At 40.2% G+C, this 72,089-nt stretch overlaps 1 protein-coding gene across 1 annotated transcript; it reads left to right on the top strand.

Annotated features, from left to right (window-relative positions):
• Positions 1–42,440: 42,440 nt before the first annotated feature.
• On the top strand, positions 42,441–45,216 carry LOC109932368 (beta-2 adrenergic receptor-like). The gene has a single exon (XM_020531601.2). It carries the CDS (start codon positions 42,566–42,568, stop codon positions 43,817–43,819), a length of 1,254 nt encoding a protein of 417 aa, XP_020387190.1. The 5' UTR covers positions 42,441–42,565; the 3' UTR covers positions 43,820–45,216.
• Positions 45,217–72,089: the final 26,873 nt, after the last annotated feature.

Below are 72,089 nucleotides of genomic sequence, written 5' to 3'. Positions count from 1 at the left end.
TCAGATCACCAGGGAACTCTTTATAAATCTTGAAAGAGAGTGCTAACTTGACATTTTTGACAGCCTTTTGAAGTTGCAGTAAAGCTATTCTTTCTTTCATCTAGCTTGTCAAAGCCAGTCTGCTTATATGGATAAAAGGGTGTCAAGAAATGAAATCTTTATTCATTGATCCTATGATTGACCATGTTTGATTGACAGGTTTCTAAGGTTGTAAGAGAAGCTGTTTCTCTCTTGACGAAGGAGATTTTCAAAACTTGTTTTCACTTCATGTGGATTCAAAGACATGCCAGTGTCACCATGTGGCCGAGTTCTGAGGAAGAGTCACTGGACCTGAAAAGTTAACTTTGATTTCTCTCCACAGATGCTGTTGGACTTGGTGAACTTTTCCAGCAATTTCTCTTTTTGCTTCTGATTCCCAGCATCTGCAATTCTTTCAGTTTTCATCATGTGGGCTGATTTGTTCTGTACAGAGATGATGCTAAAGATAAAGTTACCATAGTCTTACCAGACCATAGGGCTGCCTTCTCATCAGAGAGAAACAACTAGTGGTGGTTTTACCTGAGGGTTACCACCCCTCAGGTGAAGTCAAGAAGGAGACTCCTTCATGATAATTTCACCCGGTGTGGGAATTGTACTCATGCTGTTGCCATCACTTTACATTACAGACCAGCTGTCCAGCCAACTGAGCTAACTAAACCCTATTGGATTCTAGAAAACTGAGTATTTTTGATGCATTGGGTGTGGAAAGGTAAAGGTTGAAGGGAGCATTGGCAACACTTTTTAAAACTCACTGGTCAAAAAGCTCTCAACTCATCAGTAGACTTCCCCAAGAAACACGAACTAAATCACCTCACAGAGTTCCCACAGGCTTCCATATCTTTCTTATTGCAATGAAATTGGGATGAAATTCAAGTTTCCTGATCTTAATTGTAGGCACCTCAGTGTTATAGGATATGAAATGTGGGACCACAGCCCAACACATTTCTCAAATAGTGAACGGTATATATTGGGTTTGGAGGGATAAGTACGAAATTCTGACCCTTTAGGCCTCAATTTACCCATTCCCATGTACAATTCCAGGCACTGTAAATGGTGAAAATCAGCCCTACATAAAATGCTAAGTGTATATTATTCTTTTTGAGCACCATATTGTGAAATTAATCTATGGGAGATTTATGAATATTCCAAATCTTTGTTATATTTCCGTATCACTGAAACACGTTCAATACTAGAACATTGTAAGCAACTTGCAAGCCCAAGTGAGACGAGTTGTTTTGAAACATTTTTCTTCTCAAGACCGGCGTTTGAACCTAGTGCTGACTAATGGAATGAAAGTTTCTTTTCATAGATGGTTATTCAAGTTTTAAGTATAATCCCTTCAGGCAGTCAACATCCCAGTTCTCAACTGGCATAAAATCACTGCATGAATTTGTTCATCAATTAGCACTAGTTACCATTACATTAACAATTTCACTAAGGAAGACTTCAAGCTGAACTGACGTGGGAAATGGAAAATATGCACCAATGGACTGAGTGTACTTTTTAGACAAGGGAAAAAAAAAGAGTTTGATGTGGTTCAGAGGACACGTTGACCTATTTGAACCTGGAAGTACTTGATGCTGACACTTTTAACATCTAAAGTGGAAGCTAGTTTAATTATATAGCCATGATATTCAAGCATCAATGAAAACAGAACTAAAATAAATAATTTTCCACATTTTAATTTTTCAAAGCAGGCTATTTAGTAAACATTTAAGTACTAAACCAATCTGAAATGGATTTAAAACATTTGAAAGTACTTTGGCCATTATGACTGTGTTATCACAGGGTCTGTTTCTGTGCTGTAGGACTCCTCAGTCCAACTCATCCAAACCAATCAGTCATCCCAATCTGACCTAGTCCCATTTGCCAGCATCTGGCCCATATCCCTCTAAACTCTTCCAATTCATATACCCATCCTGATGCCTTTTAAAATGTTGTAATTGTACTTGTCTCCACGACTACCTCTGGCAGCTCATTCCATACACACAACTCTCTGCATGAAAAGGTTACTCCTCAGGACCTTTTAAATTAAATTCTTCCTCTCTTACCTTAAACCTATGCCCTCTAGTTTTGGACTTGTTTAGCATCTTTAATGTGAAAAACTCCCCAACAGTTTCATGTGAGCTGAATTGGATAACAATTGATACCAAACCAAAGAACAAAGTATAAATAAGGGCAACTCAAAACATTGGACCAAGAGATATGCTTTAATGGAGTGTTTAGAAAGAGGAAAAGTTTCAGAAATAAGTTCAAGCATTGAGGTTTGCAGTGGTTTAAGACACACTGCCAATAATGAAAGAAAAGCACAAGGGCTACTTGAGATATGAGTTGGAGGAACACAGTTTTCAAAAGGTTTAGGTTGATGAAGGTCCCAGGAGACAGAGAAGGAGACAGAAAGACAAAGGTTTGGAAAGTGTTGAAGGAAGGATTAAAATTTGACACATTTCTGGACCAGGACCCAACATAGATCAACTAGCATAAGGTGATTGGTGAGCACAACCTTACCACGGGTTAGGATAAAAACAACAGTTTCTTGTAAATGCCTATGACTAGGGATGGTGACAGCTAGGAATGGGAAGACAATAGTCTAGTGGCAGTATCACTGCGTGAATAGTCTAGAGGCTGAGGATAATACTCTGGAGAACTAGGCTCATTTCCCAACATGGTAGCTGGTGGAATTTAAATTCAATTAAACTAGACTCAGTAATAGTGATCACTAAAATATGATTGCTGTAAAAAACAATCTGATTCATTAGTATTGTTTAGAGAAGCCTACACGTGAGTCCAAACCCACCGCAGTGTGGTTGACTTTTAATTTACCTTTGAAATGGCCTAGCCAGCCATTCATTTCAATGCAATTAGGGACAGCAACAAACATTGGCCTTGCCAGCAACATCCACATCCAATGAAGAGAATAAAGAGAAATGAAGTAGGCCCAGAGATGATTGGAATAGGTGATTTTGGAATGAACAAAAGCATGGATTAAGATTTCAACAGCAGATGCATAATGCAGGGGCAAGAATGGTCAATGTTACAGAGGTGGACACAGGTAAGTTTTGTAATAGAAAGGATAGAGGATCGGAGAGCCAAGTAAGATGACAAAGTTGCAGTCAAAATGGTTGAGCATAAACAATGGCCTGACAGAGGAATGGAATTAATTAGTGGTTAGGGAATGTGACTTGTGGTTGTTGTAAGCTCATTTGCCTTGTAAAATTAGCATGACAAAACAGGTTGTGGCTGGGGGAAGGTCCGAGAGTGATGTGATGAGGTAGACTAGGAATATACAAAGTAGACACAGAAAGGATATTTCCTCATGTGGGATAATCCAAAATGAGGGGTCATAATTTTAGGATAAGGGGTAGCAAAGTCAGAAACATAGATGAGGAGAAATTACTTCTCTCAAAAGTGGTTGTGAAATTCGTTACCCAGAGTGCAATGGATGCTGGCACATTAGGCAGATTTAAAGGTGGTGATAGATTTTTAATTAGTACTGGGTTGAAGATTTACAGAGAGTGGACAGGGAAATGGAGTTGAGACCGAGATGAGATCAGCCATGATCACATCAAATGGCAGAGCAGGCTCGAGGAGCAAGCCTACTCTGCTCCTATTTCTTATTTCTTACTTTTCACATCCTCATGTTATAACTTTACATTAAATCACCAAGGGACAGCATACAATGAAAACGAGGAGAATTCAAGGTTAAATAGCTGGATTCCAGAAATGTAGAGGTTTAGCATGAGTAGTCGTTGAAGGAGACGTTCGAGCAGAGGCTGGATAGGCAAGAATAAAACAGGGCATAGCAGGCCACTCAGCTAGACAATACGGAAAAACAGAAGGAGAAGGAACGTGTGATGAACCATATCAAAAGGCTGTAGAGAGATTGAGAATGATGAGTTCATCAGGTCATAGTCACAAATGACATCATGTATGACTTTCTTTAGTACTTACGAACCTGTACCTCGTTACCTTTGTACCTTAGATGGCAACGTAAGTGGGGATTTGTAAACTGTCCATTGTACTCATTTGAGGACATGACAGTAAAGCTAATTCTAAGATTCTAAGGCTCTAGGGCCATTTCCAATTGTGCAAGGAGCAGTAGTCTAATTGGAGAATGTTTAAATGGAGTTATGCAAAACACAGACAAATCTAGGAGATTGCAACACTTTCAAGAAATCTTTAGAGTGTTTCCATAGTTTGCAAGGATGGACAGTCATAGATTTTTTTTGAATCAGGGAGGAGGATGGCAGATTTGGATTTGGAAGGAGGGAGGCTATACTCTCACTTGCTCTCTCAAAAACTCCTGGAACAAAAACTGGATGTAATTGACCCCTTTAAACTAAGATGGGTCTGCTTGATTGGGAATTTCTTTTCAACTGATGATACCTTCTTTGGTAACAAATATTTGCCTCTTATGCTCTGCATAAATATATCTTCATATTTCTGATTGGTGCTATTTATTTTCCCAGATAATCTCTCCTAGTATATTGTGGCATTTGACACGTGTAACAATCTCTGGCACTGTGTAAAGGTTGTTTCAGGTAGTTCACCGCCGTGAATCCTCCTTCATCTTGAGTCTATTGAATAATTAGTGATCGAGTATCTAAAGTGGCTTAGATGACAAAATGTTTTATTGTAACTACATTTGTTTATAATTATCAGGAGCTTAGAGAGCCAGTGCAGATACATCTGTTCCCTTAGTAAAGCCTTTCATCTCCACTGACAGATGGTGTGTGATATCAATAGAATGGATGGGAAAAATTAATGTTGAATGCACTCACTTCAAAAACTTGGAAGAATGGCAAGTCTCTTGCTTGAAACATGTTGACCTTGCTTCTGATCCATGGATTTTTCTTTTTTAGAGGACTTTTTAAATCTTTCAGATACCTTTAGAGGAGGAGGCCATTCATGTCAATGGTTAATTGCCTCTAGAGGACCTTTAATGTCCTGAATTTCCTCTCTGAAAGTCAGCTGCTCTGTTGAAATAAGTACATTCTTCCTTGTAGAATCCTGAATTTCTGGACCAGGCAAATGCTTTTTAATTAGAAGTTGTGGCTTTTTCTTTCCACCCTACCCAAGTATCCTAAATGCTTACACCTGACAGTTTCTTTTGACCGTGTTCTGAATTTGTGAATGTTGGTCTGGCTTCCATACAGTCATATACAGCTTAACTCCCTTGCTCATCAAGCTTTTTAGTCAGTTATTCTTTGTTTGTTTGATCAGTAAACTTTCAGCATTCCTGTTGCTGAAAGATTGCTGATTTTTCAAACTTGACAATAATCACAACTCATTGTAAAATCTGCAATTTCCTTTGAGATGTCTGGCCACCACATTGTTGACTGAGTCTGGCTGTATACCTTGTACTCATCATAGAACCCTATAGTGTGGAAGCAGGCCCTTCGGCCCAACAAGTCCACACCGACCCTTGAAGCAGCCCACCCAGACGCATCTCCCTATAACCCACCTAAGCTACTCATCCCTGAACACCATGGGCAATTTAGCATGGCCAATCCACCTAACCTGCACATCTTTTGGACTGTGGGAGGAAACGGGATCACGCAGAGAAAACCCATGCAGACATGGGGAGAATATGCAGACTCCACACAGACAGTCACCTGAGGGTGGAATTTAACCCGGGTCCCTGGTGCTGTGAGGCAGTAGTGCTAACCACTGAGCCACTGTGTACTGCCCAAGTATCCCCAGCATAATCTTCCCAATACATCTTCATGAAGGAATGCTTAAATAACTAGTCTTTTCTCATCCGAGAGTGGGAAATGCTGTTGGTGCTCAAAGGATGGCCTGGCAATCCTTCAATAACGCATTAGGGAACACATAGCACAGTTTTGGTTACTTTTGTACTTGTCATTTTTCTTTCATTTTTTTCCCAACCCTTCTGACTTGTTGGCAACCATTTCTTCTCAGGGAGATGAAACATTACCTACACTGGCATAAAGGCAATTTCAACTGATTTCCTCTTCTTCTTGGGGCCCACCATCCGTCTAGGAAGCTCAGTTACATTGTCTATTGTCCCCTTGACTGGTTGGTCACCTGCACTTTATTTCTGGACCAATCGTTCACTTGGAACTAAAAGGGGTTACTTCTTAACTCCTAAAGAAGTGGAGGTCCAAATACGCATGCTGGATCAAAAGTCGGGAGTGAAGACTGTGAACTAGGTAAACATTTTTAATTCTTTTACACATTATGCTGTCAATCAACTTGTAGCATACATGTTATCTTGACATTATTCCACAAACACCATGTAGTCTCGTTATTGGTTAGTGGTAGCTTCTGTTTCTTCAGCTATGGTAACTGGTCTGACCTCAGCAGTAGTATCAAACTTAAACTTAATGAGAAATTCATTCACCTAAACATATTTTGTGAATCTAGGATTGTTATTATCTGCTATTTCCACTGTAATGGTCTCATTTTTCTTTTTTAGTTGTCCTTACTACACCATATTGAACTCTTTGCATGTGTACCCTCCTTTTCTGCTGCTCTCTAAACCATATCCTACTTCCACACTTAGTATTTGACTTTGAGGCAATGCTGAATCTCAGGAACTGTCTTTTTCATGAAATCTAATTTTACTTCCTCTTTTTGGACCTTGAATATACTAGGAAGTATTATATCTTTTCCATTTCTTCTCAGTTGGCTGATCAATTTAATTACCATAAAGCTGCTTTAAATCTGTATTGATGTTAGATGATTTTTGATCTGCTATTCATCAAGCCTGTATTCCCAATGCTGTTTCAAACTGACTGTAGAGCTTGCTAGACTCTGTACTATAATAATGTTTTTGTATTTGCTATATTCACCATCTTTTAACTTAGAATTTCCATAATACTGTATTGGATTCAATAATAAACATTCAAAAATGCCAAGCATTTGCCTCTGCATTTTCTTAAAATAAAGATTTGACTGCAGTCTTTTTAAATATTCCTATTAAAATTATAGCCTAAATCAATTAGTCCCAGTCTTAAATCTTTAACTTGTCTCAAGCTTTCTTCTCTTTCACTCAATTTCTTTAACATTTGTTCATTTTCAGATTAAATAAATTCTGAGGCCTTCCAAATTCTGTAAACTTGATCAAAGTTCATTTCATTTCACTGTCTCATGGAAACTATTGGCAGTGGTTGCACTATTCATTGAGAGATGAAAATCTCTAACATCATAACGTTCCCTTTCTGATGTTTGTGTCATGTCTTAAATTCCCTCAGGGATCTCGAGTCTTTGATTGTTTCACACAGAGCCTCCTTGATTAAAGCCTCTGCAGTTTCTTCGTGTGACCAGATCTTCGCCCATTTTCCAAACCCATTGTCTTGCACTAAGCACTTCATACCAGCTTCTGAATGAAGTTTTGCCTTTTAATTCCTGAGTTTGCCTTATTACTCCTGATTGCTCTAAGAAGCCACACAGTCCATTATGATCTTAATCTCAAACTCACTTATTTCAATTCTTTAAAATTTTCTTCTAGATCTTCTGAATTTCTTCTCTGCATTGTGGTCAGATCCATACCACTGCAACTATGCCAGATTCCACTCTGATATCCTTCAGTATATCTGCAAGTAGGTGGTATTAGGCAAGGGCTGTTTTATAACTGGGAACTACTCAATCTTCTTTTGTCTTGGACCAAGTTAATGACTAGTAGTAGAGGATGCAGGACTGTAGAAGAGGCACTGTCCTGAGGCAACAGATTAAAAAAAAATAACAAGACGTTTCATTGCATGATAGCAATGAGTACACTACATTTGGTCAGGCATAATTGCTAGGTCATTAGGTATCTGGTAGGGATACATCTTCCCACTTTGCAAGCTGGAACTTACAGTGGCCTGGAAGATGTAGGCTATGTAAGAAATGTAGCAGAATCACACAAGAGGTCTAACAAGATCTGTCTTAATGCTACGTCTTTTAACTAAGTTCAGGGCATCAAGGCAAGATTCTCAATAGGCAACTAGCCATTTTCTAGTAAGGGGATTATTGCAGATTAACAACTCCATTAATTGCACTTCAGGCCTCAGTATGCAGCTTCCTAACGTACCACCCACCACAAGCAAAGCAAATGCTGAGAAGTCTCAACATGGAAGTAGGAGCAGATACCTGGTGACTTTAGTTCACCACTGGCTATGAAGAGCGTCCATTTTGGTCACCATGTAATGCATCTCTGGGCATAATCCATGAGCACAAGCCTGAATGAGGGTCATTAGATCCAAAACGTTGATTCTGCTTTCTCTCCCCAGATGCTGCCAGACCTAGAGTCACAGATTTATACAGAGTGGAAATGGGCCCTTCAGTCCAACTTATTCTTGTGAACCACGCATTAAAATCTGACCTCGTCCCACTTGCAAGCATTTGGCCCATATCCCTCTAAGTCTTTCCTATTCATATACCCATCCAGATGCCTTTTAAAACGTTGTAATTTTACCAGCCTCCACCACTTCCTCAGGCAGCTTATTCCAAACATGCACCACACTTTGAAAAAAAGTTAACCCTCAAGTCATTTTTAAGTCTTTCCCCTTTCACCTTAAACTTATGCCCTTTAGTTTAGGACTCCCTCATCAAAAGGGGGAGAAAAGACCTTCTACATTCACCCTATCCATGTCCCCCATGATTTTATAAACCTTTATCAGGTCACTCCTCAGTCTCCAATGCTCCAGGGAAAATGGTCCCAACCTATTCAGCCTCTCTCTATAACTCAAACCCTCCAGTCCTAGCAACATCCTTGTAACATCCTCCCTATAGCAGGGTGGTCAGAAATGTATCCAGTATTCCAAATCTGGCCTCACCAATGTCCTATACAGCTGCAATATGAAGTCACAATTCCTATGCTCAATGCACTGACCAATGAAGGCAAGTGTGTCAAATGCCTTCTGCACTATTGTCTACCTTCGACTTCACTTTCAAGGAACTATGCATCGGCACCCATAGGTCTCTGTTCAACAACAGTCCCCAGGACCCTACCATTAAGTGTACAAGTCCTGCCCTGGTTTGCATTACCGAAGTGCAATACCTCACATTTATCTAAATTACACTCCATCTGCTACTCCTCAGCTCATTGGCCCATCTGATCAAGACCCTGTTTTACTCAATCTTCTTCACTGTCTGCTACACCACCAATTTTGGTGTCATCTGCAAACTTACTAACCAGGCCTTCTATATTCACACCCAATCCGGAGAGAATTTCTGGAACCCAGGGCCGATGTGGAATTCTGTCTGAGCTATGGTATGTGCAGATGGGATCCCATCACACATTTGTGCGTCCTCTAATTGGTGGATGACATCAGGTCTGAACACTCATCTACAAGTGATGGATAGCATCAGCCACTACCATTGTGTGTATAGACTTCTACGACAACATCTAGTCAAGTTTTCTGGCATCCAGCACCTCCCTCCTTCCTCTAACGCTGATGGAGTGCAGATTCTGAACAGCAACACTCCGACTGTAGGCACATCTCCTGAAGGTGGGAAGTTGCAATGCAAGTCAACAATGTCCCAGACTTGGACCAGGTCCTAGTAAAAGACAGAAAGCATCTGGGAGAAGACCTGAACACTGTTGCAATCTATAAATAGGAGCTGCGTGCCACAATTCAGGTTCAGCAGCTGGCAGAACAAATGCTCACATCTAGGAGCAGGCTTCACATTATCTTCTTACAATCAAAACACAATGACGAAAAAGACATTACAGATTAGGCATTGATCATGTTGCTCATTTTCAATTTGCTATTTTCTAACAAGTATTTTGCACTTTTGATTGTCAACCAACCCAAGTATACTCCTCTAACTGATTACACAAAAATAATTGAGGGGAATAAGAAAAACTGATAGTGAATAGAGATTCTGTTTTTGGCGCAAGCAGCAATTCAGGACTAAATTGCACTGAAAATTGCTACTGTTTTGAGACATTGTTCCCCTCAAGAGCTTGAACAGAATCCTGTCTGAATGTGAAATCTGCTCTGCAACATTTTCAAACCTTCTTTTAGAAAGATGCTTCAAATTTCTTGTTTGTTATAGTAATGGAACTTTGGTGCAACTTGACACCTAAAAACGTGTCTCACACACAATGAAGTTTTGACAGCAGGATCAACTGGCAAATCACCTAATGTTAAATGAACGTTCAAAGCTTTTAAAAAATATACAGAATCTAAAAGCTTTTACATGTAGCTTCTAGTACTGTTGCACCCAAAAGAACCAACTCAATTTTTCAAAGACTACCTGCAAACAAGCACAATTAGCCAAAACTCCCAATGGAGCCACAGCAAATGGAGCTGAACCACAGTGGCTTGGTGGTTAGCACTGCTGCCTCACAGCCCCAGGGACCTGGGTTTGATTCCACCCTCGGGTGACTGTCTGTGTGGAGTTTGTACATTCTCCGTGTCTGCGTGGGTTTCCTCTGGGTGCTCCGGTTACCTCCCATAGTCCAAAGATGTGCAGGTTAGGTGGATTGGCTATGCTAAATTGCCCATAGTGCCCAGGGATATTTAGGTTAGGTGGGTTAGACATGGGGAAAATTCAGAGATAAGGGAGTGGGTCTGTGTGAGATGCTCTTCAGAGGGTCGGTGTGGACTTGTTGGGCTGAATGGCCGTTTCCACACTGTAGGGATTTGATGATTTTTTTTAAAAAGTTCTTGCAGGGGAGATGGACAGTTTTGTGAGTGGGGTTGTTTCTTGCAGCAAGAGGTTTTCATTAAGTTAAGGTAATGGTTGTGGAAACTCAATTGTCTGTTATAATTCTGTGATTTTTTCAATGTGGGTGGCAAAGTGGCTCAGTGGTTAGTTTTGCTACCTCACAGCACCAAGGACCTGGGTTTGAGTCCAGATTGTTGGCGTGTTTTTTTTGTACGTTCTCCCTCTGTCTCCATGGGTTTCCTCCAGGTGCTCCGGTTTCCTCCCCCAGTCCAAAGATGTGCGGGTTAAGTGGATTGGTCATGCTAAATTGTCCATTATGTCCAGGGATGTGGAGGTTGGGTGGATTAGCCATGGGAAATGTAGGGTTACATGGTGGGTGTCTGGGTGGAATGCTCATTGGAGGGGTTATTTGGACTCGATGGGCCGAATGGCCTGCTTCCACACTATGGATTTATGTACCTTTGGACAATTTGCATAAAAAGGCAATGAAATTTAACAGACACCAGCCTAAATTGTTTAGCCCTTTCACTCTCTCAACTGCAAATTGTAGCAAAAACATCAGGGATTTAACATTAGTGAATAGGATACCACCTCAAGAGATTGATTTGACACTATATTTTGTTAAAATGAAGCTTGAATGTTTCATCAAGGTCAACTCAACCTGTTGACGTGTTCTATTTTTGAACCACATTCCATTCATGTTGTTCTAAGTAATACATGCAAATAGAATTCACAGAGAAAGATCTTTTATACATTCCAAACAGAACTTGTGTTAGTTTATAACATAGAATGTTTCTCCCCATTTGTGGGCATTACTGTACAATGATGGAAATTACATATTCTAATATACAAAATAAAATTATCTGCCAAATACTGACTAAGAGATTATCAAAACCTCAAATAAAAACATACAATACAAAAGAGAATAGTTTGGGGTTGGGGGTTGGGGGGGAATGGAATTGCTGGTTCAGGAGAGAAGAATTTCACAAGCAAGCTGCAAACTTCCTTATAGTTTTGCTTGGTGCAATGATAAGAATTAATTTGTTCAGATATTAAATGTTCAGCTTTAAGCAGTTTGATAAAACATTATAAGTCAGAAAATTAGGGTAATAGCATCCACATCTTTTAATATTACAAGTCACAAGCTCGATTGAACTTGAAGGTTACTATGGCTCTTGCAGATTTCATTTTAAAACTTTGTTAAGACAGCAACAGCTGATTTTCTCTTACATACATTAGAAGACATTTACCATCACAGACACTGTTTCAACTACAAAATTTACAAGACCCCAACACAGCTAGCACAGAGATGAATCATTTCAATTTTACATATTCTGCAAGTAATTTCCACCTAACCTGCACATCTTTGGACTGTGGGAGGAAACCCGCAGACACAGGGAGAATGTGCAAACTCCACACAGACAGTCACCTGAGGCTGGAAATTGAACCTGGGTCCCTGGCACTGAGAGGCAATAATGCTAACCACTGAGACACCATGCCACCCACATTGAAAAAAAATCACAGAATTGTAAGAGACAATTGATTTTCCACAACCGTTACCTTAACTCAATAAAAACCTCTTGCTGCAAGAAACAACCCCACTCACAAAACTGTCCATGTCCCCTGTAAGAATTACACCAAAAACCGAGCAAATTCATCCCTAACAAATTCAAGTAACAAGTATACCAACTTATGGCCCAAGTAAGGATCAAGGACTCAATAGTTTTAGCTACTGAATAATGTTATTCTTGTTTCCTTTTTCAACACCCTGGCAAAATGATCCACATTATAATTAAACCTTGAAAATAAACATATATTAGTGTAATATTTCACAAGTTCTTGTGATTGTAATTACAGGCCTAGTAGGAAGCTGCTTCTAACTGGCATGACTTTTTCAGGGGGACAGCTACTTCATGCCAACTTCTCAGCTATTTTGGTCATGAAGTCAACAAGAAGCAAGTAACAAAGACCTGGACAGGCTTGGCGTTGACTTTGCTCTATTCCCATCCAGGAATAAAAATTGAGACCTCAATTTCAAAGTGTTAAAAAGTCACTGATCCTGATAACCAGAATTAACAAACCTGAAGCTGTCAACCTACAGAAACCTTTCCTCAATAATTAGCCTTTAATCAACATCACAAGGTGCTAATTAGGCATAGAGATTAGCCAATCACTGGCCTTAGAGGAATACACTCGTGACTATTTCACAGTTTTACAAATGTGCTGGATGTAAGATTAACAATGAGCAATGTCACAGGATATCAGGCATTTTAAATTAAGTTTTATACATTCTTAGGAGGTACATGGAGCACTTACATTATGCTGAGGGCTGTAGCTGACCCTGGCAGTGAATGGTTCATGAATGTAAGAACTGGGTAACATCCAAATGCATTTTTTATTGAAAAATTATCAAGCAACATGCTAAAATACGGCAGCTAGTAAATTTGTCTGAGTCTGTTTGCTGCTTCCGTTCACTTTACCGTGTGTTCAACCAGATGTTAAAATTGAGGCTCTGGTATCTATATAAATCCATGTCACTGTATTTTAAACTAAATATTTTTCAATTTAATTTGTATGATTTTTCTCACTCTGACACTAATAAACACAGATGTGATTTGTCAAAATTTTCAACTTGAACTGAGCATCAGGTGTACAGAAATATCTAAACTTTCCATCATGCAGGCTGGCCTATCTGTTTTGAAATTCTTATAGTTTCACAAAATATTATGCTGCTGAGGGGAAAAATGTAAACAACAGGAGGTGAATGATTTTCATCTTAACATACTTGTCTCAACTTTAGACATTGCTAAATCAAGTAAAACATATAGCAGGACAAGGTAATGCTCTGTTCCTGAGCACGTTAGCCTTTCAGCAAATCAAGTTTAAAACTCCACCCACATTAACCATTTTTACGATTTCTAAATGCAAGTGCTAACATTTTTGCACATCGTTGGTTTAAATTTGTCTAATCAATGCTTGGAAGTAGTCAATATGATTATATGCAGGTGATAGACCAAAGACTTTCATTCTGATATTTCAGGATTCAAAGGTGAAAGGAAAGTCCACTAATCATAGCAGACCACCTAGTCTCTTCAGCTAAACCTTTCTAAATGAGATGTAGCAGAGCTAAATTCTTGAATGCACATTTTGTTAGTTTGTATGGATCTATAGGAGCCCTGACAATAATATGCCTCTGTGCATTGCTCTTCCATTGTGCCTCCAAAGCAAGTAATGGTGTGCACTATTGTGAAAGTGTATAAACATAAGGTTTACCTTATATAAACCAGCTCTCACAATTGTATGGAACTTTTAAGCAATACTTTGGTGAACCCATTAATCCATGGACAGACAAAATCTTAACTCCTTTATACGAACCACTGCAGCAGAGAAGGAAATGTGCCTCTGACTCCTGAGGATGGAATTTAATGGGACCTTTCAGAGCAGATTAGGTGGTAGCTTGGGGTTACTGGAGGAGGTAGAAAATCAAGAGCGAAGACAAGAGATGTAGTGTCCATCACCATCTCAATGTCAGGGATGGTAGAGCATGGTCTTTCAGGCCAGAAACCAATTTCAATAGTTTAGTATCCAATTATGGATTATTTAACAGTCTTTTCCCTTTTACTGTTGACAATTTACCAGTAGACTTTGTGACTTCCATCATGTAAACAGCCTGGCCAGTAAACCTGGGGGCCAACACAGAGGCTCATAGGAGCAGGGGCTAGGAGGAAAAGTGGTACCTTGGTTCCCGGGGAGGCTGTGCAAGCCCCAATAGTGCCCATGGACCCTGATGCTTCTCGGGGACTGACAAGCTACTGGCCCTCTTGTTGGTGCTGGCAGCTGTAGGAGGCAGTCAGGTAATTGTCTGAATGCCGTACAATTTAGTCAGGGATCCTAGATATGGCAAAAACAGGCTCAGCTCTTCATGTGATTCTTGGCAGAAGAACATCCAAAAGGAAACAATAAAGTCATTTATGTCAGTACTATAATCAATGATTCCAAACAATTGCCTGATGCATGCAAGTTCTTGTCAGTGGCATGAGATCTTGGAAATTTGTACCGTTCTCTGAAAGCCACAAAACTACTTTTATTGACACCTATGCTTGGGTGTGTTTCAGAAGAGATTTACTAGAATGCTACAAAGTGCGAGTGGTCAGTTATATAGCACGACTGGGAAGTTGGGGTTGTTCTCTTTAGAGTAAAGAAGCTGCAGAAGAGATTTGATACTTGCATTCAGGATTACACTTCTTTACATATAGTATAAATAAAGAGAAATTGATTTCTGTCGTGGAAAAGTTACTAAGTAATGGAGACAGATTTAAGGTGACTGGGGCAAGAACCAGTGGTGACAAGAGGAAACAGTACCTTTGCACAACAATTTGTTGTGTTGTGGAATGTACTGCTGAAGGATAGTGGAAATAAATTCAATAGTAACATCCAAAAGAGAACTACATGAAGAAAAGGAACATTACAGGAATATGGGGAAAGGTCAGGGGAGTGTGATTAATTGGATAACTCTAACAAAGATGCTGCACAACCAGGATGATCCAAATTGTTTCTTTTGGTGAAGTATTTTTCTGATTGTAACCTCTTATATTCTGATCAAATGTTTATTCAAAGTACACTTGTTGTGCCATTCAGTGCCCCACTGCAATTATATTCAATCCCACCCCTGTAAATAAATTTGAATTTAGTTTAAGCCTTGGACATTGATCCATTTGTATTTACTACCTTTCATGGGGGACAGGAAAATGTGGGGGTGTTTTCATGTGATTTTCAGTTAACTATGCTCATCAATTAAAGATAACATCAAATCCATGCTATGTGATTCCCAGTAAATACAAGAGACTGAAAATTACCACTGGTTTCAGAATCCTGAAACTGGGACAAAATGCAGCTCCCAAATCCACACCTGCTGACAGTGGGGCCAACTTTGCAAATTTTCTATAGGTAGTACCCTAACTGACCACCTATGGTCCTGTCACATAGTTGAGTATCAAGGGGCAGGATCGTGGTGCTGCCAGAAAACAGAGCATTGGCAAATCAGTCGTGCCACCACAATAGATTGTAGCTGCTGAAGCAAGTTGGAGACATGAGCTGTACTTAGAAATGAAAGGACCCTCAAAGCAGTCAGGACAAATTACGGTCAAGGGGTAAGGCTTCACCAGTTGAAGAACCTATTTCTCTGGGAGGGTCACTGGGCTGTGGGGTCAGCCTTTACTGATTGCAGCACGTTCCAACTCTAATGGTCCATGACAAGGAGATTGCCTCAATGAAACTGCCCCTTATTAGGGTCTTGTATGAAAATTGGCTGCCCAACTTCTTAGGATGAGCAGTCAATCCACCTTGCAGCCAGTTGCTGGGAAACATCACTAGCATCAAGGTTGAGTCAAGAAGCCAACCCAAACTGATTCCCTGCAATTTTACTGATCCCCTTTTATTTGTTGATAGTAACTGCCTTTTTGCAACAAGCAGAAGTCAAAGTGCAAACCATAACAAGGGATTATGTTGGCTCAAAATTCTCTATCACTGAACAGAATTACTCATATTTCCATCAGACTAGTATTTCAGGCCAGTGTACTATTAAAAGTACTTTCTGCCCAATGTTCATACGTGGTTTTATAAATTCAAAGAAATGCGCAGCTAAGTTGTTTAGATCAGAATTAAGAGAAAATGGGTGAAAGGGTTTATCTTGCATTTAACAGGGCAAATGCTAAATTCCTTTAGCTATCAGTTCAGGGTTGATAAAGTCATTCAGTACAGAAGGTTTTTAGGTGTTGCTCAGTCCAACGCATGGTAGATATTTTGAATCACCCTGTTCCGATAGTTATGACAGACCTCTGGAGCACGTGGGATTAAAACCCAGGTCTTCTGACTCAAAGGTAAGGACATTACCACTATGCCATAAGAGCACCGCTGAAAGGGATTTTTCATTTGAAAAGGCTATCACACACAACTGAACATCTCACCATCAAATCATTTGTGGCAATTTTCACATATTATCTGCCACCACCATTAAATCATCTCCTGTGTTTCCAACTGTTCAATTTACATGCAGACACCATTTTGAGTAACACACTAACTCCCTGGTGAAAGGGTTAAAATAAGTCCTAGATGATGCACCTGTTAAAAGTCTGATTTTAGCACTGCAATTTTGAGTCCAATTGCTAATTACCATAATTTAAACTTCCCTGAAGGTGCTAAATCAGATAACTACAGATTTAGCACTCAAGCATAGATCAGCAGCATTTGTTTGTGGAGCAGGGTACGTGAGTTCTACTCGTTCACTTCCACTGAAGTAGTGGAGTATTCTGATTGATTTGCAAAAGTATGTTTCAAATTTCTGGTTGCTCAGGACTAAGGAAGATGGTGCACAGAATCTCTGTAAGGTAGAATAGCTTTTGCAAATTTTTTGGTAAAGCTCTCAGAGTTTTAGAAGTAATTATTTATAGGGTAAACTTTAATAACTTATCACAAAACTCTTCAATGTGTTTCTAAGGGCCTCTTCAAACATCTAACAGCAAATTGATAGTAAAAAGTGTTATACCTTTAAGGTGCACACAAAATCCTCAATAATTACTTGTTTGCTTTCAAAAAGAAAACTGGTCACTGTTAGGAGTGGGCACTTGGGTCAAGTATTATCTACCAAAATGCTGTCTCGCCTCCTTTAATGAGCTCTAGCAAGCAATTTAAATTATTAACAATCCCTAAATGATCCTCTGAGTGGCTATTCCCAGAACAAGCATCAGCTCCTTCACAAAACAGTAATTTGTGCTAAAAGTGGGTTAAGCTCGTGTTTGAGCTCAAGACCTAAACAATTCAGAGATCTTTGCATCTAAAGGTGTTGTCAAATATTGTTTTAACTCCAATTATAACAATGTGTATGTAAAAGCAAAGTACATAAGGGTGAAAACACGTATTTACAAAACGGGAAGAAAAATTATTCTGCAGTAGAGGAACACATCACACCATTACCATGGTGGGTGTTTCCACAATGGGAACCAATTGAAGTTTATCTGCTCTCTAAAGGAAATGCTTTATACTTTGACTGTAACCTTAAGACTATACAGTGCATTCTCCTTCAATCAATTTTCCATATTTAGTTGTATTTAAGCAAAATCTTGTAAGCTGAAAGACATCCATATTGTATTTCTTTTCCTACCCTAGTACATAGTATACTTTATTAACTGTTCTTTAGACATTTACACTAAGAAATGATGAAACATCACATTCAGAAAAATGATCTGGTCTCAAATTCACAGCATTCTGTCAAAGGGAAAAATAATCAACTGAGTGACCTATTATTCAGTCCTCGCCCAAACCCTTAAAATTAAACAGACATGGAATAGATGAGCTTCTCATCATTGTTACTTGATTGCTCCAAGAATTAAAACTGCATCCACGTAATTGTCTGAAGCTATCTGCCATTTACTGTTACACTATAATATGATATTTAAAAATTATGCATCCCTTGCTATTAATATACGACTTCATTAGCTCCTGCCCCTGTTTGTGTCATTATTGAAAGTTGTTGAAGAATTACTTCTGGGTTGTTTGCAGCAGACACTTTTTTTAAAAGCAAGTCTAGAGAGCAAGGTTTTGGCTGAAGCAGAAATACAAAATTGCAGAGAATTAGAAATTAGAAATTACAATTAGAAAAGCCAAGTTACAATGATCTCACAAATCTTCTACAATTTAGAGAGCAATTTAGCTGTAAATAGCTGGAGACCGAGAAGAAAAATTATTTCTTAAGTTCTGCTGCTCTTTGCAAACATTCTTGTTTGATACGGATAGCTGATACCTTCATAATAAAACCGGAGAGAAGGCTGTCTCTTTCAAAAGAGAGGAGTTAAATAATTTGTTTGAAGGTGTTACACAGAGGGGGTAGTTTTGTGTTGGGGAACGTGTAGCTCGGAAAAGGCACACAACATTATGACTATGTCCTTTATGAAGTATTGATGGCAAAGGAAAATCTCACTCTTGTATCTCTAGTAAATTTGCCAGATTCTGAGGTCTTGTGTCCAATATGAAGACCAAAAGGGCATTAATATTTTACATGTACCATGGGCCCAGCTAATTCTGGACCATAGGTATTCACTGTTATTGTCAGGTTGATGTTGCATCCCACAGTCTGTTTTGACAATTCATTCAGCCATTTCTTGATGTCATGTGGAATGATTGAACTGGGTGAATGCTAAAATGTGAACTTTTTGTTCTGGATGTTTGTATAAATAGGATCAGTATGTTACTAACCAGATCACCAAGGTTTATGACATCTGCCAACACTCAACCCTGTATGATATGACTGAAGTGATAAAATAATTCTAAATTAAGTAAAAGACCTCTCTAATATTACTGCCAGTTCCTGGACGCTTTTACAACTTTAAGATTAGTGAGTGCATGATTAGTGGCTTAACAATTGTTCCTATAGCTTTACCTCAGGAACAATGTGACTGGGCTTTTTAGTTGTGTATTTAACGTAATGTTTCTAACCTGTCAAAACATAACCAGATCAACTTGTACTAATCTCTCAACACCCATTAAAAATAAATACAAGCAAAAACTAGCCTGTTTGATATATTTCAGCATATAAACTCAGAGTTAACAGGCAACATTATTTTGTGTTAGTTCCATGATTTTGTTTGTATCTGATATGATTTATACAAATAAAAATACTCTGCTTCAGTTTATCATCTAAAATCACAAAATACCTAGTTGTGTTTAAATATTAGTTGTTTCATATTATATTGGTACTTTAGTGAAGATCCAATAATCAAGTAAAATTTACCCTATTTGTTAATCCTCTGCAATGGCTAAAACCATGTATTTAGAAAATAAAATAAACGATGGAAAATTAAAAAAGTGTGCAGGAACTAGGAGTGCACAAATGACTGTGGGTGGTAGGGAAGATTGAGAAAGTGGAATAGAGCACACAGAATGTGGCCTTTATAAATAGGGGATGGAGTTCAAAGTGAGGAAGTTCTGATAAATCTATATTAAACACTGGTTTGGACTCATCTGAAGCTTTGTGTACAGTTTGGACATTGCATTTTAAAGAGAATGTCAAGGCATTAGAGAGGATGCTAAAAAGATTCAGGAGAATGGTTGCAGAGACAAAAGAAGTCAGTTACATTGATCGATCTGAGAATCATTCACACACAAATTCAAGAACTTTGAACTCCTTTACTCTACTCACCCTGTCATTCAGCATCTCCTAGTTTGAGTTATTGTTGTGAATTAATTCACTACTCTTTAAATAAAAGCTGATTAGTGGTACCTAATTGATGATTCTAATTTATTTTGTAGTTTCTAGATTCATACCTAAATAAGGTCCATCTGCGATATTTTGCTTTTGTGGAAGAGCATTTAGTGTCAGATTTTCCAGCTACATATTTTGTTTCCTGAACTTGAATTAACTTATTGGATTAATGCCTAGTAAATGCCTTGGGATGTTTTACCATTCTAATGGCATTACATACACGCAAGTTCTTGTTGTTATTCAACAAAATTAATATTTCAATTAATCTGGATATGTGAACCTTTCACTCGTTTGTTTTAACTGTTATCTTCCTGGTACAGTGCTGACAACATTCAGGCAGAACTGTACGTGAAGAACCAAAGCTTTCTTAGGATAGCAGTCCACATTCACTAAGCACTGTTTATCGACCTCTGACTTCTGGTGACAGTTTTACTTATTGAGCACATCCAACAGAGTTGCTAACTTCTCAACATAAGGGTGGCATATAAAAACATCTAGCTTAAAAAAAATTACAAGAAGGCCCACAATGTTGGTATATGATTTGTTCCACAGTTGACAGACTTGAAGGCTTTTGTGGGGTCGAATAATGCCACGTTTAGGGATTGTTGCTGCTCTCTGTACTTTTCTTGAATTTGTCTTCCTGTGAAGATCATGTCCACTGTTTCCCTTGATGGATGGAATTGACATTGTGACTCCAGGAGGATCTTTTCAGCCACTAGGAGGAGGTGATGAAAAGCATTTTTGTAATTAATTCCCAGTGCCAGTCAGCAGGGACAATTTTCTGTAGTCAGTTTTCTCTTTTTTTCTTGAAGATGGCTACAAATATAGCAAATAGAAGATCCCCTTTGTATGCCCTCCTTCTTTGAGCTGAGGGAAATTGGGTTGCGTAATTAAGAGTGCTTCTCCACCACATATTAGTATTTTAGCAGGGATTCTGTCTACACCAGAAGTCTTGTTAGTTCTTGACCATTGGATGGCCATATCAACTTCAAATTGGACTGGGGTAGCGCTGAAATGGTGGCTGACAATATGCTGTGGAATGTGGTCAAGTGCATTCATATCGAGAGCTGATTCTTAGTTAAGGAGGTGCTGATTCAACCAAACATTTGCTGATTCTCTGTTGTTGATGAGTGCCATTCCATTCTTAAACCTGTGTGTTAGGTCCTTGGGTGTTTGGGCCACAGATGGTCTTGAAATGTGCTGAAGAATCCATGTACATCATGGCTGTCGGTGAGTTGCTAGATTTCCTCTGCTGTTTCCACCCTCCACCTGTTTATTTTAAGAAATTTTTGTTCAACCTCAGTCTTGTAGATCTGTTTTATTTCCCTTACATTTTGGTGGTGTTTCCAGATTAGGAAGGCTTTGCATTTGCAATTCAGTACCTCCTGGAGCTTCTCGTCATTCTTGCCAAACTAAAATTGATACTTCCTCGTAGAAAACCCTAGAGTTTCCTCACAGGTGCTGATTATGTTAGATCTATGAGCAGACAAGACACTGTGGGCATTTTGAGGCTCCTGTTCATTAAGTGATGCCAGGTTGATTGCAAGGCGCTGTTTGAGTATGTCTTTCTTTGGAGGGTCCATAATGTGTTGACAATGAACCTCCTGTGGTAATTCTGCAGCTGCTGCTATTTTTGGACCAGGCTGAAATATTTGACTCGATTAGGCGATGGTCAATCCAGCAGTCATCGGTTCCTGATATGAACATCCTTATAGCCCTTGTGCTGATGATAATGTATTCAAGCAGGTGCCACTGTCTGGAGTGAGGATGTTGCCATGAGGACTTGTAGTTGTCTGTCTAATGAAATAAGATGTTTGTGACCAGACCATGTTCTTAACATTTCATTAGGAGGACTTTGGCGTTTAACTTTACTATACCTTTTTTGTTGATCACACACTTTCTAAGGATTGCATCCCAGCGCATATCAGCTTGCCTCCCGTTGGGACATAGAACAACTGCTGATCATGGCTAGAGTATAATTCTTCTTTGGCCTCATGTATTGCTTCTATGATGAGGCACATGCACTGTTAACTGTGGTGCACCAGGATTAAGGTGAGATAAAGGATAATGAAGCATTCATTTAGACCACAAAGAAGGCTTACTGAGATGGTGAACTTTTTTTTTAATGTTGAAGCCAATCTCATGGCATCAGCACTCTTTTCCTGACTTACCCTTTAAAAATAAGTTATATCCAACACCTTACCTCACTCAGAGCAGTGATATAAATGTCATAATACAATGGCGCAACATTTGGGTTAATTATATCTCGGAAATAGGGAATGCAGGCAGTAAGCAGAATTTAATAGTCACAGTGATGGGTCTAGCATTCAGTAAATCTACCTTGTCAATTCTGAGTCCTGACCTGATTTAATAACATTAGGTCCTTGACATCTTCAGGAGGAATTTTGTACTTACAGAAACTGCCAAATAATCAGACCCTGGCAGTTCTACCAGGAGGATCACAGAGAGTGGTGTTTACTGCTGGTACCACAGTGGGGTCTTAATAACACCTTGGAGTCCTGGAGAAAGATAGGTCAGTTGGGTTTGTTGGGGCCAGCCAGTCAGACACTCCCTCCTCACTACATGAACTTGCTAGAAAAACATTAGTTTATTTACAAGGCCCTGTACTTTTCAATAAAAGGAGTATGTTCACATTTTGCCCCTTTTTGAATTACAAGGGAGCTTCTGCAGCCTATTTTTCCCAGTTACTATTTTTAAGGCAATACCTTCCCCAATCAGAGTTCACATGCAATCTTTGCTCCTTTAGCATAAATTGTTACAATCATTGGAAATTTGACTTTCTTGCATCTGTCCTGATGAGATGAAAAGGTGAAAAGCTTTGGCAACTTGTTTCTCTTTTGAGTGATATGTTGAATTATTTCACTCACATTGTTTGGGTATCATCAAGTCAATTGCATAAATTATTGTACAGCTACATTAAATTGAAATTGAAATGAATGTTAAAAGTAAAGCATTGGGAAAATGAATAAACATTGACATATTAATGTCATCTTTGAAACAACTGGCTTTTAGTTCATTCAAATGATGCCTCCTTATGATCCACAGAAATTATTAACCAACAATTCTATTTCCTATAGATGTATGAGAGAAGAGACATGTTCAAAGTATTGAAAATGTTCCTTGAGTCTAATTTTGTTTCATTTTAAAATCTATATTACTTGATTCCAAATAAGGAGCACACAACATACATTGGGTTCTTTATTTTGACACTGACAGTCTACACCTTTGCGTCCTAAAGGAAGTGACCCTGGAAATGTTGGCTGCATTGGTCGTCACCTTCCAAAATTCTATAGAGTCTGGAGGAGCTCCTTCAGATTGGAGGGTGGCAAATGTAACCCCACTATTTAAAAGAGGAGGGAGAGAAAAAACAGAATTACAGATCAGTTAGCCTGACATTAATAGTGGAAAATTGTTTGAGTGTATTATAAAAGATGTGAAATCACAATACTTGGAAAACATTAATCAAATTGGACAAAATCAACATGGGTTTATGAAAAGCAAATCAAGCTTAAGAAATTAAGAAACTAATAGAGTAGATAATGGAGAACCAGTCAACGTAGAGCAATTGGATTTTCAGCATACTTTTGATAAGGCCCTATATAAGCAGTTAGTGAGGAAAAGTAAAACATTTGAGATTGAGGGTACTTTACTAGCATGGATTCAGAACTGGTTGACAGTTAGGAAGCAGAAAGTGAGAATAAACGGGTCCTTTTCCAGGTAGCAGGCAGTAACTAGAGGGGTTGCTGATGACACAAACTAGGTGGAATTGTGCATTGTGAAGATGATGCAAGGAGGAGTGAAGTCAATTTTAGACAAGTTGAGTGAGTCTGCAACACCTTGCATATGCAGTAACATGCTAAATGTGAAGTTATACACTTCAGTGAGAAAACCCAAACATTTCCATTGTTATATATTGGGAATGTGAAAGTACAAAGGAATCTGGGTATCCTTGTACAACAGTTGAAAAAGTAGACAGGCTAGTGCATCAAGCAATTAGGAAAGCAAATGGTATCTTGGCCTTTATTATGAGAGGGTTTGAGTTCAGAAGTAAGAGTAGCTTCCTGCAGTTGCACACAGTCTTGGTTAGACCACACCTGGAGTAGTGCAGTTGCTTTGGTCTTACTACCTAAGAAAGAATATATTTGTTATAGAGGGAGTGCAGTAGAGGTTGGCTAGACTAAAACTGGGAATGGCCGGATTGCCCTGATTGGGCCTGTATTCACCAGAGTTTAAAAGAATGAGAGGAAATTTGATTGAAATGCAAACAATTCGAACAGAGTTGGACAGACTACATGCAGGAAGAGTGTTTACCGGGTTGCGGAGTCTGGAAACAGGGGTCACAATCTCAGGGTGCATGATAGGACATTTGGGACTGTGATAAGGAAATATTCCTTCACTTAAGGTGTAGTGACCTATAGAATTTCCTACTGTAGAAGGCTGAATATATTCAAGAAAGAGACTGATAAGTTTTTAGATATTAAAGGCATCAACAAGTATAGGGAGAAAGCAGGAATATGGCATTGAGCTAGAGGATCAAACATCATCATACTGAATGGCAGAGCAGGCTCAAAGGACTGAATGGTTTGCCCCTGCTGCTAGTTGCTGTGTTTCTATGATATAAAAAAAGCCGTTATTGCCTGTGTGAATAAGAAATGAGTGGAATTTGAAAGGTTCTTAAACAACCAGCAAATTTTTGCAATTTTGACCAGGAAGCATCATCTGTTTCATGGGCAGGGGCTGCTTCAGGCAAATTAAGACCTTATCCAGTGAAAAAGATAACAGAGAAAGCATAAGCACAAGTTTGTGGGTATAACTCATCCATTCTGATATGAGTCACTTCATTGCCCATAGAGTCATAGAGTCCTACAGCACAGAGACAGGCCCTTCAGTCCAAACTGGTCTATGCTGACCAAAATGTCCATCCACACTAACCCCATTTCCCTGCACTTGGCCCATATCCTTCTGAACCTTTTCTATCCGTGTATTTGTTCAAATGCCTTTTAAATGTTGGTAATGTATCTGCTCAATCACTTCCACTGGCAGTTCTTTCCATATGCATGCCACCCTATGTGTAAAAAATAAAGTTGCCCCTCAGGTTCCCATTTATTCTTTCCCCTCTTACCTTGAACTAATATCCTCTAGTCATCGATTCCCCAACCCTGGGAAAAAGACTGAGTGCATTCACCCTATCCATGCCTCTCATGATCATTGAATCTGCATGGTGATGAGAAGGCCTAGAATGTTTTTTTTCTGTATTTGCAGAATGTAACAAAACAGCAACCCCTACTGTAGTTCAGTTTGTTCTCATATCATAAAATGTCATCTAAGATGGAATCAAAATCCAAATAAATTCAAAGTTCAATTGGGAATACTGGGTCAGCACAAAAAAATTCCATTCCTTGATGTTAGTAGCTTGTGGACCATTTCCGGTAAATCAGGCCCGTGAGTTACTTGGTGCAGAATCATCAACCTTTGACCTGCTGTCATATTTTTATTACTCATGTAGCGATGGTAGTTATATTTTTTGTCACTGGTGATCCTTATGCTGATGATGGAGGACTTAGCGATGTTAATGCATTGAATGTCAAGGGGAGATGGTTAAACTCTGCCACGTTGGACATGGTCCTTTCTTGGCATTTGTGTGGCATAAATTTACTTGCCACTTACTAGCCCAAGCTTGAATGCTGTCCAGGTCTTGTTGCTTGTGGGTTTTATCAACTGTGATATTGTAAATGGAACTGTGCAGTTTAAAATCATCAGTAAAAACCTGCCCATGATCTTATGAGAGTAGATTAAATCCTGTTTAGCTAAAGACTCAGGTAGTTCTGGAGTACAGTTGGTCAGCATGACAGCCAGGATGTGGACAGGGCTCATTTGCTATGTCCAGTGTGATCATCCAATCCTTAATGTCACATGGTTTCAATCTAACTGGCTGAAGACTACCATCTATGGCAAATTTGAATGTTTAGCATGCAAATGTAATAACTTCAGCAGTCTTGTATTTCATTCTTGTGTACAAATGATGCTGCACAAGGCCTGTTCTTTTGCACTCTTTATTGAACCAGTGTTGGTCTCCTTACCTGATGATAATCATAAAGTTGAGGGATATGGGCTCAAGGTTGCAAATTGTGCTGTGGTAAAGTTCCTATGCTTTTTTGTGTCTACCTCAAAGACATTTCCTTCTTCCATAATTTCTCTTGTTTCTGCTTGTAATCAAATTAAAGTGATATAGAGGTCATATAACAGAGCTACACAGAGCCAATTGGGAATGGCCAGATATCAGTATAAGTGTTTGGCGGGGGCAGAAAGTCAAGTATTTTTGGGGTCAACTGGTCACGAAAGATGTGAAGCTAACACTGGGGAAGGTACAAGTCAAAATGTAAATTTATGAGAAAAAATGTTGCAACTTGTTAGTAGATGTGTAATGTTCTGTAAAAAGAAATGTTCTTTTTTCAGGACTAATACCCAATATTTTTGTGAACTCCTAAAGGCTGTAAGAATGGATGCCAAAAGATTGCGGTGGCAGAAGTTGTGGATGGAATCAGATTACAAGATAAAGTCAAAGGTTAACAGCGGAAGGAGGAAGTATCCCTCCCTAATAACTTCAATTTTCAACAATGATCCACTGTATATTAGTAATGCAGTATGAATTGGAATCTCCAAACTTGTCATGAGGCCTTTGAACTTCCAACACAGTGCATAACATTACTCCAAACTTATTTAAACACCTCGAATGTGGGGAAAAGCTCCTCTGAAAACTGGAGAGATCACAATGCATTTCAAATGCATATGCCAAAGTGGAACTATATAAGCATTCAAACACAGATCTCCCTCAGTACATCCTCAATTTCACACAGGCTGAACAAAAACAAAACACCTCATGTAAGCTGAAACTATAGCCGATGATATCTGAGGTTAACGGCTACAATATAACTGCATAACTTCTGCAGTATCAATTTCATCCACTCGGTGTCACGTTTTTGACTGAAGCTACATTTCTTCTTTCAGGAGAGAGATATACATACATATGTTTGTGAATTCAATGGACAGAAACTTACCAACTTAGTAGAACAATAGTGGGCCAGTCTTCAGATTCCTTGTTTCTAATTAATGGCGCTCCTCTGGGATCATCAACTAGTTTGAGGGAGCGTTAGAGCTGACACAACTAATGGAGGGATGACGTATCTCTAATTAAAGGTTTCCTGGAAGTACCCACAGTGGCAGCACTTTGCGCTGTGAGTCTCTGTGTATGCCAGGAGTGAGGCGGACAGTGAAAGGAAGGTTTGGAAAGGCTGACCCTAGTTCACAGGCACATTCCTGGAGGTAATGCCAAAAGCAGTCTGGACAGTTAGAGATGTCCACATCCCCAAAGATACACTGCAGATGAGGACAGCATCAGAAGTAGGACATGGTTCTGGTGCCCCAAAATTTAAACAGCCTCCTGAAGTTGACAAGCTATCCCCTGAGACACACATATTTCTATCACAGATATTTATGCCCTTAAAGCTATTCTTCAAAGTTTCCATCTCAAGAGATAACACTCACCTGAAAAATAGTACCTTCTTACTTCGCTCTGTATAGTGCAGGTGCAGCAGTCCTTAGAGGAACCTTCACAAATCCAAAGCCCAGAAGAAACCCACCACGGACATTTATCCTTGGGTAAACGAGATGTTTAAGTAGGCAGTTACTGACACTTAAAAGCCTCTCCCTCTATTGTTGGTACTTTACTAGCAGCAGAAGGGAGGAAACACCATATATGTCAAAGTATACCCTGGAGGCCTCACTCAGTAGTGTGCTTTTTGGACAGGCACTTTGTTTCCCACTGAGAGGGCATTCAGTGAAAGTATTGAAAAATGCTGACCCACATTATTATCTCCCTCTTTACCTCCTAATTGCTGCACTCCCCCTGTCTGTTTCGTCCTGATAAGCCTGCTCCACTTATTTGTTTCTTTGTCGTCTTTGCTATTGTTCTTGCAGAACTGGCTGCAGTTCCAGCAGTGGCCACTGCTCCTGGAGGCATTGCCTTGTTTGAAAAGCTGCCAGCCTCTGATTCAGCAGATACCTGTTGTCTCAGTGGGGGATGGAAATCACAACCTCAGGCAACTAATTGTCTCTGAACAATGGAAAATGTCACCATTCCTGATCTTTTAGGAGATGGGCAGGGCAATCACTGGTATGTTAAATCCTGCACACAAATCCAAGTTTAAGCTGAAGGAACTGTTCCTCTTAGTGTAAGTCTTTGAGTCTGACTGATCATAGTCTTGCTCGTTTCACTTTTTACGGTGCTGATATCAGTTCAGTTTCAGTCTTTAACGATTACCTACTGTCTACTCAACATCTCCAAGCTGTGGAGCTGCAGATGCATGAGTGATCTGAGCAGTGTTGGAAAAGAAGGATTTCATGCTTAATATGCATGTTATTATGGAATTTCATTGCCTTCTTAAATACCTTGGCTAGCTTTCCACTGCAGTCACAAGGATTCCCTCCTGCATTCCAAGTCGACTTGGAATGCAGGAGGGAATCCTTGTGACTGCAGTGGAAAAGCCAACGCTTAGCTTTTTCTGAAATTTCCCCCCCCTAAACTTGCCTTCATTAGCTGCAGGAAAAGTGTCTTCCTAAATCATTTAAAAATATTTGGTGCTTCTTATACTTGACATGGTGTCAAACACTGGCAATGTGAAACATTCTTCTGCTTTGGAGTTTTACAACACTTTTCTTCAGAGTTGTCACTATGCGCTGTTGAAAACTTATCTTTTAGTCAAGATAGTGGAAAGACTGGGCAGATGCAGTTTGAATGCATTACTGGGCATTCTTTCATCTTGGCAAATGCAGATACAGCCTCCAGATAAAATGTGGCCAGGACAGCAGAGCATAATTGGACTAGAATACACATATTATTCAATTCCCCTATTAAAGGCATGCCATCAGTTTTTATTTGTCATTTTATTTGTTCAGTGTGGATCTGACTGACTGGTCTGTATTTATTGCCCAAACCTAATTAGCCTAAAGGCAGTGGCCTGGCTGTTCCAGTGATTTAGCAACACTGAAGAAATGGCAATATATTTCCAGGATGGCATGTGACTTGGAGGTGAACTTGTAGGTGTTAGAATTCCTATGTATCTGTTGTTCTTGTCCTTCTATGCAGGTGAGGTCAAAGGAGAAGGGAGTGAATATTGAAGGTGGTGAGTCAGTTACCAATCAAGCGAAATGTTTTGTGTTCAATGGTATCAAGCTTCTTGAGTGTTATTGGAGCTGCACCAATCCAGGCAAGTAGACAGTATTGCGTCACACTACAGACAAGTTTCTTGTAAATGGTCGACAGACCTTAGAGAGACAGGAACTGAGTTACTTGCTACAGAATTCTTGGTTTCTGACCTGCATTTGAAATCATTTTACTTATATGACCAATCCAGTTTAGTTTGTAGTCAATTGTAACCCCCAGGTCATTGATGGTGAGGGATTAATTGATGATAATGCAACTGAACGATGGTTAGACTCTGTCATGTTGGAGATGGTCATTGCTCCATTTTTGTGATACAAATGCCACTTATTAGCCCAAGCCAGATGTTGTTCAGGTCTTGCTACATATGGACATGCATTTCTTCAGTATCTGAGGAATCCAGAATGGTGCTACAATTATTGAATAATCATTGTTCAAACATCACCCTGAACCCCCTCCACCCCACCTCATGGTGAAGCGAAGGTCATTGATGAAGGAACTAAAGACAGGGTCAATAACCATAGAGTCATAGAGACATAGAGTCATACAGCACACAAACAGATGCTTTAGATCACTTGTCCACACTGACCAGACATTCCAATCTGACCTAGTAACATTTGGCCCATATCCTATAAACTCTTCCTATTAATATACCCATCCAGATGCCTTTTAAGCATTGTAATTGTAGCCACCTTTGCCACTTCCTCCAGCAGCTCGTTTCATAAACGCACCACCCTCTGTATGGAAAGGTTACCCCTCAGGTCCTTTTGAAATTTTTTCCCTCTCACCTTAAACCTATGCCTCCTAGTTTTGGACTTCCTCATCCAAGGAAAAAGATCTTGGTTATTCACCCTATCCACACCCCTCATCATTTTGTAAACCCCTACGAGGTCACTTCTCAGCCTCCAACACCCTGGGGAAAATAGCCCCAGTCTATTCAGCCTCTCCTTTTTATTCAAACCATCCAGTCCCAGCAACATCCTTGTAAACATTTTCTGCATCCTCTCAAGTTTGACAACATCTTTCCTATAGAAAGGCGACCAGAATTAACACAGTGTTCTAAGAGTGGCCTCACCAATGTTCTATACAGCTACAACATGACATCCCAACTCTTATACTCGATGCGTTGACCAATGAAGGCAAACATGTCAAATGCCTTCTTTACTACCCTGTCTACCTGCAACTCCACTTTCAAGGAACTATGCACCTGCAACCCCAAGTCTCTTTGTCGAGCAACACTCCCTAGGGCCCTAGCTCAGTGAAGGTGAGAATGAACAACTAGAAAACAGAAATTAATATATAAAGCAATGAAGAAAATAAAATTAAAGTCATTTACCTAATTAAAATAAAACATTTTACAAAAAAATTTTTGAAGCAGAAATCTCGTAAGATCCACAAACTTAGTTTACAGGGATACTGCAACAAAAATGTGCAATCAGCGCGTAAGTTTGCAAAGACTGTGCAATTGTCAATCAATATGAAACATTTTAAAAAGTAAATAGCAAATGGAAGTATTGTGCAAAGTGGCATTAAAGATATTGAAGAGTTCTCAGCTAATTGTGGAGGTTTTGGAAACACTTCCATCAGGTAGAAAATGTCTCAAGTTAACATTTTGCATGTGATGGAAATAGAACAAATGCAAATACTTGTACTGCCTGTTGATATAACTAGATCTCACCATAAAATTGAAAGACCATTTCCTGGAGAAAGACAGTTAGAAGTACTTTAATGGATACTTAATAACATTGAAAGTCTTCATAATAATGGTAAATTAAAAGGCCAGATTATTTCAAAGAATACCATCTGGAAATTAATACTATTTTCTATGGCCAACAAATAATGAAAGTATTCACATACTGTATAACTAACATGCACAGTAGCTCCCAACAGTTCCAGACCACTAACTAACTAATCATTCACTGACTCGGGACACAACTTTTGAATATTTGCCAGATATAAGCCCTTCTGCATTTATATCATAAGGAGAGATTGCTTCAGGAGTCCACAGAAATCTAGCAATTTTACAAATGTGATAAATGTTACATACTGCTTATGGTTTTCAGGGATGGTAGGTGGTATACGTCTCAAGATACTGATATCAGTAAACTTATTAGTGTTGTTTTCCTAGATAATTTTGTCTGCTATGAAATGCAGAGGACATGCAATTCCTGGAAAAAGAACCCACTGTTTTAGGATCAAACAATATTCACTCACATCCTGAGTTGCTTGTGCTTTGCATAGGTATTTGTGTAAGAAATTCAACAGCAAAACTGACTTTTTTTTTCCATTTGACATTATCACCGATGACGCTTTTCACCAACAGCAAATGTCAGCATTGTCATCATAATAGATATTTTACAGAATCTAGAAAATTGCAAATTTTTTTTAAAATTCACAACCATGTATTCCATGATTCTGTTCAGCGTCTTACTGATGGTTGTTTAATGGAACCCTGAAATCTTGTTTAAATCTTAAAGTTGGCTTTGACCTTCAGTAATAGAGCTGTAGGACTGTTCCAGGCAGTTCTGATACACAAATGTGTTGTTCGGGGAAAATTATTGAGTGATCTCTATACACGAAAGATATTCATCTATGAAACCCTATGCCTCAAAAAAAAATGCATTTATATGGAACTTCACCAGTAGTGAGAAGTGCAACCCCATAATTTAAAGGTATAACTCTTCATGTTGAAAAGAAGGGCAATCAAGTATTATTTTAAACTCTGCTTCTGAGCATTTTTGATGCTTCTCAGCAAAGATATTCAGCATTTGCAGCCAGGTTATTACAGAGAGCTTGATCTTCCCACTAAACATTGGGAAAAAGATTATACAGACATTGGGATATTGGGATCCTATTGAGGCCGAGATCAAGGAGTCTACTAATGAGTCCCATTCTAGGCTAATAAGAACATATATTTTGCTTTAATCTTTACAAAAATTAACTTAATGCAAAGCTGCTACTAGTATTCCAGGTGAGGGAAAACACTACTTGAACATAACAGAGGTCAAGAGAAGAATAAACTGGAGAAATTAATTTCTCAACCAATTTTTTGCCTATATTAAAGAACCTTATCCATAATAAATCAACTTATTCAATAGTATTTGGTAACATAAGGAACTGAAGTAGCTAAAAGTGAACATTTATATTACTTTTTTTGTTTTAAATCCACCATCAGGTAACTCAGTTAAAAAGAAGTTGGTGAGCAAGCAATGTGACAGATTGTTGTGGGCATATATTTGGTCATTATAAATTAGGAATCAAAACTGTTGAGACAAAAGTGTAATAAAATCCTAATAGCAAGAAGGCATAACAGAGGAAAGAACTGTATAAAGATATAATGTATTCTCATACATAAAGTGATCGATCTATATGGATTATTTATACATATGTACTCTGAATCAAAAGCATTATTAATTTTTAAAAAAAAAATAATTACATGTTAGGTCATATTCAAGGAAACACTAAATTAAATTCTACTTTAATACTTCATTACATATGGCACAGTTATTTTTATGTGACTATTTTTACTTATTTTTAACATTAGGACAATCAAAATGAAATCCTACTTAATTCAACATTTCGTGCTGAACCTTGTAAAGCAACATTCTTTGGTATCTGTTTCAACAGTTTTACTGGCTATGAAGCATTATATGTTACTACGGCACAGTGTGAACTGTACAGCTGCAATATATCTGTACCACAGCTACTCTCACTCAGCAGTTTTCAGTGATGTGGGAACACCTGAAGGAGGTGGTCTAACATTGATTCATCTCTCCTGAATGTGGAACATTACCAACAATGTAGGAAGAGTTCTGAATATTTTTGTTACATCATCTGGAATGCTCTTTTCCATATCCTACTATAATCTAACTTTAAGAAAGTTCATTGTTATATTAGTAGGAAAGTAATCAACGCATTATGATTTATACTTAATGATAGTATTTAAGCAAAAAGGCTGATTCCACACTTCTGCAATGGTAGACCTGTCAAAGTAAACCTGGAGCATACTGCATATAAGAAACCTTTTGCCAATTAGGTTTGTTTCGGGGATTTGTATTAAACCTACATATTTATGCACTAACCAATCAATAATGTGTTTAATTCCGTGTGTGCCTGTTAAAAACATGCTGTTAAAAAGAAAGCTACATTGCACATCAATTTTACAGTTCATGATGATTGCTTCTAGCTGTGATCTTTATCTATATTAAACAAATGAAGCTAGGGGCAAAAAAATAAAAAGCAATTCACAATTGAATCAAATGTTCAGCCTTTCCTGCTTATGAAAACTTAGAAAAATAAATTAACATAGAATTATAGAATCTTATAAGACAGAAGGAAGTCAGTCACCCTATCATGCCTATGCTGATCCCTTTGACAGAGAAAATTCAGTCCCGCAGTCCAACTGTTTCCTCATAACAGGAAACTTAATCCTTTTCATATGCAAAGTTCCCCAGGAATCTGTTTCCATTATTCTTTCAAATAGTAAATCCTAGATTTTAATAACTTAAAACAAGGGGGAAAAGATCCTAATTTTCCCTCCAAAAATATCTCTGAACATCAAAATTTAGATATTTCATGATTTTTATAAAATATTCTGTTTTTCCATTTCACTAACTTAATTGAGTTTTTTGAAGAAGTAACAAACAGAATTGATGAAGGTCGATGGTGGATGTGATCTATATGGACTTCAGTAAGGCATTTGACAAGGTTCTGCATGTTAAACTGGTTAGCAAGGCTAGATTGCATGGAATACAGGGGGAACTAGCCATTTGGATGCAAAATTGGCTTGAAGGTAGGAGACAGAGGGTGGTGGTAGAGAGTTGCTTTTCAGACTGGAAGCCTGTGACCAGCGGTGTGCTACAAGGATCGGTGCTGGGCCCACTGCTTTTCATCATTTATATAAATGATTTGGATGAGAACATAGGAAGGATGGTTAGTAAGTTTGCAGGTAACATCAAAATTGGTGGTGTAGTGGCTAGCCAAGAAGGCTACCTCAAAGTACTTCTGGAGCTTGATCAAGTGGGTCAAGGAAGTGGCAGATGGAGTTTAAACCAGATAAATGTGTGGTGTTGCATTTTAGTGAGGCAAATCAGGGCAGAATTTATACACTTAATGGTAAGTCGTGGGGAATGTTGCTGAACAGAGACATTGGAGTGCAGGTTCACAGTTCCTTGAAAGTAGAGGCGCAGGTAGCCAGGATAATGAAGAAGCTGTTTGGTATCCTTGCCTTTATTGGTCAGGGCATTGAGTAGAGAAGTTGGGAGGTCATGTTATGGCTGGACGGGATATTTGTTAGGCCATTTTTGGAATAATGTGTTCAATTCTGGTCTCCCTGCTATAGGAAAGATTTTGTGGAACTTGAGAGGGTTCAGAAAGATTTACAAGGATGTTGCCAGAGTTGGAGGGTTTGAGCCATAGGGACAGGCTAGAAGGGCTGGAGCTATTTTCCCTGGAGTGTCGGAGGCTGAGTGGGGGTGGTGGGGGGGGTGACCTTATAGAGGTTTATAAAATCATGAGGGGCATAGTTAGGGTGAATAGCCAAGGTCTTTTCCCCAGGGTAATGGAGTTCAAAACTAGAGAGCATAGGTTTAAGGTGACAGGGGAAAGATTTTAAAGGGACCCAAGGGGCAATGTTTTTGCGCAGAGGGTGGTATGTGTATAGAATGAGGCCAGAGGAAGTGGTGGAAGCTGGTACAAATACAACAATTAAAAGGCATCTGGATGGATACATGAATAGGAAGGGTTTAGAGAGATATAGCCAAATTCTGGTTGGCATGGATGTACTGGATGGAAGGGTCTGTTTCCATGCTGTACAGCTCTATGACTCTTGAGAACAAATAATGTCACACTTCTCACATCAAACTCCATCTAGAACCTTGTCGCCCAAACACTTAGTCTGATTACATCTATTTGCAATCTCTTTTGTCAGTTAGGTCAATAGACTGGATAGCTGGCTTGTAATCTAGAGTGATGTCAACAGCATGGTTTCTATTCCCGCACTGGCTGAGGTTACAATGAAGGACTCTGCTTCTCAACTGCTTCCTTGCCTGAAGTGTGGTGACCCTCAGATTAAATTATCAACAGTTGTCTCTATTCAATGAAAGAGCAGTCCTGTGGTATGGTAGAGTTTTAGCAACTTATGCATCCTCGTCATAGCTTATATTTCCCCTTAGCTTTGTATTTCAGCAAACATAGAAACTAAGTGCAATGTATCTTTGTCTAAGTGAATAATATAGATTGAGAATAGTTGATGTCTCAGAAGTGATAGATGTGGCACTTCATCAAACACAGACTGTCTACTTAAATGTCCCATTTATCCCTATTCCTTGTCTATTAATCATTCCTCTATCCAGGCTGATATATTACTCTAATCCATAAGCACTTCCTATGAGTGCTTATCTTGTGTATTCACCTTTTGGGTGGCATCATTTTGAATGCCTTTTGGAAATCCAAGTAGATGACATCTATTAGCTACCCTACTAGCTACATCCTCAAATGGTTCTAATAAGTTTAGCAAATGCAATTTTCCACTTGTAAAACCATGTTGACTTCATCTCTCATACTGTTATTTTCCCAGTGCATTTTTAGGTATTCCTTCATAATAAATTCCAGCATTTTCCATTATCCACTTTCAGACTAAAATACCTGTTGTTTCTTGCTTTCTCTGTTCCTTCACTTTTAAATAATAGTAAATTTCCTCTGTAACCCCTCCAGGGTCTTCACCACACTTGAGGATGAATGTCAGAACTGTACGCAATACTACAGAAGGGGCTTAACCATTAATTATAAAAGATTGTCATGATTTTTTATTAACAAATAAGCAAACATATGATTAGTGCTGGACCTAAATCTGGGGAATGAAACTGGATGGGTGTTCCAGGTAACAGTGGGGGGAGTATTCTAGTGGCAGTGACCGCAACACCGTATGTTTTCAGTTTATTGTGGGAGTGGAGGAAGATAGCCTGCAAAAAAGCATTTTCAACTGGGGTAAGGCAGATTTTATTAAAATAAGGCAGGATCTGGCCAAAATAGACTGGGAACAGCTACTTGAGAGTAAGTCTACAGCAGAACAGTTAGAGCATTCAAAAATGTACTGGGTTGGAGTACAGGCCCAACATGTTGTCTTTAGGGTGAAATGTAAGAGCAACAAGTCCAGAGAACCCTGGATGTCTAGGAATATTTAGGTCTGGATAAAAAGGAAAAGACAGATGTATAAGACATACAAAGGTAGCAATACAACAGTGGCCCTATGAGGAGTTAAGAAAGTGCAGGAGTGAACTCAAGAAAGACATTAGGGAAGCAAGGAGAGAGAATGAAAAAAAAACAAAAACTGAAATGGCTGGAAAATCTTTGCAGATCTGGGAGAAAGGACATTCACCCAGGCTGACCTTTACCCATTACTTTGTCTGCCCAATTTTTTTTTTCTCTCTCTGGGCTCCATCTCCACCTATTGTTTATACCTCCCTCAGCCTCATCTTCAGCATATATACCAACCTTTACCGAGCTAAAATCAGTTCGGAAGAAGGGTCACTGGACCCAAAACATTAACTCTGCTTTCTCTCCACAAATGTTGCCAGACCTCCAGACATGTTTTTCCAGCAATTTCTGTTTCTGCTTCTGATTTCCAGCATCTGCAGTTCTTTGTTTTACTTTTTGTTTAAGAAACGAAAAATATACTAGCGGGAAAAATTAGGGAGAACCCAAGATGTTGTAAAGGTATTGCTTGTGATATCCATAAATGATGGAGATGAGAATGTGGGGGGGCGGGATAAGTACATTTGCCAATGATACAAAGTTTGGCCAAGTGGTTGACAGTGAGGAGAAAGGCATTAGGTTACAGGAGGATATAAATAGATTGATTAGATGGGCAGATTAGTGGCAGATGGAATTTAACCCTGATAAATGTGAGATGATGCACTTTCGAAGAAGGAATAGCACAAGAGAGTACGCACTGAAAGACATGAGGAAGCTCAGAGGAACAGAGGGATCTTGGCATGTTTGTTCACAGGTCCCTAAAGGTGGCAAGAAGGGTTAATGGGGTAGTTAAGAAAGCATACAGGACACTTGACTTTATCAATGACAGCATAGGTTATAAGAGCAGGAAGGTTATGTTAGAGCTGTACAGAATTTTGGTTCGGCCACAGCTGGAGTACTGTGTGTAGTTCTGGTCACCACATTATAGGAAGGATGTGATTGCACTGGAGGGGCAAAGGAGATTAACCTTGATGTTGCCTGAGATACAGCAGATGAACTATGAAGAGTAGCAGGATAAGCTTGGTTTATTTTTGGAGCAGAGAAGGTGAGGAGGGACCTAATTGAAGCGTTTAAGTTTGTGAGAGGCATAAGCAGTGTGGATAGAAAGTAGCTGTTCCCCTCAGTTGAAAGGTCAACAAGGGGACAGAATTTTAAAGGGACAGGCAGGAGGTTTATGATGATTTAAGTAAAAACTTTTTCACCGAGAGCATGGTGGTAGTCTGGAATGCACTACATGGGGGGTTAATTAAGTCTGGAAACCTCAAAACCTTTTAAAAACTACACTTGAGGTGTCATCACATTCAAGACTATGGGGCCTAGTGTGGTAAAGTGGGACTCGTGTAGGTAGTAGAGCATTTCTGGCGGCACGGACATGATAGCTCAAAGTGTTTCTTCTGTACTGTTTCATTCTATGATTTTTATGATTCTAGGAGCAGAAGTAAGCCATTGGCCCCTCGAGCCTGCTCTGCCAATCAGTAAGATCATGTCTGGTCTGATCATTCCACATTTCCACCTATCTCTGATAATCCTTCATATCTTGATTTTAACAAGAATCTATCTGCCTCTGCCTTAAAAAAGGTCCAACCACTCCTTCCAGCTTTTGAGGAAGAGAATTTGAAAGGCTCACGATCTCCTGGAGAAACAAATTCTCCTAATCTCTGTCATAAATGTGGAGCCCCTTTATTTTTAAACAGTGACCTCTAGCACCAGCTGAGATTATGATGTAGAACTCACCTTCTCAACCTCTTCACCTCGCCTGGGCATGATGACCCTTAGGCTAGTCCACCACTGGTTGTCTCTCTAATAAAAGAGGAATCCAAAGGTCTGTCAAAACTTTCTTTTATTGGTTGTTGCATTGAGAAAAAGAGTTGCAGCTGTACAGGATATTGGTTAGGCTACTTTTGGACTTCTGCATTCAGTTCTGGTCTCCCTGCTACAAGAAATATGTTGTTAAACTTGAAAGAGTTCAGAAAAGATTTACAAGGATGTTGCTGGGGTTGGAGGGTTTGAGGTATAAGGAGAGGCTGAATAGACTGGGGCTATTTTTCGTGGAGTGTCAGAGGCTGAGGCATAACCTAATAGAGCCAAGGTCTTTTTCCCAGATTAAGGAAGTCCAAAACCAGAGGGCATAATTTTATAAACATATAAAGAGTGGAAAGATATAAGAGGGAACTATGTGGCAATTTTTCATGCAGAGGGTGGTGTGGTGTGTGTATGAAATGAGCTGCCAGAGTAAGTGGTGGAAGCTGGCACAAATACAACATTTAAAAGGCAGCTGGATGGGTACATGAGTAGGAGTGGTTTGGAGGGATGTAGGCCAAGCTCTGGCAAATGGAATTAGATTAATGTGGGATATCTGGTCAGCATGGACGAGTTGGACCAAAGGGTGTGTTTCCATACCATATAACTTTATGACTAATTATGGAGACTTTATCTTTTGAGTTCTGGAACTTCCCACAAGAGGAAACATCCTTTACACACAGACCCTGTCAAGATCCCTCAGGATTTTACATGTTTCAACCTACTTGACTTTTAGCCTTCCCAGCTCCTAGAGATGCAAGCTAGTCTGTCCAAACTTTCCTCCTTAAACAACCCACTCATTCCAAGCATTGGTCTAGTAAACTTGTTTTCCCCCCTTGCTTATCTATCTAATGTCCTTGTTTACAAAGCCAAGCATCACACTAATTTGGAATACCATCTACTTCAAACACGCTGATTTGCGTGGAAAGCCTGACGCCTTCCTGACTTTTTTTCTAAATGCAAACTTGCTTCGTCCTATCATGTAAATGAAAATGAATAGCTAGCAATAGCATTTTAATCTACCTGTTTTCTAAAAGACGTCACATGCGTGACACTTTCTTTCGGTGCGAACGTCAGCCTTTTATAATTAGAACAAAGTATAAATAGCCATTAATTGATTTATAAATATCCTAGAACTGTTCTAGCCCTTCTAAAGATCAGCCCGGTTTGGCTACAGAAATCTGTTATGGAGATTTCGGAGCAATTGCTCCATTTGCCTCATTAATTTGGGGCACTGTGCAGTTCTAGAAGAAAACTTTAAGGCACGTTAACTTTTTGTTGGCTGGCGGAACTCGGATCTCTCCACATTTTGTGTTACCTCATTAAACACTACATACGTAGGGATATTTTTTGTTTGTTTTTTGAGTTAATTAATTACCATTACCATTTCCTTGTGTTCGTTTTCTCATCAAAACATGCCCTGCCGCTTTAGGATCGAATTACGTATCAATTTCTCGTGTTAGTATTGCATAACATCATATGAAATCTACACCAAGGCTAATGTAAAAATAATTTTTCAATTTCCCATTCACCATCTCCTTCGGCATACAAGCAAATGTGATAACTGAAATCAATCATCTATATTTATGGAGCAAAAGTAACAGACCCAATGCTTTCAATTGTAGCAATCCAGTGAACAGACTTGGGAAGCGAGAGGCACTTTTAGATTCTGCAGTCTCATTGAGCAGACGTTAGTTGAAAATGCCTTGTGTTAATCTGGACCCAATGTAAAGTTGACGCTTATAGGAGCCCGATTTCTTACATTTAATATATGGTACTTTTCCGGAGATATGCACAGGCTCGCGCCCTTCTTTACGACTTCTTTACCATTTCAGGATTTTGATTTAACTGGGGGACGCTAATATCAATTTCGGTGTCGATCTCTGCGAGAAGCTTTGTTTCCCAACAACGAGCGATCTCTCAAACTGAGACATGAAGAGATGGTCACGCTCAGAGTGTCACCTCTTCAGAGCCGGGAACGTCATTAGCTTCTTTTGACTTGACATCATTTGGATCCTCTGGGTTGTTCCCTGAGGGTGGCGGAGGTGCTGGGCGTTGGGCTATATACATTGGTCACTTAGTCCAAAGCTATCTGAATGGGTTGAGTTTTCGCATTCCCATTCCTGACAACAGCCGCAGATATTTGATACCCAAAGTGGGATATTGTGACGGAGGGCTAAAATATAATCGGGTTGGTACCCATTGATTATAATGTCGAATTGCTTTGGTATCTCCCACAGAATCAATTAATCCTCTGCCACAAAAAGGTTAACATAGTGTCAATGTATTTACTTTTCGAATCCTCTAACTGGATATTAAATGTCTGCATTTGTTATGAAACACTGTAAACGATATGTAAACGGTTAATCCAGAACATGCAGTTACATTGCAAATAATACGGGAGACTAGAGGTTAGAACTAGTGAAAAGCAAAGTTAGAACTGACATCGGAAGCGTTTGTTCAATCGGATGGAGCAGTGCACGCACCTCATGGAAAATACAGAAGAACGAATTGGATTCTGTACAGGAGAGACATTTGGGGTCAGTTGAATGGATGAACTGAGACAAAAATGAAACTGCTACTACGTAACCAAGCACTACTTCCCTGCTGTCCTTCCAATAGTGTAAGGAGATATTTAACGGTCACACGAAAGCAAATAGATTGCAGCTCACACTTGTCATCCAAACTTCTAACCTCCCTCAACATAATTCTGCTGGAACTTTCTGAGGTGATTAGATCCTGAACTGACTCAGCGGCGCAAATGTTACAAACTAATCCAAGCTGACAAACTAATCCAAGCTTTAGGATATAATCCATTACTTCAAATTATAGCTAATTTTTTTTTTTGGAAAAGATATTCACCGGGGTATTTTCTCGGAAATGTCAGTAGGGTATATTTTTCAGGGAACATGCTTTCAAGTATATTGCCACAGTAAATATTTTAATAAAACGTCAGACACCAAGAGAGACAGTTTCAATTGACATCCTTTGAACATACATATGCATATAATGCATCAGCCCAGCGAGCTCCTACACTTTACCATTGGAGCGATTGTCTCTTTGGAAATCAAAATGTTTTGGAGAATTCAGCATTTTTTAAAACAAGTCGGCAATATAGAACAATTCGAGCTGTTCTAGAAATCTCGCGAAGTATTACAGTTATGCGTGTCCAACAACAGTTTGCATTTATTTAGCGCCGTTAACATAGTGTAAAATGGTCTAAAGCGCTTATCACAACGAACATCGAACTTGTGGAGATGGAAACATATCTGAAAGCTTTCAGGACAGGCACATCAGAGAAAAAAACTTCTGTTTTCTCTGTAGGAGGTGATAACTCTGCCAATGTGCAGAAATAAATGAGATTCATCTTTTTACACTGTGTTTGTGATAGCAAATCTGCTGGCGTATCACTGTGGACAGTGAAATAAAACCTGGTGTATGTCACTAACCGGAATGTAGAGTTTGGGTCAGGTTTGCTTCATGACCGAGCGGTCCCGGTTCAGCGTAGTAGCCTCAAGTGGCAAAGTGAGTGTTGACTGCAGTTAGTGTGTGTAGCTCCGTGTGTGTGTGTGTGTGTGTGTGCCTAGCCGGGGTAAGAGAAGCCAGGAATTCTGCACTGAGCCTACCTCCACTGCTTACCCGTCACATTTCAGAACAGGAACTTCGTCGTCAGGAATAGGGAAAAAAAACAATGCGCGACTTCAGTCGAGGGGAGGGTGAAATTGAAACCGGGAGGTCTCGATTCGAGCAGCAGAATCCCAGTAAACTTCAAATGGTGGAGTACGCGCTGTCAGGCGGTCTGGGGGTGGGGAAGCCAGACTTTAGCGGCTGTGCTCCTTGCACTGTGATGGTGAGAATCTGGCACGAATGCTAGTTTCTACAGAGAATTTCTCAAGCCTGGAATTTTTAAAAAATGGCAATTTAAAATAAAAGTATGTCTTTTATGTGACTGACAAACGGCTACTGCTCCCATTTATATGAATAGCTCCGAATCCTGTGTCCTTTCTGAATACCGTGAAGTTGACTATCTAAGCCCCAGTGGTGGCACTGACGGGGAACATGCCACTTGTGTTTAATACTTGGAGGTAAATAGTGCGGCTGCCGATGGGTGCAGACTTCGAGGTTTGAAGCTGCAGGTAGACGGCGATTGGTTGTGAAAGATCATGACGTTCCGCCCCCTGGGCCCTATATAGCAGCGAAAGGGAAGGAGCGCTCAAACAGAATCCACAAAGCGGAGTTCACCAATGTACAGGGCAGGGAGAGTGTACCAAGTGGCCGGCTGTAGAGTCACCGAGTGATATGTGTGTGACGAGAAGGGAGAGCTGCTGGCACTATGTGCAGCGCCGCTGAGAATGGGCTCACAGGAGAGTAGCTCAGAGAGCAGTGTCTATTACCCACTGAGCCCCTACATGCTGAACAGCAGCGCAGCTCCGGGGAGCGAGAGCGCGGCCACCCGCAAGGAGCTGAGCCCGGCCTGGAAGATCATTGTCAGTATCGTTATGTCGGTCATGGTGCTGGTGATCGTGTTCGGTAACGTGCTGGTGATCACGGCGATCGCCCGCTTCCAGCGGCTGCAGACGGTCACCAACTATTTCATCACCTCGCTGGCCTGTGCAGACTTGGTGATGGGGCTGATCGTTGTCCCGTTCGGTGGGGTCCGCAGTATCACCGGTGTCTGGTACTTTGAAAATTTCTGGTGCGACTTCTGGACCTCGCTGGATGTTCTGTGCGTGACGGCGAGTATTGGCACCCTGTGTGTGATCGCCCTGGACCGCTACCTGGCTATTACCTCGCCTTTCCGCTACCAAACGCTGCTGACCAAGTGCAAAGCGCGGCTGGTGGTGCTCCTGGTGTGGATGGTAGCGGCTCTCACTTCCTTCCTGCCCATCTACATGGGCTGGTGGAGGCTGGATGACCCGGACTCCCAGAAGTGTTACACCGACCCCAGGTGTTGCGAGTTCCTCACCAACAAAGAGTTCGCCATCTCCTCTTCCATTGTATCCTTCTACTTGCCCCTGCTTGTCATGGTCTTCCTCTATACCCGGGTCTTTCAGGAAGCCAAGCAGCAGCTCAAGAAGATCAACAAGTGCCAGGGTCGCTTCCACAATCACAACAACAACTTGAACCAGCCTGCCCCTCCTGTGAATGGCAAAGCTGCCAAACAGGGGCAGAAAAGGACGCCCAGGTTTCTCAATCTGAAGGAGCACAAAGCTCTGAAGACGCTGGGGATTATAATGGGCGTCTTCACCCTCTGCTGGCTGCCCTTCTTCGTGGTGAATATCGTCAATGTCATTTTTAAGGACAGCATCTCCAACACCGTGTTCACTTTCCTGAACTGGGTGGGCTATTCCAACTCGGCCTTTAACCCGCTCATATACTGCCGCAGTTCGGATTTCAGGCATGCCTTTAAGACGGTGCTGTGGGGCTGCCGGGGCTCGCCGCCGTCCACCCACCACAGCAGTTATCCCAATGACAACCCCGTGCCGAGCGAGGATCGCCTGATGAACGGTCTGCCCTGCAGCTTCGAAGGAGCAGCGCCTGCAGCAGCGAACTGCAGCCCCGAGCCCGATGGCAATGAACACAGGCTCCTAGATTCGGTCATATAACAGCGGCGGCGGCGGCTAACCGACACCCCCACAACCAGTGGAACCCAGCAACAGGGGGCACACGAACTTGAAACTGAGTAAGACGAGATGTTCCAGCTCGATTCCGCTTGTACTTTTCATGCATTCGCCTACCTCATAACTCTGTGAACGCAATGCAAGTACGTTGTGGTGAAAGTGTATGAACCCCCAGCCCGCCCCGCGGGAGATGTAAGCCAGCTCAGTAAAATAGAAGGACAATTCTTGAATGTTGCTACATGAGCATTAACGAAGTGTTTAAATGTTTACAACTCGCATGACGCCTATATATAAAGGCCATGTCGACCTTACTGAAAGCATTTTTGCGCCCTCTTTATCCCCTTGGATGCTCACTGCTTTTATAAGGGATTGTGATCTATATGACAAAACATCGGGTGATTTTACTCGGCTGAAGAAGGGATCTCAGTGTAATGGATTGTAGAGGACAGTTGCTGGAAACATTGGAGTCAAATAGTGAGTCAGTACAGTAGCTGTTAGGCAGTGAGAAAACGGAGATGTGCATTGCGGTCACTAAGTAGGGAGATCGCCCAACCTCTCAACAAGGAGAAATGAGTGGGATATCTATATATGAGGAGGAGGAAGGGCCCAGTGTATCCGACTTCTCCAAGTTAGATGTCCAACAGGTCCGCAACTGCGTGCGCGCAGTTCGCGTTCGGAAACACCCCACCCCTTCCCATTTCTTTCCTTATCCACGAATTTTCGTAAAATGGAAATCAAACGTGTGTGCTCATTTGCCGGCGCGTTCACATTCTTGTGTCTGTACTTGTACTGTGGTGTGTTCGTTGTGACCTTTAAGTGCGTAACTGTATTTTGCAACGTTGCACTTTTTCGAGTCAAACAGTGCTGTAGCTCTTCTGGACGTTTCTCTTTACAATGAAGGTGAGGCTTGTCATTTTCCATTCCCCGCCCCCCATTCGTTCCGCAGATTGAGACTGCGTGGTTTCACGTGAATAAGTGTCGATCAACAACAACAAAAACTTTTTTATAGTAAATAATTACCTTGTAGCAATGTCAGTCAAAAGCTATCCTACTGAAATGTTAACCTGAGCTTTCTGTGGCATTGTTTAGTTTGAGTCCGGGTATTGGAATTTTCTTGTACGCCAACGCTTGGAGCGGATCTTTGTGGGATTATGTGCAATAAATGCTCGTTATTTCGGCGCTGAACAGGCATGGGGCAGTTCAATGTTTACTTGATTTCTGAGTCGATATATTTTCGCACAACGTCAAAACAAAACATAAAGTTATTTTGGTCTTTCATATGAATTCAGGTAATTAAGAAATGAAACAATTTTGGATATTTATTATTTAGAATCAATATTGGCTGTTATTCGTGTACAATAAAACTTTATATCTTCAAATCACTTTCATTGCGTGATTTTAGCTTAATTTGAAACAAAGTATTCATAGTTAAACTCATCGTCACTGTGCTGTTTTTTTTATCAAAATCCCCCCACTTCCAATAGCTCGGACTGTACATAATCTTAGATTTTTGCCCCCATCTTTTGGACGAAAAGTTTGGATAAATTACATAGCAGCTGGTAGTTAGTTATTGCTGCGTCAGAAAACAGACCAGTTTCGTTAATTAGTAGAAACTCTGTTCAGACTTCACAATAAATGCAATCTTCTCACCAATATGTTTTTGTAATTATTTATCGCAGGCTTATTTTACAACTTTGGATTCTCAGGTCTTTGTGAAAGCAGAATGTTCCTGTGCGGCTGATCTCATTGTTCCTTTTAAAGAGATTAACACTAAGCAAAACAAAATGGTGGACTGAGAGTAGCTGTTCTTGAGATTGCAAATTTACTTATAGATTTCTTATAGTTATTACATTTATAAGTACATGAATAAGAAATGTTTGGAGGGATATGGGCCAAGCTCAGGCAGGTCGGACTAGTTTAATTTAGGATTATGGTTAGCATGGACTGGTTGGACTGAAGGGTCTGTTTCCACGCTGTGTAACACTATGACTCTTCAGTAGAAGTTAACAAGATGCCCCTTTTTTCTCCTTTAAAATGTACTTTGTTCATAGCATTTGTAAAAGTACATTGCAAAATATGTAGATGTGAAAATTAAAGTGGCTTAAAATCTCCAAACAACCTCAGTTTTACATTGAGGTGCCTCAATACAATTGTAAGGCTTTTGATATTTACACTACACGGTCCATTTCAAACCTACATAGCATTACACTTTGACAAGTTAAATATTTCAGAAAGTGCAATAGAATTCAACTGTTCTTTTTGTAGCATGTTTAAAACATGAACTATTAGTGACTTTTTACAGTAGATTATCCAACTTTCCAGTGCCTGAATCTAAATGCCAATATGTATTCACCAGTAGAATAATTGCTTGTTATTGTGAGTTGGAGAATATTAACACCACAGTTAGAAAAATTCCTGTTTAAGAGTTGTTCCAAAAAGGGTTACTCAATAATTAAATTATTCTTTCTTGTTGAATGCTTAAATGTGCAAATATCTGAGCCAGTTTTTAGGAATGCTGTATATTCACACTATGATTACATCTTTACAGTTGAAATGCTTTGGGAGTCAGAAGTGTTCAAAGACCAAGTATATGTCACAACAAAGTCAATATGAGCAGAAGCTAGAACCTGGATAGCACAGAAATGAGTTCCGCTAAGCATCTGCTTTAAGCATTAAAATGCCGTTCTGTTAAAATGCAGCTAAATTATCTGCAATTGATTACACTGCTCAAGGAAACTGGTAAAACCAGCAATTCAGTGCATTCTATGAAAGTCCTGCATATGTAGTGACCAGATTGCTGAGATATCCAGATATCCAAAAATTACTGCCACAGTTAAAAGCAGGTTTGTTAGTTGTTCCACCTCCTATCTCAAAATAACTACCCTGGGTTTTATTTCCAAAAGCTTCTAATGGAGAATAAATATTCCAAAGATTCTTTGGAATCTTCCCCCTAGCCAATCATTGACTTGCTGTAAAGCATCATTAATAGTTCATTTTTAAATATACATAAAGACCATCTCGTTATTTTTTTCTTGCTTTTTTTAAAAAAATTGTGGACTGAAATGGGAAAAGGATTGTTTTTAAAACAAAGGCTTATGAAGAGAAAGAAACAATTGCTGGACTTTATAGATGGGAGGGGGAAGTCTAGTTGCAGACTAGCTGGAGCCAAATTGTGTACATAAATGGAGATTCACCAGCAACAAATAGTTGATTGGTCATCACTCCAAGACCAGTTGGCGATGACAAATTCCTTTTGCCTGTCAACAATTATGTGATTGGCTCCCAAGTAACTGAACAGCTTGTGGATGTGAATGCTTGAGTCAGAAGCCATTGGATGTCTGAAAAGCAAGGAGCTGTCCTTCCTTCACAGTTAAAAAAAAAAAATGCAAGCCTGAAGAAAATTAGTTTATTTTCCTTAGTTATTGTGAACTATGGCTTTCAGCCAATAAGTTGGAGACTTTAAGTGTGAAATAGTCATAAGCAAGTGAAAGTACCTGGAGAAGGAAGATTGAGGAGTGGCACATCCTGATAGGCCTAAAGAATCGTATCAGTGAATCCTGTTGACAGGGACCATCAAAGTGCCTTCTCAGACTTTCCCTCTGCCCATGACAATTGTTTTTCAGTGTACAGCAGTATGTGTCTAAGGGTTGGGACTAGGGTTTTATAAGGCTGTTAGTATTTTAACTAGTAGAATTATGAGTCAACAATTCATAATTGTTTACTGAGAGCCAGGATCTATTTAATTGCAACTAATAGTATAAGTAGAGAAACTTTCTCATGTTTTGTGTCAACCTGAGTCTAAAACATAGGTACATTGGGGAATTCTGTACACTTCTTAAAAAAAACTTTTCTGACAATTCCAAGAATAGTTGGGCTCGATTTCCAGTGTGCTACTGTGGTGAGTCATAGCAATGATATATGAGAAGAGTTGAATTTTATTGCACTCGCACATTCAGCTTGAATTTTGTTGCAGTCTAGCTGTAAGCCTGTCATAAAGAATGTAGTGTAAATATCAATAGTATTACAATTATATGGAGACAATTCAATGTGGACATGAAAAAGAAGTTGACTATTATTTCACTTGGTATTTTCACTTCTCAATATTTTGTAATCAACTTTTACCAATGTTATGAATGAGGTATATTTTGGGGAAAGGTGATAGGATCAATATTTTATTATTTTTATGAAACCAAGATCTGTGGATACTCAAGATCTAAATAAAAGCAAAATAGAAATTGTTGGAGACACTCAGAAAATCTAGCAGCATCTGTGGAGAGAAAGCACAATTAAAGTTTCAAGTGCACTCGAAATGTCAACTCTGCTTCTGAAAAAGGGTCACTGGACCCAAAACGTTTATTCTGTTTTCTTTCCAGAGATTCTGGCAGGCGTGCTAAGTTTCTCCAGCAATTTCTGCATTTTTTTTAAAGTTTTACTGTGTAACTTTTACTAGCTTAGTGTTAATGTTTTGAAAGAACATTGAGGACAGCGCAGAAGAATCTTCTGCTTTTATAAGGCCTGAGAACTCAGCCCACAAAATAATAATAAGATTCATTATTATAAAAACATTGGTGCTAAAGTTGAATTTATTGTGAAGACTTAACAGATATGCGATCGTATGCTCATTAAAGCAACTGCTGTTCTTTCTGATTTTTAAGTAACTAGATACCAGATGCTGTGCAAATTTTCCAAATTGTCGACCAAAATATGGTCACAAAGACTTAGATTATGTACAGTCGGAGCTACTAGAAGTGAGCAGATTTTTGTAAAGTGAATAGGCAGCGTATTTTGCTGGCATTGGCCAATCCCATGCACTGTTTCACCTTTCTTGCTATTCAAAAAAGCCTAACCAATAAAAAGGACTTTATACCAGTTTCCATATTAAACTGTAACAATATTCCGTAAGCAACTAACGAGATTGAACGAAATGTTGTATTTACATAGTGTAGTATATGTGCGGCACCACCTCTTCCACATTCAATCCAATTGTGAACCCAGGGACTTCACTGGCTCGCCAGTGACACCTGTAGGACAGAAGATGTCAAAGGCTGGACGCAGTCCGAGTTGCCTTTCGTTCAGTGTTCTTCATATCAAGTTGTAATGCACGATTTCAGTGTACAGTACATGCAAAATACTAGAAATAAAAGAAAGCAGCTCGGATGTTATACGAACTACAAAACAATCTGCTTCTTATTGAATCTCGCCAACTACACTTGCCCAAACCAAGAAGATTGCATCGATATGGAGATGAATCCAGAGGTAGGAATAAAATCAACTCGTAGCTCTGCTGCTTGTATCAAGCTGTTAAAACATGGCAGATAATGTTGGTGCCGAGCAAACTATATACACAATAATTTCAGAGGCAATTGGATGAAGAATGTACATTGTTAAAGTATCAACCACTGACTAGAGCATCGAAACTACTACAATGAATATAAATGCAACCTTAATCTAAAGTATGGCATTACTGCGAGGCACAGTAAAAATACCTGGCGAATAAAGTTTCACTTCAATACACTTCAGTATCAGTTTTCAGTGTATACATTTAATATTGGTAAGAAGTTGTGACCATTCGTGCACCAATGCATAACCCGTGGGGTAAGTGCATCGTGAGTGGACAAGTGGCATTGTGCTTTAGGTATGAAAGATTTAGGCGGCCTTTATACCATGGAGTGCAATGTAAGGTTGTCAGATTGCAAATACAGTAATTCTGCGTCACACTGAGATCAGTACGAAGGCAGAGCTCCCACTCCACAAGCTCAGCTCATTCCAGGACACTAGACAGGTCTGTTCATGTCATATCCAAATTCAGTCAACAACCCCTGACTGTGTGCCTCAGCTCGTTCTGCAACCTGTCGCCAGGAAAATGTTAAGAGCCTTTTTACAGACTGGAAAATGCACCAATAGTGAAAGAAAGAATTTCTATTTAAAGCAACTGGGGCAGTAACGATCGGACATGTCAGATTGGCCCAGTGGAAGCACTGTAGTAAAATGTTTCCGTTTGAGTCCCATTCCGCACATGGTACTGAAGAAGTGCTGCAGTATCAGAACGACCAAACTTCAGCTGAATTTGAAACCAAAATCGTGACCGTTCATTCCTAGTGGGTGCTACAATCCCATGTCATGAAGAAGTTATTTTGGTGGCTGGCGTTCTTTCCCTCAACCAACCGCACAAAAATAAATGATTTTCCATGTCATGGATGGTTGACAGTATCACTGATGGTTGACAGTATCCACAATATTTTCTAACATAATAATGCATCAGTATAAGCATGATTCATAAGTATAACCAAAAATAGATAATATTAAGGTACCGACATTTAATCATAATCTTTCCAACTTCACACGTAGTGAATGTCTTGCTTCAGAAGTGTACCTCGTTAGTATTATCATCTTTCAGGGTATTATCTTCATGGAAAACTGCAGTATTCTTTACTTGCCCTCACATCTAATGAGATAGATATGTAGTACTTTTGCAGATTGTAGTCACCCAGCTTCACTTTCAGAACCCAATTCAAAATGTTTGCTGTTAAATGTGAATTTGAGATTGTTCAGCAAGCGGAGTTCAGTCAGGAGTATGCTAATAGACAGAAACAATTGAAGACATTAAACTGATAACATGGCATGACTACACTTACTAGAAATAACATATTTTCATACATAGGGATCTGTTCTCTTCAACACAAGGAAAAGCTCAAGTTTCATGCCTCTTTTGAGTCACCCAGAGCTTTGGGAGTCTCCAATTCCCCATTGCTTTCTCCATGATAATGCCTTAGCCAATCAGAAGTTGACAACAATTCAGAAATTTTGCTCCTGCTGTCTAAATTGTTAAGACTGCTTGAAATGTACAATTCTTGCAATTGTCCTGCCTGGTGCAAAATGATAAACACTAGCCACATTTCTCTGTTTCCAGCAGCCGAAACGTTGACTCACTTAAAATCTGTTTAGTTATTCAGTGTTAAAAATCAGACCTACAGTTTGCTAGTTCCATTTTAACAAAGAACACCTAAAGTCTTGAATATGACTCCATTTTTTTCTAGTGTGATACCTGTTTCTTGTAAACCATTTCTGATAACGTCCCAATGTTTAAGAACCAGAATAATCTCTAATCCAGCATGAATGCCATCAAGAAAGATTTATTTTTTTTTAATGAACTATGAAAGCTTCCAAGAAGATAATGTTATTTTTGTCATGTGTGGTGGCTCTCACAACTGTAAGTTGTGAAAAATTACAACTTCCACTTATTTTACCTGGCAGCCTTTCCACCCCCTGATTTACATCTATAATACTACAGCACTACTTAACTGACTTTAGGATCTTTGGTCCAGGCACTAGCACAATTCCCCACAACCACCAGACACTTGTCTACAGTCTTGGTTAGATTTCTCCCCCAGCCAGAAATATGCAATAATTTGTTAATATTCAATGTTTCTTTGCCTAAGTAGAGAATTGTTGAATCGTAGAATGATTAGACCCCAGGAGGAGGACATTTGGCCCATTATGTACATACAAAAAGATGCATAAGCAACTCAGCTAGTCCCATCCTAGTTCCCTTTCCCTGTAACCTAGCCTCGTTTTTATCATTTTCAGGTTCATATCCAATTTGCTTTTGAAAACCGTAACTTAGTTCAATTACAGGCTACATGATGCAGATTAAGAATTTGTCTATTTACAATGAGACACCGTGGCTTTGAAGGGCCAGGCCAAGTTAAAACACAACTGCATCATATGAACATTATCATACATGAAAGATTACATAGGAAGGTAAGAACAGGAATAGGCCTGTCAGCCTCTCAAGCCTGCTTTGCCATTCAATTAGATCATGGCTGATCTGTGGCCTAACTCAACATGCTTGCCTTGGGCCCATATCCCTTGAAACACTTGCTTAATAAAAAAAATCGTATTTAAGATTTAAAATTAACAGTTAATTAGCATTGGCCGCCATTTGAAGAGGACAGTTCCAAACTTCCACTTCTCTTTGCAAGTAGAAGTGCTTCCTAATATCTCTCCTGAATGGTCTGGCACTAATTCTTAGACTATACCCCAGGTTCTAGAATCTTCAATCAGTTCATCTTTATTTATCTTGTCTTTCCTTGATAAAATCCTGAAGACCTCGATTAGATTTTTTATTATTCATTTGTGGGATGTGGGCTTTGCTGGCTGGCCAGCATTTATTACCCATCCCTAGTTGCCCTTGAGAAGGTGGTAGTGAGCTACTTTCTTGAACTGCTGCAGTCTACCTGCCGTCACCCCTTAACTTTCTAAATTCTAGAGAATAAAGGCCTAATTTGCCTAATCTCACTTCATAGTTTAACTCTGAAGTCCAGGTATCATCTTTGTAAACCTGTGTTGAACTTTGTCCAGGGCCAAAACATCCTTCCTGAGGTGTGATGCCCAGAGCTGCTCCGAGTCCACTAAGTGGGTCTAACTAGGGTTTTATATAACTGCAGCATAACATCTGCATCAGTACATTCCAGCCCTCTAGATATGAATGTTAGCATTCCATTATCCTTCTTGACTACTTTCTGCACTTGTTCGAGGAGCTACGCACCTAAACCCCGAAGTCTTGTTGGGCATCCACGGTTTTTAACTATGTGCCTTCTAAAAATTAACTGATTTTTTTTTCTGTCTGAAATGGATAACGTCACACTTGCTTACATTAAAATCCATTTGTCACAGGTTTGCCCATTCACCTAATCTATCAATATCCTGTTGTAATTTTATATTGTTGACAACGCTGTCTACATTGCTGCCCAATTTTGTGTTGTCAGCAAATTTGGATTTTTACTTTTAGTGCCATGATCCAAGTTGTTGTGAATATTGTGATCCTTGTGGGACTCCACTAGTTACGTCCTGCCAATTAGAGAACTTACCATCATTCCAACTCTCTTGCCTGCCTCTCAACCAATTTCCTATTCATGTCAGCAATTTGCCCTCAATACCGTGGGCTTCCACTTTAGCTAACAATCTCGTGTGCGGGACTTTATCAGGAGCCTTCTTGAAGTCCATGTGAACAAAAATCTATGAGGTTTGGCAGTCATGATCTACCTTTCATAAATCTATACTGACTCTCCCTGATTAACTGAAATTTTTCGAGGTGCTTAGTTAACCTATCCTTGATTATAGACTCCATGATGAGGCCATTTGTTACACAATAGTGTGTAATCTGATTTACCATGAGCAGCATCATGTGAGATCCTTATTAATTAGACATTTTATAACATAGCTACACCAGCGAAAAGTCTTCAAATGAACTCAGAATGCTTAACTGGTTTTATAGTTAGACATGTTTGTTTTCATATGAACTACAATTAATATTTGGTGTTTCACTTTAGAAGAATAAATCCATTATTTCTCAAGATCCGGACTATGATCATGGAAAACTAAATGTAGTGGAAGAGCTTCCAGCATTCAGCTTAATTTTCAGCAACCTTCTACTAACTTAAATGTGAAGTGTTGCAGAAAAGATGAAAGCAAAATACTCATCTATTTCAGACCATATTTTGGTCGCATTATTCAAAACCATAACTAAAGCTTCAAAATTGTCTCTTCTTTTGAAACATAGTTTTAATTTTCTTCAGTCATACCAAACAACATTAAGCTACTTGAAAAGAAAACTGAGAGAAATGATTTAGGAACTATTGATAATCATGCTTAATGAAGCCATTATGGCTTTTAGCTGAATTATGTTGATGTACAGCTAAAACACAAAGTTAATTTGGATGCTTGCAGCACCAACACTATCAGACAGATGAGAAAAAGATGTTTCCTATTATAGCATACATAGGGACAGGGAACATTCATATACAAAAGTTACATTTCAGTGTGCCTAAATGCCACTTTACTGATTAAATATACGATCATACAAATGTGGTTCCTTTACATTATGAGGGAAGCAATGGCCTAGTAGCATATCACCAGACTATTAATCGAAGGATCCAATAAAAATCTGGAATTAAGTATCTAATGATGACCATTAAACTGTCAATACCCACCTGGTTCATTCATATTCTTGAGAAAAGGAAGATGCCATCCTTGGAGATAGCAAGAACTGCAGATGCTAGAGTCAGAGAGTCATTTCTGAAGAAGAGTCCTGACCTGAAATGTCAACTTACCTGCTCCTCTGATGCTGCCTGGCCTGCTGTGTTCCTCCAGCTCCATACTGTGTTATCTACAAGCTGCCATCCTTACCTATTTGGGCCCACATGCAAATCCAGACCCACAGCAATGTGGCTGATATTTAGGTACCCTGTGAAGTGATTCAGCAAGCCATTCAGTGATAACAACTGCTAGAAAGGAGGAAAAAAAGAAACAAGATGGATTGCCTGGCATTGACCTAAGCACCAGAAACAACAATGACAAATCCAGCCCTGTCAACCCTGCAAAGTCCTCCTTACTAACATCTTAGTGAAGCAACAGCCTGACATAGTCATTTTCATGGAATCGTACCTTACACACAATATCACAGGCAGCACCATCATCATCCCGAGATATGTCCTGTCCCACCAGCAGGACAGACCCAGTAAAGGTGGTGGCACAGTGGTATCCATTTGGGAGTCCTCCACATTGACTGTGGACCCAATGAAATCACATGGCTTCAGGTTAAGTATGGGCAACGATACCTCCTACTGATTATCATGTACTATCCTCCCTCAGCTGATGAATCAGTATTCATCCATGTTGAACAAAAGTTTGAGGAAGCACTGACGGTGGCAACGGCTCAGAATGTACTCTGGATAGGGGATTTCAGTTTCCAACATCAAGAGTGGCTCGGCAGGTGCACTACTGATTGAGCTAGTTGGGTTCTAAAGGACATAGACCCTGTTTAGCGCCAGGTGGTGAGGGAACCAACAAGAGGGAATCACGTACTTGGCCTGATCCTCACCAATCTGTGGGCTACAGATTCATCTGTCTATGACAGTACTGGTAAGAGTGATCACCACACCATCCTTATGGAGATAAAGCCCCACTTTCTCATTCAGAATTCCTTACATTGTATTGTGTGGCACTATTCCCTTGCTAAATGAGGCAAACTTTGAACAGACCTAGCAACTCAAGATTGGGCTTCCAAGAGGCGCTGTGGCCCATCAGCAGCAGCTGAACTGTACTCCAGCACAATCTGCAAACTCATGGCCTGGCGTATCCCCCACTCAACCATTACCATCAAGCCATGGATCAACCTTGAATCACTGAAGATTGCAGGAGGACATACCACAAGCAAAAGTCAAGGCTGAAGAATGTACAACAATCTTCAGCAAGAAGTGTTAAGTGGATGATCTATCTTGGCCTTCTCCAAAATTCTCCAACATCACAGATGCAAGTCTCTAGTCAAATTGATTCATACCAGATGATAGTAAGAAATGGTAGGAGACACTGGACACTACAAAGGCTATGGGCCCTGACAACGTTCCAGCTATTGTGCTGAAGGCTTGTGCTCCAGATGTGTTGCATGCCTAGTCAAGCTGCCTCAGTACAATTTCAATACTGTTATCTACCCGATAACATGGAAAATTGGCAAGGCATGTCCTGTACGAAAAAAGCAGGACAAATCTAACCCAGCTGATTTACTGCCCCAAGAGTCTACTCTCTATCATCAGTAAACTGATGGAAGGTGTCATCAATAATGCTATCAAGCAGCACCTGCTCAGTGATGCCCAGCTTTGACTCCACCGGGAGCACTCAGCTCCTGACCTCATTACAGCCTTGGTTCAAACATGGACAAAAGAGGTGAATTCCAGAGGTGAGGTGTGAGTGACAGCCCTTCATGTTAGTGCCGCATTTCATCAAGTGTGACAGCAGGAAGTGCTAGCACAACTGGAGTCAATAGGAATCAAGGCAAAAACTCTACCGGTTGTTGTCATACCTAGAACCTAGGAAGATAGTTGTGCTTGCCAGAGGTCAGTCATCTTAGTTCCAGGACATCACTGCAGGAGTTCTTCAGGGTACCGTCCTCGGCCCAATTATCTTCAGCTGCTTCATCAATGACCTTCTCTCTGTCATAAGGTCAGAAGTGGGGATGTATGATGATGATTGTACAAAGTTCAGCATCCTTTGCAATTCCTCACATGCTGATGCTGTCCATGTCCAAGTCCAGCAAGACATGGATAATATCCAGGTTTGGGCTGACAAGTGGCAACTGACATTCATGCCACACAAATGCCATGCAATGACCATCTCAAATAAGAGACAATCTAACCATTGCCCTTTAAGATTCTGAATCTTCCACTGTCAACATATTTGACATTACCAATGACCAGAAACTGAACTGGACTAGCTATATAAGGAGAGTGACTATAAGAACAGTTTTGCTGGGTCAAAATCCTGGAATTGCCTCTTTAATGACATTGAGTACCAAACCTGCAGCACTTGGATGGTAGCAGTTCAAGGTGAAAGCTTCCCGTCATCTTTTCAATGGCAATGAGTGACGGGCAAAAATTGCTGGATCAGCCAGTGACGCTTACACCCGATGAGTAAATTAAGAAAGTGCTCTATTAGCAAAACAACTGCAGGCTACATGACTTCTTTTTATAAACAGCAAGTTGTTGCAATTGCGAAAACTCTACCTAAATAGATAAGGGTAGCAGAATACAGTCATAGGATTAGCGTTTTACAGCACAGACAGAGACCCTTCAGTCCAACTCGTCCATGCTGACCAGATATCCTAAATTAATCAAGTCCCATTTACCAGAATTTGGCCTGTATCCCTCTAAACTCTTCCTATTCATATACACATCCAGATGCCTTTTAAATCTTGTAATAGTACCAGCCTCCACCACTTCCTCTGGCAGCTTATTCCATAAATGCATCACCCTCCACATGAAAAAATTGCCACTTAGGTCCCTTTTAATCTTTCCCCCCCAAACCTATGCCCTCTAGTTTTGGATTCCCCTACCCTGGGAAAAAGATTTTGGCTACTCACCCTATCCTTGCCCCTCATGATTTTATAAGCCTTTACAAGATCACCCCTCAGCCTCTGACATTCCAGGGAAAATAGCCCCAGCCTTTTCAGGCTCTCCTATAGCTCAAATCCACCAACCCCAGCAATATCCTTGTAAATCTTTTCTGCACGCTTTCAAGTTCAACAACATCTTTCCTATAGCAGGGAGACGAGAATTGAATGCAGTATTGCAAAAGTGGCCTAACCAATGTTCTGTACAGCTGTAACATAACATCCCAACTTCTATACCAAATACACTACGAATAAAGACAAGTGTACTAAATGCCTTTTTCACTATCCAATCCGTCTCTAACTCCACCTTCAAGGAACTGTGAACCTGCATCGCAAGATTTCTTTGTTCGGCATCACTCTCCAGGACCCCACCGTTAAGTGTATAAGTCCTGTACTCATCTACCTTACCAAAAAGTAACACATTGCTTTTGTCTAAATTAAACTCCATTTGCCACTCCTTGGTCCATCGGCCCATCTGATCAATGTCCCATCGTATTCTGAGATATCGTTCACCGTCCCACTACACCAACAACTTTGGTCTCGTTAGCAAACTTACTGATCATTCCTCCTATATTCGTTTACATAAATGATAAAAAGCAGTGGACCCTGCACCAATCCTTCAGCACACTATTGTTCACTGATCATCAGTCTGAAAAACAACCCTCCACCACCACTCTCTGTCTCCTACCTTCAAGTTGATTTTGTATCCAAATGGGCAGCTCTTCCTGGATCCATGGTAACCATGATGTGGAGGTGCTGGCGTTGGACTGGGATGGATAAAGTCAGAAGTCACATGACACCAGGTTATAGTCCACTTGAAAAAGGAGCAGTGCTGTGAAAGCTTGCAATTTCAAATAAACCTGTTGGACAATAACCTGGTGTCATGTGACATCTGACTGGATTCATGTTATCTAACCTTGCTAACCAGTCTACCATGCTGAGCCCTGTTGAATGCCTTGCTGAAGTTCCTATAGACAATGTCCATCCCCATTAAAATCAGGCCACCATTCTGCATTCATCAATCTTCTCTGTGGCTTCTTCAGAAAACTCAGTCCAGTTAGTAAGACACAATTTCCCATGCACTAATCCATGTTGATTATCCCTAATCAGTGCTTGCCTTTCCAAGTATATATAAATCCCTTCCCTCAGAATCCCCTCCAACAACTTGTTCACCACTAAGGTCAGGCTCACCGGTCTATAGTTCCCTGGCTTTTTCTTACCACTTTTCTTAAATAATGGCACCATGTTAGCTACCGTCCAGTCTTCTGGTACCTCACCTGTGGCTATTGATGATACAAATATCTCAGCAAAGGGCCCTGCAATCACTTCCCTAGCTTCCCAGGGTCTGATGGGATATACCCCAGAATACTGAGAAAGGCAAGGCAGGAAACTGCTGGGGCCTGGAGAGAAATCTTTGTTTCTTCACTGGCTCCAGAGGAGGTCACAGAGAATTGGAGAATAGTCAATGTTGTTCCTGCATTTAAGAAGGGGAGCAGGGATAATCCAGCTAATTACAGGCTGGTGAGCCTTACATCGGCGGTGGGGAAGGATATTGGAGAGGATTCTTCGAGAGAGGATTCTTCGAGACAGGATTTACTCCCACTTGGAAATAAGTGGAAGTATTAGCAAGAGGCAGCATGGTTTTGTTCGGGGTGGTCGTGTCTCACTAAATTGATTGAGTTTTTTGAGGAAGTGACAAAGATGATCGATGAGAGTAGGCCAGTGGATGTTATCTGCATAGACTTCAGTACGACCTTTGACAAGGTCCCTCATGGCAGACTGATACAGAAGGTAAAGCCGCAGGGTCAGAGGTGAGCTTGCAAGATGGATAAGAAACTGGCTCGGTCATAGAAGACAGAGGGTAGCAGTGGAAGGGTACATTTCTGAATGGAGGGCTGGGACGAGTGGCATTCCTCAGGGATCAATGTTGGGACCTTTGCTATTTTTAATATATATAAATGATTTGGAGGAAAATGTAACTGATCTGATTAGTAAATTTGCAGATGACACAAAGGTTGGTGGAATTGCGGACAGCGATGAGGTTACAGCAGGATATTGATCGGTTGGTGACTTGGGCAGAGAGATGGCAGATGGAGTTTAATCCGGAAAATGTGAGGTAATGCATTTCAGAAGACCTAATCCAGATGGGAAATATACAGTAAATGGCAGAACCTTTAAGAGTACTGATAGGCAGAGGGATCTAGGTGTACAGGTACACAGGTCACTGAAAGTGTAACGCAGGTGGAGAAGGTAGTCAACAAGGCATATATAGGCCTGTGAAATAGGCCCTTCCCATCAGGTCCTTCTGACATGCCTGGAGATTCAGGCTGAACTGCAAACAATCCTCATATGTGTTTTAAAAGCAAAATGCCAAAGGATAAAATTGTATCAGAGATAGTAGGAACTGCAGATGCTGGAGAATCTGAGATAACAATGTGTAGAGCTGGATGAACACAGCAGGCTAAGCAGCATCAGAGGAGTAGGAAGGCTGAAATTTCGGGCCCAGAACCTTCTTCAGAAATTCATTTCTGAGGAAGGGTCTAGGCCTGAAACGTCAGCCTTCCTGCTCCTCTGATGCTGCTTGGCCTGCTGTGTTCATCCAGCTCTACACCTTGTTATGCCAAAGGACAAAGTTATGCATCTGTGTTTTTACTGCACTGTGTGTCTGGATTCTGAGACAATAAGATGAGTCAACATCCTTTTGATGTTGTCATTTTTAAAGTGTGTGAAGAAATCTTGGAATTTTCAGTTATCATCAAGTGCAAATTTCTGAAATCTTGCTTTCTATTTAATATCAATTAATTGCTAAACAATATTAGGGAATCTAGCATAGGATATTTCAATACAAATAACAAGATTCAATAATCTAATTTCTCTCGCTGTTTTCAAGATGATGACATAAAACTATTAAAAATAATAATAATTAGTAAATAATTATAATAGTAACAATTAGCAATTAGTCACCTCGGAAGTACAGATCACTTTAGCTCTACAGTAAGCCTGATGTGGTACATCTCAAAGAAGATGAATGAAATGCATACAGCATAAAATGAGAAAGCTATGATTGGAATTCCAAAAATATGAAATATGACAAACAATCAATTAATCAGAAACTTGAAATAGAAGAGCTCTATGAGGAAATGTAATTCTTTTTAATGTCATTGCACACGTTCAGAGCAGTTTAGTAATGTCAGAGTAAAAGCTGTTAGTGGCGTCATGTAGAATGAAATCTATGATTTAAATGATCAATTACAAGAATACAAAAATGTTTAGAACAAAAAAGTTATAGTATAATTTCTTGCATTGCAAGTGTGTAGGGACTGTGTGCGAAAGAAGTCAATCCATGTGTTCCTAACCAGAAACTTTAGGTGAACCGGGAAATCCACTGCCTACTGAAGACCAGGCATATGGCATTCAAGTCAGATGACCCAGACCTATACTGAAAATCCAGATATGACCTCTGAAAAGGCATTAGAGATGCCAAAAGGCAGTACCGGACCAAGTTTGAGGCCCAAACTAACCCCACAGACACCTACTGCCTGTGGCAAGGCCTACACAACATAACAGAATACAAAATGAAGCAGAACAAAATAGCGGACAAAAACACATCCCTTCCTGATGCACTCAATGCTTTCTATGCTTGGTTTGAACTGAATGCCAGTGGCACAGTATCACCTGCCACGACAGCCCTGGACATGCCTATTCCCTCTGTCACTACGACTGATGTCAGATCGGTCTTCCTGAGAGTCAACCGGAAGAAAGTGACTGGCCCAGACGGAATCCCTACCCATGCACACAAATCCTGTGTGGACTAGCTGGCACAGGTATTCGCTGACATCTTCAACCTCTCCTTGCCACAATCTGAAGTCCCCACCTGCTTCAAGAAGACCACCATCATCCCAGTACCAAAGAAAACACATGCAACATGCCTCAATGACGACCACCCAGTGGCTCTGATCTCCATCATCACAAGATTAGTCATGGCCCATATTGACTCTAGCCTCCCAGCCTGCCTTGATCCTCTGCAATTTAGGTCCACAGTGGACGTGATTTCCCTAGCCCTGCACTCATCCCTGAAACGTTTGGATAACAAGGACACCCATGTCAGGCTCCTACTCATCGACAGCTCTGCCTTCAACACCCATAATCCCTACCAGACTAATCTCAAAACTCCAAGACCTAGTTCTCAGCTCCACCCTCTGCAACTGGATCCTTGGCTTCCTGACCCATAAACCACAACCAGTGAAGATAGACAACAGCACGTCCTCCACCATAATCCTCAACACTGGCACCCTACAAGGATGCATACTCAGCCCCCTACAGTACTCCCTGTAGACTCATGACTGTGTAGCCAAATTTCATACAAAGTCCATCTACAAGTTTGCTGATGACACTACTGTTGTAGGTTGGATATCAAACAGTGATAAGTCAGTATACGGGAGGAGATAAAGTGCTTGGTGTCATGGTGCAAGAATAACAATTTCTCTCTCACTGCCATCGAAAAAAAAGGACTGATCATTGACTTCAGGAAGAAAGAAGGAGACACGCTTCTATCTACATCAACAGAGCTGAGGTGGAGAAGGTTGAGAGAGTCAAGTTCCTGGGAGTGACAATAACCAACAACCTGTCCTGGACCTCCTACCTAGTTGTGATGGTCAAGAAGGCACAAGAATGCCTCTTATTCCTAGGGGGCTTAGGAAATTTGGCATGTCCATAAGGACCTCACTAACTTTTACAGATGCACCATAGAGAGCATTCCATGTGGGTGCATAACAGCTTGGTACAGCAACTGCTCTGCCCAGCACTGTAAGAAATTGCAGAAAGTTTTGTGCACAGCCTAAACCATCACAAAACCCAACCTCCCATCCATGGATTCCATCTATATTCTTGTTGTTGTGGAAAGGCTGCCAACATCATCAAAGATCCCTCCCACCCCAGGAATACTCTCTTCCATCAGACAGAAGATACAGAACCTTGAACACACACACAAACATCTTCTTCCCTACTACTTTTAGACTGCTGAATAGACCTCTCTAATTTCAATCTAATGTCGACTTCGCTTTTGCACACCTCCTGTGCAGTCGTAACCTTGTATGCCTCTCCCTGTCTAAACATCCTATGATTTGTATGTCCTCGTTTGCTACGATCTGCATATACTGCTCACAAAACAAAACTTTTCACTGTACCTCAATACATGTGACAACAATAAATCAAATCAAATCAAATCACTGTGTTACCCTTTACTTAAGATTTGTTTACACAGCTCTATTGAATATAAACTGAGTTTAGATGGGTTTTACTAAAGTGGGGTAATATCTTCACCTCAGTGCACATGTCTAGGCCATGCAGCTATATACAGCACCCATTGAGCACAGTAGTAGTGCACACATTTATAATAGTGGAATACATCTATAGCTGTTTCAGTCATTTACATAATTTCAATGTGGAATATTACTGGTGTCTTGGTTACAATGCTAACCAATTAACACACTTTGAAGAAGTTTTATTTCCCATTAAATGCCTGAAGAATTAGTATTTGCATGTGAAATGAATGAGAAAACAACATTACTAACTTTAACAGTGTGGCAAAATTCTTTGTGTTTGAGCAAGTACAAGCTAATGCAGAAGCAGTTTAGACAATTGGGAATGACGTTGATTTCCAGGTTGCATTTGTTTTGTGTTTCAATTCATCAGGTCTTTGGTGGCTTTTCATACAAGTTTGTTTTTGTATTTCTGTGACAGTCTCATTAATTAGCATTTTGACCCAGAGTTGACTATTTCAGACTTCGGTATGTTCCTGTTTAAAGCCAAAGTGAGGAATATCACAGTATTCAAAGAAGCAAACCCTCTGAAACAACTAAATTCACCACAAATTCTACAAAAACAGTGCTGGATATTCATTTCATGGGTGTGAGGAAGAGGGATGCAATAGCAGTGAGCATTATGCATTAGCTTGTACTTGCTCAAACACAAAGAATTTTGCCACACTGTTAAAGTTAGTAATGTTGTTTTCTCATTCATTTCACATGCAAATACTAATTCTTTAGGCATTTAATGGGAAATAAAACTTCTTCAAAGTGTGTTAATTGGTTAGCATTGTAACCAAGACACCAGTAATATTCCACATTGAAATTATGTAAATGACTGAAACAGCTATAGATGTATTCCACTATTATAAATGTGTGCATTACTACTGTGCTCAATGGATGCTATATATAGCTGTATATATGCCAGGCACCTTGAGAGACCTTTTGTTTATAATTGAAATATGGAAGGACCATTTCAAACGTCAGTGTAATCGTGTTTAATGGGGGATGGGCAGTGCTGTGTGCAGTTCACACTTTTGAATGGATAACAAAACCTCGCTAATTTTGATTCATCTTCAGTGACTAAAATAAATCTGAGTGCTGACACTCCAGTGAGTTGTTGAACCGTAACGATCAAAATCTATCTCTATTGCCTCTTTAGCACCAAGGAGAATGAGAGAAACCATCAGATTGGAAAAGCCATCACCTCCAAAATATTTACCATCCTGATTAGATAGATTCAATATCAGGATCAATTTCATGGAATTCTTTTGTGGGAGCATTATCAGCACAAAGATGACAGTGGAAGAGGAAAAGCAACCACCACCATCACCTCAGGGCAACAAACAAAATGATAATAAATACAACCTTTCAAGTATTACCAACACATAATGAAAACAACCTTAAAAAAGGAATCTATATGAAATGAAACATATAAATTACTGAATGGAAGATTGATTTAACCAAGTACCGAGAAAAAAGAAAAAGGCAAATGTTTAAAGCATTTGAATAGTAATCAAGATGAGAACCGAATAAAACGCATGGACTGTACAATAAACATAAAAACAAAAAGATGTATCACATTAAGCATGAGACTGAACTCTTCATGATATTTCAAACACACAATCTGCAGCCACAATGTTTGCTTCTGACTCGCCATTCTTTTCCACAATATTTGAAAAAAATTTCAGGAAGGAGCACTGACTTTTCAAACATAAATGCTCAGTGGCATTACGTAAAAGGGTGCAATTCTTGATCCATTGAGTCTGAGCAGTATCTGGCAGAGCAATGTTGAAAGAATATTGTCGCATCTCGTGGTAGATAAATTGAGGAAGGTAGGCTAGTCCAGACAGTAACTTTTGCCTCCAAATGGCTGCCTAATGAGCTGATGTTGTTTATCTGGATCCCACCTGGTTGACCAAAACAGTGGGATGGACGGAATAAAATACAGGTCTAACTTAACTTGGGAAAAAAAAAGTCCACTTTAAAAATTGACGAAAGTTCTGTAAAGACTCAACCAATTTCAATGAACATTTCAAAAAGACCATTTCTATGCCAAAAGTGAGTAGATAACACACTTAGAAATTACTTTAAAATGAGGCAATATCTAATCATGAATAGAATGAAAGGAATTCATATAAGGCAATGCATATAATGGGGTAAATGTTCATCTTTAATGGTTGGACATTATGCATCACCTGGGCAGACTATGAACGGAAAACATTTCAATTGGAAGATTACACATCTGCAACAGTGCCTGTAGGATTATACTTATTTTGAAATTCATGGTATAACATTTAAAATGGCTTTGCATAGTAAAACACTTTGGCCAGATTTTTCACCATTCATTCTGAAGATGATGCTTAACTACCAGGTGCTTAAGACAAAAAAGAAATCAAATGTTAAGGGTCAATAGATTAGATTCAACTTTCATCAGTTACAGCACATAGCCAACAAGGCCAGTTTCACATCTACTCCAAAACATTTCATTGCAAAATTAATTTTAAAAATGCTTGCATTTACAAAGCATCTTTAACAACCAGGAATTCCAACACACTTTACACCCAATGAAGTACTTTCCAAGTCATTATTGTACTGTAGGAAACAACCAGTTTGCATGCACCAAGCTCCCATGCAAGACCAATTTGCTGATTGAGATATAAATATTGGCCGAGATATCAGGGAAAAAAATCATTGATTTTCAGAATAAAACCTTGGGATCCTTTATGTCCTATGAGAGGGCAGACAGACTTTATCTGATAGACAGTGCAGCACTTCCTCAGGTATGTATTGAGTGAAGCCCTGACTTGTATACTCAAGTCTTAGAGTGGGATTTGAAGCCCCAACATTGTAGCTCAGCAGCAAGATTGCCACGTTAACACATACTCTTCAGCCACGCACATACAGCTATCATTGTAAATAGATTAGTCTTCTCGATCTTTAGATAGTGTTATCACAAATGAACTGTAATTAGCTGTACGACGTGTTGCAACAAATAAATCTTCTGCAAGAATAACTATGACAGTGAACTTCCACACAATGAAATGTACTCCATTTATGAAGTGGAAACATATTTTCACCCTCCAATTGTTTGGAAAGATAGTGAAAAAAGGAATTCTGCAGTGAGCTCTTTTGCAAATTCATTGGAGTGCTAATTGGTTCAAATCATTTTTTGAAAAATGCAATCTAATGAAATGTGGAAAATTCAAGTAACCTGTAAAATTGGGTATCTGGTTGAATACTATGAAAGTAGCCATTACAGTTGTGCCATGGGGTCCTTTACATTCTCTTGAGGGGGCAGAAAAGGCTTCGATTTAACTGAAGAGGGATCACTGGACTTGAAGCGTGAGCTGTTTGTCTGTCCTCACATACTGCTAGTCCTGCTGAGTTTCTCCAGCAACTTCTGTTCTTGTTTGTTTTAGATCCCCAACACCTGCACTTCTTTGTTTCATCCTTTTCTTAGACTTAAAACAGTAACTTAAACAAGATGCTCAATTGTTGATGAGCAGTCCTAGGTTAATCCTCAAAATTTAAAGTTCTTAGCACCTCCTTCACCTAACTGGCTGAGTTACTAAGCTGCAACAGGGTACCACAAGTAACTAACAACCAGGACTTGGTAGTCTGTAAGATGTCCTTTGAATGATTTTATTATAAAAAGGAAACAATTGCAATCGATGTAAACTGTAGAATTTTTTTTTACTTTTTTTACCGTGTCAGTGCCATCTAACAGCTTCTTTGCATGCCTGACTTTAAGCCCTTATCATGAGAGTTGTTTTCTGCTTTGGATTAACTAAACAAAAACAGACAATGGTTTAAGTATCCAGCATATAGATAACAGTCTTGGAATAGAATGTTAATGACTACAGTTATGAATCACTAATGACTTATATGGAGAAATGTAATAGTATGAGACAATATAAATTTGTGAGCAAAATAACTGTTCAAGCAAGACTGAGGAAAATATTATTTGCATTTATATTATTGAAACATTTGGAAAATACATCACACACTTTACTTCTTCTCAGACACATGTTAAGGAATCTGTGATTTCTTCATAATGACTTCCTTTTTTCAAGCTGAAAGAAGATCAGTAGATGAGATGTTGACAGTTTCACTGACAGAAGGTAATCAAATAACTTGCGTAATTAGGAATTTGACACTGAGTTAAGGGTGTATTAGGGACATAGGTGGGATGTTTGACAAACCTGCAAACAAGTACCCAATATCATGTTGCTTCTCAAGTTATCGGGCAAAGATCATAACAGAGTAGGTGAAAAATATCCAAAAAGAATCATTTTATTCTTTCAAGTGTATATCTGACTTTCTTTTGAAAGTTATCATTGAAGATGTTTCCAACAAACTTTCCAGCAGTACATTCCCAATCCTAAGCATTCACATTGCATAACCAAACCTTTTGTCATGGGCCTTTAATTTTTTATGCTTATTAGCTGAGGCAGGAGGCCTGAGTTCCAGTCCCACTTGCTCCAAAGGTATGTAATAACATCTCTGAACAGGTTGATTCGGAAATATCTAAATCTGCCTGCTGATTGATAACTCTTCAGCCATTGGAAAGAGCTTTTCATTGTTTACTTGATTTAAACCTTTCATAATTTTAAATGCCTTTATCAAGTTACCTTTTAGTCTGCTGACTAGCTCTGAATGCACTGTTGAGTGGCTGCATGCCCACATTCACACAAGGTCACCAGAACTTACCTCTCAAAGAGGAGGTGCATTTTGGCTGTAACAGGAGCTGCAGTCTGGAGTGATATTCGAAAAGCATCAACAACGACCTGGAATGGTGAGTATACACACCACCACCCACAACCACCACCACCATCACCACCACTCTCCCCCTCACCCCCTCCCCGCACCATCACCACCAGCACAAGGTTGTTGGATTGCATGCTGGATTTGCTGGTCATATTTGCTGCAAGAGGTCAATGGAGGTAGAGAAGTGTTCTCTTCCCTCAGAGAGCTCGGAGATATGAGGAAGGTTTTATAGCATAATTTTCCAGCGGTCAGTATTACAACCTTTGCTTTTGATAATCTAGATCTTGGTGTGCAGGGGACAGTTTCAAAGTATGTAGACATACAAAACTCGTGAGCTTTGTTAAGTGTGAGCAGCAAAGTATAAAATTTCAAGTGACATTGACAAGCTCGTGGAGTGGAAGTTCAATGTGGAGAAGTATGAAGTGATACAAAGAATGTGGAGGGACAGTATAGATTGCGTATCCTTTAACTGCATGTCCAAAATCTGAATCCACCCTCATGTCAATTTGTGTGGGAAATCTGTGATCTGAATACACCAGGACCAAGTTGACCGTTCCTGGCCTGTTTCTGCTGGCCAGGATGAGAAGCTCAGTGTTCATCCCCCTGAGAAAACTTTTCCAAAATCATTAAGATCCACTAAATAATTACATCAGTAAGCCCAAAAAAATACCCACCAGGGTCAGTGTCAGGGTACTTGTTTTCACTACTACACAGGCAGAATGATGCTGCTGGTGTGCAGATTGTGGGTGCCTGGCTGGGTAACAACTGAGTAGTGTACCCAGACCTTTGATCATGTTGAGTTAACGGCAAGTTACTGACTTCTTGCCAACCCCATTTTACCATTGGCTGTTCCCTTCAACTATGAGTTGCTCATTGCCTGTCTCCCACATGTTTTTACATGGCCAGCTGTCCCACATCTGAGTGGAAATTATACTTCTGGTCCTGCAACTGAGTCCACAGCTGCTGCAGCAGGATTATCTCCATAGTTTTGAAATGCTTATTTTAAGGAGGCTTTTAGCTTAGCTCAGGCCTAAGAGGACACAACAAAGACAAGTAACAAAGGGTACGAAATGTGAGACTGTTAAAGAGGAACTTGTGGTTGAAGTTACTGATATCATAATCATGTGAGTCATTCACAGACAGCCCAATCAAAGATAAACAGTGTTAGTTGTTATCTTCCTCTTCTACATCATCTTTGTCCTGTTCCTAGTCTTCGCTGATTATCCCATAGTCCATGGCAATGACAATGCCTTCATGGTAGAGATATTGTATAGAAACAGTGGACCAAGATGAATCTTGACTTGTGCTTTGTCAAGTACTACAGAGCACCTCCAAAGCAGTTTCAGTAGCATAAGCATTGCTTGAGCAGCATTGGGCTGGCCGCACTGTTCCTGGGGCAGCCTGAATTATGTTATAAGCATGTTGCTGTGTGTGGGTGAGTATGAGAGCATGGGTCTCACCCTGAACATCCACAAGATGAAGGTCCTCCACCAATCTGGCCCAGCATTGTGGAGCTAACCTCCAATCGTCAAGGTCCACAGGAAGATCTTAGAGAACGTTGACCATTTCTAATACCTTGGAAGTGTCTTGTCGGCCAAAGGAGCAATTAATGAAGACATCCAGCATCACCTCCAGTGTGCTAGTGCAGCCTTCGACCGCCAGAGGAAAAGGGTGTTCAAGGACAACAACATCTGATCTGACGCCAAGATCATAGTTTACAGAGCTGTGATAGACCCCATCCTCCTGTATGATTCTGAGATGTGAACTGTCTACAGCAGACTCCGCAGGCACTGGAGAAGTACCACCAATGCTGCCTGTGAAAGGTCCTGCGAATCCGCTGGGAAGAAAGACGCACCAACACCAGTGTCCTCAACTAGGCCACCTCCCTAGCATTGAGGCGCTGACTACCCTTGATCAGCTGCAATGGGCTGGGTACATCATCCACACGACAGATGTGAAACTCCCCAAGAATGGTGCTCTACTCAGAGCTCCGAAACAGCAGGTGACCACCAGGTGGACAAAGGAAGCACTTCAATGATACCCTCAAGGCCTCACTGGCAAAGTGTAGCATTCCCATAGATACCTGGGAATCACCGGTCCAAAAACGCCTATATGGAGGATGAGCATCCAGGAAAGCGTCAAGCACCTCAAGGCTTGCCATCAGGAAAAAGCGGAAGCCAGACGAAAACAGCGAAAGGAGCATACTGCCACACCAGTGCCCCATCCACCATTTCCCATGACCACATTCTGCCCTAAGTGTAACAGAGCCTGCAGTAGCCTCATCGGTCTGTATAGCCACCTGTGGACTCACCCTGAGAGTGGTAGAGAGGCATCTTCATCTGCGATGGACTGCCATTGATGATGATGGGTTGCACGCTGGATTCATGAGTCACATCATTGCCCCCGGTTTGTCGCATTGACTCAAAGGCATATGATACAATGCACCGCCATAAACTGAAAGGGTCAAATTGCTGCCAAAATATTGTGAATTGGTTTGTATTAAAAAATTGTGAATGATGCATGCCAGTTGGTCATTGAGGCAGTCAATTTCTTTCTGGTTGCAGCACATCTCAGAGTTGGCATGTTGTCCCAGAAAACATTGTGTGCGCAGCCAATGACACCCACTGCAATCATCATGAAGCTACAGGCTTAGACGGCTTGATTCTCTGTTCTATGTGACAATGGAATGTATTCAACCCTGAAAGTAGTTGATTACCCCTTTCAGTAATACTGAATGAGGCACAGCTGGAAACATGTTCAGTTTTCTGAGTTTCATGAGGAATAGTAACTGGAGTGTTGCATTCCAAAATAACTCAAAATAACATCAAATCAATGTTACATTTATGCCCACATGTTCCCTGTGCCCAAGCTAATAACTTGCTCAAGATAGTGTCCAGCAAGGCGCGCGCCAGAAATGTACAAGCGCACAACAGACAACATTTCAAAAACAGGACAGCAACCACAGAGTCCAAACAATAGGCAGTATGGAATTGATTGTTACAGACTATGATTGATGTGCAATGACGCACATCATTGGTCTTTGACTTATGTGGATATACATGTTGTTACTGTGACTGCTTCATCTGAGTGATTTAAAATCACTGACGTAAACCTAGCATCTTCTAGCAATGATTTTATGTCAGCCAGCAGGTGGTTTTTCTGAATGCTGAAAGCTACGTTTGCTACGAGTTGGGGTCCTGTTTAAAGTTGAAAGTCTTTCAGTGTTTCATACTTAGTATTTTCTGTGTTGCCTGAATGTTTTAGCAGTAACTAACCTTCTGCAAACGTAAACAGATCCCTAGTATATGAAAACAGAGAAATGGTTACAAGGATCACAGAGGCCATTACTCAGGTTAACGGTTTATCAGGCACCACACTACCCTATTAGTTTTGAAAAAAACTTTCTCCTCATTGAATCCCTACAGTGTGGAAACAGGCCCTTCGGCTCAACAAGTTCATACCAACCCTCGGAGCGTCCCACCCATACCCATCCCCATGTAAACCACCTAATCCTCACATCCCTGCAATTTAGCATGGCCAATCCACCTAGCCTGCACGTCGTTGGACAGTGGGAGGAAACCAGAGCACACCCACGCAGAATGTGCAAACTCCACACAGACAGTTGCCCAAGGGTAGACTTGAACCTGGGTCCCTGGCGCTGTGAGGCAGCAGTGCTAACCACTGAGCCACCATAGAAGGAATGTTAGCTTATCTTCCAATGGAGGTGTGAAAGTGAACAATGGTCATGAAAAGATGCTAATGGTCTTTGGCTAGCAGTGTTTAGGCAGATGATTGACCTAGTATAGATGGTCAGCCCCCAAAATAAGGCATAGCAACAGGGATAGGTGTCAAGAAACAATTATATGATTGAGAGGATTCAGGGAAATGAGCTACCATCTTCTTAAGAGAACAATCAGAGATCCCCTACATCAGCCCAATGGAAGAACAAAGGCAAAGAACCACTTCAAAACCATCATGACCACTCCTCCATTCTATAGAACAGCTACAGGATTAGTGAAAGGTCCTCATCTGTCACAGTTGTATACCTTCTTTGCCTTATAACTGATATAACATATATAAGCTGCTGCTTCTTAATGAACTCAATAAAAATTTTTCTTGATTCCTCTGGGACCAGAAAATCCACCCCATTCTGTGAAATCTGTATTTGTAGGAGTAATTGAAATGGTGTAGATGGATGCAAAAGTCCTGTAAGGATTTTGTGAGCTAACACTATGAGATGGACCGGCATGTGAACAGGACTGACACCAACCTTCATGCACCTCATTTTCTCACCTTGACTGACTGTTCCCACCACCCTAACAATGTCCAAGATACCAGAGCATTGTCTCTGTCCCTCCTCCATTCCCCTGAGTCCACCCGGCAGCATCACCCTCCTACCACTGACTCTTTGGTCCCCCGAGCTTCTGTGCAAACTGCCATTCTCTTGCCCAAACTCACCCCCTCCACCCCAGTTGTGCTGCAGAGTTCAACAAGGAGAGCCAATGACCTCAGATACAACTGCACGCCACATTTGTTGCATGCCACCTTGGCTATTGGATGGGAAGGACATATAGGAAGGATAGAAAGGATATTTTTAAGGATTGTTACAGGAAGGATATTACTAAGTGGGACAGGTTTCAGAAGAGATTTACCAGGATGTTGCCAGGAATGGAGGGCTTGAGTTATAAGGAGAGGCTGGATAGGCTGGGACTTTTTTCGCTCAAGCATTGGAGGTTGAGGGATGACATTATAGAAGTTTATAATATCATGAGGGGCATAGATAAGGTGAATAGCAGCTGTCTTTTCCCTAGGATGGGGAATTTCAAGACAAGGGGGCATATTTTTAAGGTGAGAGGAGACAGATTTAAAAATTACATGAAGGGCATTATTTTTACACCAAGAGTGGCTTGTGCACGGAATGAACTTCCAGAGGAAGTGGTGAATGCGGTACAGTTGCAACAATTAAAAGACATTTAGGTAAGAACATGAATAAGGAATACTTGGAGGGATTTGGGCCAAGTGCTGGCAGATGGGACTAGTTTAATTTGGGATTATGGTCAGCATTGACTGGTTGGACCAAAGGCTCTGTTTCTGTGTTGTATGACTATGACTCTTAACATCATGTGGGTGCCAGCAATTCTTGGGGACTGCTTTGCAGAACACCTACGCTCAGTTCGCACTAAACAACTGCACCTCCCAGTCGCGAACCATTTCAACTCCCCCTCCCATTCCT

This window comes from Rhincodon typus, chromosome 12 (assembly GCF_021869965.1).
Source record: "Rhincodon typus isolate 14 chromosome 12, sRhiTyp1.1, whole genome shotgun sequence".
NCBI lineage: Eukaryota > Metazoa > Chordata > Chondrichthyes > Orectolobiformes > Rhincodontidae > Rhincodon > Rhincodon typus.
This window is presented reverse-complemented; position numbering and strand designations above follow the sequence as displayed.

Excerpts from the sequence above, each read along its gene's own strand:
- LOC109932368 (XM_020531601.2), top strand. The coding sequence starts at position 42,566 with ATGGGCTCACAGGAGAGTAGCTCAGAGAGCAGTGTCTATTACCCACTG.